At 38.0% G+C, this 52,500-nt stretch overlaps 3 protein-coding genes and 1 non-coding gene across 5 annotated transcripts; 2 read left to right on the top strand and 2 right to left on the bottom strand.

The window, feature by feature from the left end:
* Window positions 1–2,643: 2,643 nt before the first annotated feature.
* LOC137978967 (uncharacterized) lies at window positions 2,644–8,167 on the bottom strand. The gene is made up of 4 exons (XM_068826090.1): window positions 8,014–8,167; window positions 4,806–4,931; window positions 2,952–3,083; window positions 2,644–2,904 (listed from the first exon to the last, which is right to left on the bottom strand). The coding sequence occupies exons 1-4, from the start codon at window positions 8,056–8,058 to the stop codon at window positions 2,902–2,904; spliced, it is 306 nt and encodes a 101-aa protein (XP_068682191.1). The 5' UTR covers window positions 8,059–8,167; the 3' UTR covers window positions 2,644–2,901.
* Window positions 8,149–30,489, top strand: LOC137978966 (KATNB1-like protein 1). The gene is made up of 12 exons (XM_068826089.1): window positions 8,149–8,319; window positions 10,109–10,167; window positions 10,803–10,878; window positions 13,249–13,315; window positions 14,909–14,970; window positions 19,886–19,969; window positions 20,237–20,268; window positions 21,374–21,424; window positions 22,123–22,221; window positions 24,757–24,867; window positions 25,928–26,021; window positions 28,577–30,489. The coding sequence occupies exons 1-12, from the start codon at window positions 8,173–8,175 to the stop codon at window positions 28,604–28,606; spliced, it is 912 nt and encodes a 303-aa protein (XP_068682190.1). The 5' UTR covers window positions 8,149–8,172; the 3' UTR covers window positions 28,607–30,489.
* Window positions 22,653–22,725, top strand: Trnat-ggu (transfer RNA threonine (anticodon GGU)). Its single transcript has one exon. It is a non-coding gene; the product is annotated as a tRNA-Thr (tRNA).
* Window positions 30,490–35,308: 4,819 nt separating the features above from the next.
* On the bottom strand, window positions 35,309–48,358 carry LOC137978965 (protein phosphatase 1A-like). 2 transcript variants are annotated; one of them, XR_011118245.1, is made up of 7 exons: window positions 47,400–48,358; window positions 46,371–46,448; window positions 45,644–45,683; window positions 42,111–42,216; window positions 40,253–40,307; window positions 36,706–39,694; window positions 35,309–36,479 (listed from the first exon to the last, which is right to left on the bottom strand). XR_011118245.1 is itself a non-coding variant. In XM_068826087.1 (6 exons), the coding sequence occupies exons 1-6, from the start codon at window positions 48,243–48,245 to the stop codon at window positions 39,686–39,688; spliced, it is 1,134 nt and encodes a 377-aa protein (XP_068682188.1). In that variant the 5' UTR covers window positions 48,246–48,358; the 3' UTR covers window positions 35,309–39,685. The 2 variants fall into 2 exon arrangements, 1 of the variants encoding a protein (XP_068682188.1); XM_068826087.1 differs by having other exon boundaries at window positions 35,309–39,694.
* Between the last annotated feature and the right edge of the window lie 4,142 nt (window positions 48,359–52,500).

Raw genomic sequence — 52,500 nt, 5'->3', positions numbered from 1 at the left:
CACTGTTCAAATGGTCCTAGAATAAACTAATATATTAAAATAACTGTTCAAAACTATAGGAGAACTCTCACAAAACACAGGGAAGCCAAGAAGGGACATGGATGGACAAAACTGGAGAGGATTGAAATGGATTGAATTTGGGTAAATTTGAAAAACGTCGGCCCACCTTTTTTCAAATTTATATCAGTCTATATCAAAATGTCATTTACAAAGCTGGAAAATCATTCTCAGTTGTTATGTGGCCATGATTTTGCAAATGAAAGACTCTCGCTCTGCCAATTTTACGTTTGGAGCTCATAATCAACAATATTAAACAAAATCACCTAAAATAGCGTGACCTAGCCCCTTTAAGGTAATTCTCTTGAAAATGACGTACTACCGGTATCCAGATTTTTCCCACACTTGGTACAATTGATATTCATGCACAGGGCATTCAAAAAATGCAATAAAAAGGTGGGGTCACCATGCTTGTTTTCGCGCTACATGGTCTTTATTGTGAGTGTTTTTTACCTAAGTACGCGAGAAGTGTTCAAAGCTTAATCAAACGGAACATTTGTTGTTACTGAAATCTTGAACCTACTTGTTTGTCCGGGCTAAAATCTTTCAGTAAAGTGATTTCAAATTGATCAATCTTGCAAAGCAATGAAATCAAATTGGACCGCTACATCATCACCTCACACTCAGTGCAATGCAGTTTCAGGTCATTTATATAGATATATACTACAACTTCTACTATCCAACAAAGGCCGCTTTTGCTGTTCAAGAGCTTTTAGGTCGGCAATCATGATAACTCTGTTGTTTTGGAACTCGCCCCAGTCCTTTCGGCAAAAATGATCATTTTGACTTTTGCCACGCGAAGAAACGAAGAAACGAGCACAGTGACCCCCCATTTTAAATGGTTTTATTTACTCGTAATAGGTACAGGGAAGACATATTTTAAGGAGAGAAAAAGTTGGATAGTAGAAAGTTGTAGTATTTACCTACAAATGACGTAAAACTGCATTTGGAGCGGTCAAATTTGCTCACATCTTGCTCACAAGATTGACCAATTTGAAATCACTTTCTTAAAGATTATAGCCAGGACAAACAAGCAGGTTCAAGTTTGCAGTAATATTCAGTAGCTTTTGCTACATAACAACAAGTTTTTCGGTTGATCTAGTTTCGAACGCTTCTCGCGAAATTTGGTAAAAAACACTTGAATAAAGAGCATTCAGCGGGAAAACAAGCACGGTGACCTCATCTTTTTATTGCATTTTTTAAATGTCCTGTGTATGAATATCAATTGTGCCAAGTTAAAAAAAATCTGGATAGTACGTCATTTTCATAGGAATTACCTTAACGTAACTGAGAAAGTGCTGCCTTTGCAATTTATTTCCAAATGGACTTTCTCGTCCAAGAACTATAAACCGTAGGCCCCGTCTCATAAATATCTTCTACATAGTTCCCTGTGGAACGGTAAAGAACCCAAACACTATTCAAGAAGTCCTGGTGTTGTGACTGTCATCTTCTCTCCAGCATAAGTGGCCGGTTTGGCATTGATGTGACAAAACTGCTTGTGGTGTAAGTGGCCACCGAAGCAGAAACAGACCTAAGTCAAAAAGGGACTTTGCCGAGTGCTCGCATTTGTAGAGGTTGATGAAGACAAAACACAAATAAATTAAATGAAAGCGTTCAATGATTCAGACGGGATTGAGAGTTCCTTGTTAAGAAAATCAAGCCTTTCTGCATTACCTTGGTGAAGTGATAGCCCAAACACTGTCTCATTATGGGGCAAGATTGAAATGGTTTTGAAACGTCTTTGTCATTTCTTTCTACGACCGATAGACAGACAGATAGATAGATAGTGGGGGTTTGTTCAACATATATGAACACCAGTGCATTTCGGGATTTATGGGTATTAGAGGTTTTAAAAGTTCTCATAATTGCACGAGCCGTACACGAGCAAGTTCACATGATTTTTTTTTATTGTTTACTCAACACAATTACTCCATCATTGTCTCCCCATAGCAACTTCCGTATTGCACTCTACAATGCCTACAATGCAGTCATGTCGGGAGACCCAGGGTAATAAAGAAACTTGCGGTTGACAAACTACGGTCTGCCACCCCGGTATGAATTCGTAATTGACCAATCAGAAACGCAATATTCTGTTGAGTATATAATAAGTGATGATATCCTGTAACAATATCATTCACATTCACAAGGTGACTGATAGGGTCCTTTAACCTTCAGGTTTACATGGCTTAAACATCACCACAAAATTAACATCTGTGCTGAGAAGACATTAGGAAAACATTTTAGACTGAAGGACAGGGTAAGCACTAAAGGGCCCAAGTGGGACGAGTGGCAGTGACATCTCTTTGATTTCCCCCAGACCATTCCCTAGGGATAACTTTCCATGGGTTTCTAGTGCCAGGACATGCCATGTGAAAATGCCTAGAAAAGACTATCCATTACTACAATGGGATAAATTCTTCACAACTTGAATGGTTAGCATTTGTCTACGTTTTGATAGCCTGAGTAGGGCTGCCCACTCCCCTCCCCTCAGATGGGGGCAGCTGCACACAGGCTACTTCTTGAAAGTTTGCAGACTGATTCAATTTCAAACACTAAGAACTAAGCCTACAGGAAAAAGTGACACAGGATGTTTACATTTTTATTGTGCATTTAGTAATGTATATCTCTGGTAAGATACAAAAAATTTAATTAGTGGTCAAGAGAGCAGGAATTTTACAATACATGTACTTGCACCACATCATTGCTGAGGGTCACTTGTCAAAGTGTCAGAGGAAACTGAACAAATAATTGGTGCAGTCTACTTTTGCTTCACTTAGAAAATGCTACTCAAATTTAAATTTAAACTAGACTATGATTACACTCCAATAATTATCACATGTTTATTCAAAAGAATGTACATATGTGCTACATTAGATTAAACAGGGATTAAATCATGCCATTCCCTGCAGCTCTGCAACTTTCTGAGCAAAGAGTTGGATTTCTTTTTGTACTTCACTTTTTAACTGCGCTTGACTGGCTCGTGGATTCTTCTTCACATATTCACTGATCCGCAAGATTGTTTCAGCCTACACAGAGAAAAATAGCCTGGGTTCTTCTCCAACAGTATCAAGTACTTACCGTGATGATAATGATAATACCTTTTACTAACTGAGTTTGAGGTCCATAAGTTGTAAGTTACGAAGTTTTTTCCGTGCGGGCCATAAATCAACGGGAAAAAAATGAGGATCCATAACTTACAATACGGACCGAAAAAACGAGGTTAGTAAGATATTTTAGAGGTTAATTCAGTGCAAGGGCAAGGAAACTAGTCGAAGTCAAGCGGAAGGTTCAACTGCCACAAAGATTGCTGTGTCAAAATCCGAAAAACTAAATCTTCTTAGCTGTTGGAAATAGTTGCTTGCAAGATTCAAACAGTTTTCATGTTTATTTTAACAAAAATGACATGAAAAACGTTCTAGATAATGTTTTATCAAAATTAATTTTAAATTTAACGGGCCGTACTGTAGAATAGGGCCTGCTAATTTAGCCAATCACAGAGCGCATACTATCTGAGAGATATAATAAAATAATGTTATTAACAAAGACAACTCACTTTCTCGAGCAGAATTAAATTTATGTACAGTATTAGTGCAATCATGCAATAGTCAACAACCACTCAACTTCACTCCAATAATTAATAAACATTGATATTCTTAATTCACATTACCGGTATTTTACAGTTAGAAGTGTAAATTTGTTGGTTAACTAGATGATTTTCTCTCAAACTTTATAAATTTCTGATTTGATCTGCTCTTTCAAAATACCATATTCAGAGGACAAACTTGTTTGACCATGAATGGGCCAATCGAGTGCCAAATTGCATCTAGCAGTATTAGTATATGTAATTATTGTATGGTGTTGAGTGCGTGACTCAGGCAATTTCTGCAACTTCTGAAAATATGCATAATATTAATCCTTAATTTTAAGAGGAAACATGCAGGTATTTGTTTATAATATAAAGAGAAAATTTTTCTCAAAAATTTCTTAAAGTGCACAGGCCATAAATAAATGGAAAAGTTTTTTCCCATTGATTTATGACCCAAGAGCGTAGTTTACATTATCAATCTACAAAGACTCCATTATAAGCTGCTTCTGGTTACATTTTAACAGCATAAAAGTACTTAATTTTGTAAATTAAAAAACTTGATTGGATGTGCAATGTAAGTTGCAAAATTAAAGAGAACTCACCCTCAGGACATCATGATATTCTTAATTCACATTACCGGTATTTTACAGTTAGAAGTGTAAATTTGTTGGTTAACTAGATGATTTTCTCGCTAACTTTATAAATTTCTGATTTGATCTACTCTTTCAAAATACCATAATTATTCAAAGGACAAACTTGTTTCACCATGAATGGGCCAATCGAGTGCCAAATTGCATCTAGCAGTATTAGTATATGTAATTATTGTATGGTGTTGAGTGCGTGACTCAGGCAATTTCTGCAACTTCTGAAAATATGCATAATATTAATCCTTAAATTTAAGAGGAAACATGCAGGTATTTGTTTATAATATAAAGAGAAAATTTTTCTCAAAAATTTCTTAAAGTGCACAGGCCATAAATAAATGGAAAAGTTTTTTCCCATTGATTTATGACCCAAGTGCGTAGTTTACATTATCAATCTACAAAGACTCCATTATAAGCCGCTTCTGGTTACATTTTAACAGCATAAAAGTACTTAATTTTGTAAATTAAAAAACTTGATTGGATGTGGAATGTAAGTTGCAAAATTAAAGAGAACTCACCCTCAGGACATCAGCTTGGGACACTGTAAGCCTTTTGTATACTTCATAACAAACTTGGCCTGTAACAAATGCCTTGTAAAGAGTTTTCCCATCTTCTCCACCATTAAGAAAGGCCAACATTCCTATCTGTTGAGAATAATACTTATTATGATAAATAATATTGCAGTGTAAACTAACAGTAGATGTTTTCAGTAAGGTACCTCACATTACATGTATGTTACAGGCACAGACTCAATACATTACAAGCCTGTCATCCTTCAAGGCTCCAGAGTTTGAGAAAAGATTCAGCTCTGGCAAAATTGCCACTCACTTCATCTCTTAGCTGGCTCTTTGCTCTACTGCACTGCCGATCAGCAGATACAGTGTAGTACATTTTTCCTTATAATTTGAAAAATTGCTATCAACTAACACAAATTTATTTACCGGTAGATGCTTTATTTCATTAACTTTTTAATAAGCTGAGACCACCAATTCCCACTCCCTATAGCATGCAAAAAGAATAAAAGCCAAAGTTTATCCATTTTTTCCCCCACTAATATTTGTCAAAACAGCATTCCCATACGGCATATTAGGCAAAACAGTAACCTGACCCTTAATTCCATTTACGGTAAATGGGCTTTTAAGTCTTGTTTAACAGTCCAGGGCTTGCAGTAATGTTTCAATGCCCACACTAATTATTGGCATGTGCACTTTTACTCCCAAAGACCTGGTATCTTTCAATTACCACCACGAATGTTCCATTTCAAACCATCCTAAGTTATACAGGAGGTCCATTTCTTTTAGCCATTGGCAACAGCTATTATTTCAATTTTCTAAGCCTGCATAGAACAAAAAACTGAACTGGAAGTCCATTATTTACAGACCCAGCCAGAAGTGGTGATGGTAAGAATAATATATTTGTCACTTAAGGACAGGGATGTGATGTGCCTACCGGAGTAATTTTAAGTGCACAAAGTAAGGACCTGTTTATATGGTCTCGGTTACCTGAGTCAGCCCTCCTTCCTGAGACAAGTTTACTGAGTGTCTATATGAGAATTGCCTGGTCAAGACAAAGTTGACCCTACTTAATTAATATGCATATTATTTTAAGAGGTATCTTCAACAAATATGTATCATCATTTGCCCTTCTTTCTTCCTAGTTCGTTTTTATTATTAAAGTATAGTTGCGCTTTCACATTCATAAAAGGGACTGACAATCTTAACGGAGCAGTAATATGAAGTTTAAATAAAAGGCTGTTTTTGAGTCTTGAGTTTCTGTTGACTGCACTGAGAATTTTGGCAGGAAAAACCTTTTCATTCGAAAGCAAACGCTAGCAACATGTATAAGCCCCCAAATTGTTGCTTCTTTGATTTTCACTTTATGCGTGTGCATTTAAGACTTCGTTGTCTCATCTCAGGTAGTCGAGCCAAACTGTTTACACGCGAAAAAATTGTCTCGCCTGCCAGGGTTACCCTACCTTCTGAGGCGAGACAACTTGCCTCCCCAAGTTGTCCCGCCCTCCTGAGTTGTCTCACCCACCTCATCTAAATGGTTGATGAAATTTTTTAAGGTTACCGTATTCCTTCAGATTGCAGTTTTCTTCACATTTGGATGTTTCGGGCAAATTAATCATAGAAATGGGATATCTAATGTAAATACAGAAATTATTCAAAAAGATTAAATATTGGCGGAGAAATGGCGGTTTTACATCTTGCTCAGAAGTAAAAATTACCCATTTGATTGACAGTCTTAGCGCTGTTTTCACGAATCAATTCAATTTTTTTCACTTGAAGCAGACACTTTAAAGAGCTAAAACTCAAAGGGAATTTGTCCGATTGCCCCAAATTTTTACAGTCGCTAGATTAATATGTAAACAACAAAATTGTTTCAAAATATTTTTCCCTGAGAGAGATTTTTGTACGAACACTTTACATTTTTTAAAATACTATTTCAAAAACGTTCTATAACTTTTCACTGTAACTGGTATGGCAAAACGCAGACACATTTTTTTCGCACTTTGGGTTGGGAAATGGAGGAACAAAATGAAATAGCGAAAAGCAAAATTTTCTTTGACTTGTACCTTTGAAAAGGTGATTCGGACACTCGCACTTAGAGGTCGTGAAAAATTCTGCAATTAGTTTAACCCATTCACCCCTAAACCAGCCTTAAGGGGCCATACTTAGTATTTTACTCTGGACGTCTAACGCCAGACAATTTTACTCGTCAATGGGGAACCCCCAGGAATCAATGGGTTAATTTCAAAACTACTGATATGGTTTGATAGCCAGTTTTAATTCGATATGGGGGTATCTACAGTTTGAACCGGATGCACTACATCGCTCGGACGCGAGACACCCCTGAAGGTATACGGTAACCTTAAATTTAACAAATGAGTGGAAAAATGTCTCGCCCAGGGTAAATTGGGGGTGGGGGGTTGTTGTCTGGGGTACCGGAGACCATATAGACAGGGCAAGGTAATATTACAGCTGAGAAGCCCTTAGTACAACTCTTTAGGCAGACAGTAAATATATAAGTGCTATGATCTATCTATCTATCTACAGTGTACATCCCTGTAAGTGCAAGTTTTTAGAACAGTCCGTCTGAGGCATTCGCTACAAATAGCCTTCTGCGTATTAGCTTTATATTGTAGTGAAGGATGTACCTTTAAAAGGCGAGAGCTACAAGATGATATTTCAAACGTTTAATTCTGACGAATCTATAGAGTTTACAGTGTACTTTCGTTTCTGTGATATGATTTTAGCCCGGTTTTAGCATGCCCCTTAATTTAACCCTTTCACCGCCATAAATGCGATTTTACTCGTCAATGGGGAAGCCCTCGGCGATGAAAGGGTTAACAACATCTTGGTTCGCGATCGATCAGTCAAGTTCAGGTAAAATGAAATTGGTTCAAGTCAATCGCAAAGATAGTTCTGTTTAACTTCGATTAACGAGGATATTTAAGGTGTTATTGGTTAGCGGGTGAAACTGAAAGACCAACAAAATGAAATGAAACTCATTGTGAACCAAGTGAAACATTTTACGCCTCCGTCAAGCACACCATGTCATGTTTATGGTAGGTATGTTTTAGTGACTACGATATATGGAAGTCCACGAAGATCGACACATTCATCGCCAAGTCAAAGCAACTCTTCTGTCAAATAACGCTCTGAGCAAAGAAAAAACCTTACGATTTGGAGAATATAAAAAGACGGGCTGGAGCCAAAATACCTGATTAAGTAGTCCTGCCGTATTCAGCCGAACACTTTCCGCCATGATTCAGAGAGCAAAATACAACAAGTTGGGCATACAAGTTGACTTGGGATTTCATTGGCCAAAGTTGATTACCAAATTTGGGCATTGTTTTCACTGTTCCTCCGATTATCAAAAATGGCCGAAAGAAGCGGTAAAGGTGGCGGCGGGCAAGTTGGGTTCTTTTATTACGATTGGGCCCAGTCGCGATACAAATGGACGGGTGATAATCGTTTGAGCCATTTTGAAGTCAAAAAGGTTACTTCTTGCTCTTCTGAAGTCGAGGTAGGGGGTGCGTGAAACCTGAATATACAATAAGATTGTTAGCTTAAATTATTTGATCGTCAACAGCGCAAATGTATTTTTATGTCAATCAAGGATTTCGATTGACTTGATGTTCAGTGTCTGGTAACTCAAATAAAAAACTGAAGTGTGAGATTCAGTCAAGATCGTTTTCTTTTGATGATCTCCATTTCATGTGGCCCGGTAAGCTTCCCTCCCAGGTCGGTTAGAAGCCAACTTTAGGCTACCCTCACAGATGAGTTAAAAGCAAGGGATTCCCTCCCAGATGGGTTAGAGGGAACCACCTTCTGTAGGAGGCAGTGTGGCCCAGTGGTCAGGGCGCTGGCCTTGAGATCCGGAGATCCCGGGTTCAAGACCCGCTCTGACCACTCGTTGAATTTGATCCTGGTAGTCCCTGGTTCAAATTCCCAGCTGCACTTGTAAATAGCCAACTGGTTTGCCTCCAGCCTGTTGGGATTCTTAACAGTTGTTGTTGTTCTGTTCCTTTGTTTCGTTGTTGTTCATTGGCCCTGAAAAGCCCATATGGGAAGCGGTGAATTACGTAGGTATTGTATTGTATTATTATTGCCATCAGTATGTGCAATCTATCTACATTAAGCCCCCGCAACCACCTGACAGGAGGAGTTGGGAACGGGACGAACAGGAAGTAAACCAGACACCAATCAAACTGGAAGATCTTTCAGTGGAAGAAACTTTTAAAGCGATAGACGAGAAATTTATTTAAGCAATAATACATACAATGATGATAATAAAAGTAAGTAATTATAAGCAACCAGTAGTAAAAATAACAATTACCCCAAATCCCCCAAATAAACAAAGGGAGGAGTGAGTGGGCAATGCAAACAAAAAAACCAAAAACATCCTGCTTAACGTCATAGTTACTGCAAGATACTACATGTATAGATGTTCACTGCACACCGTATTACAAGCATGATTCATGTGACCGAGAGAATCTTATGGACTGACCACTTAGGGACTTGGGTACATGCAGCACGCAACACTATCACAACGCTGCTATAACAAACTAACACCAATGCTAACAATGATTTCTCCTTCTTGTTGCTAACAAAGTTTAAAACTGCATGAACTACATTTAATTACTCTTGTCTTCTATCAAAGGGATGACTTCATGTTGTTCTGTGCTTTTTGTGATCTAATTTTTTGTAAATAAAGATGCCAATCAACCTTTCTTTTTCATAAATATTGAATTGTTCATTAGTAATAACAAACATCAAGAACAGTCATAGTTTGTCAGCTGCATCATTTTCCAGGCTTGATGTTCATGTGATCAGTGTGATGGTTGGGAATTTTTATGCCATTATTTTCCTTCCACAAGTGTTATGCAAACACAAGGAAAAAAGGAAGTGATTTTTTAACATAGTAGCACTTTAAAGACAGCTACTTCCTTTCATACCTAACATTAAAATTCATTTTGGCAATGACAGCAGTTGGTTACTTTAATCAAACCGGTTGTAAATTTCAAATTTTGTTGAAACTCCTGACAGTGATGGAATTTTAGGGGCTCTTTCTTAGAATGTTTTGTGTCAATCTTTACATACTGCATTGGAAAAGCAAATACATAACTCTTTATCCAGACAACAAATACAAATCACCAGATAATGCTGGAGTATGAATACATTGTAATTGGAGGCAGTTCCAAACATCTTTACCCTCCTCCATAAAAAAAGATATTTCTAGATGTGAAAATCCTAATAGAGAGGAACCTTTGACAGTGCAAAATAGAGTAACTCAGATTTTCTTTGTTATTTAGGAGTCAATGAAAGATGATCCTTCAACATCAGGAACTGTAAAAAATGAAGCTATGCTTGGGTATGGTTGTTTTTAAAGCCATTGCTCCCTTTTTGACACAATAATGTAATAACCTTTGGATAGAACAGCCACCTGGCGGTTCTTGTAAGTAGTCTTAATTTAAAAAAAGACACTTGTTTATTTAAACTGGAATTTTCCTATTTAAAGGTCCTCCATTACTACCTTTAAAATCTTGAGAGAGCTGGATCAAGGAGAGCTTGACTTCGAAGACTCGCTAGTTTAAGAATGCAACATGTTTGTACGCGGCTGAATTAATATGCAGCACGGGAGTTTCAGGCTTTCAGATTTTTAAACTGTCTCGTGTTTTGCATATATAATAAACCATGATTACACACTGACATTTTAAGCTAGTGAGTAAATGATGTCAGTCTTTCCTAGATCCAACCCTCTAAGGTTCAGTCAGTCAGTTCTGAACGTGAGTAATGGCAGATGGTTAAAGCCAAAACTTACACTCAAAGTAAACAGCCTTTGGATGAGAAATCTCAGAATTTTGCCAGGCAGGTGTTAAGCAAACACACTGAAGGAAAAAAGGAAGTGATTTTTTTTATCATAATACCACTTTAATTTAATATTATTTTTGTTTTATATGCCTTGGATGACCTCAAGGAGACTGATGTTTTAATAATTTTCTTTAGGAAAGAAGCCATTGTTAGAAATGTGGAACTGTCATTGCAAGACAAAAATGTCAATCAGATATTGCAGTGTAACAAGGTATGTCTGTAAAAGGCCAGTTGCCTTGTTAAGCTGTACTTGTTAAAGGGCGATTCAATTTTTTTTACTGTTACAGTAGTAGTTTTCTCAAGTATTGGTACAAGTGGTCACCACAGTTATGCTCTGTTGGTGACAGTTTCTGTCATGGTTGAATTTTAGAGTTATTGGACAGGGGACATCCTACATGTAGAATGCAATCACTGTTACGAAGTACAGGTGGCCATCTACATTTAGATTATATCAGCTGGGTTCTTTGAAAAGATTTTATGAAGGGGTTTCAGTAAAAGTTGAAGTTGGTGGATGATTTGAGTAGAGTAACTGTTACAAACTGACAAGAATATTGTCATTGTTGAGAAAAGGTTTGAAAGAATCTGTCTTTAATTACTCCAATTTAGGCATAAAAATAGCCAATGTCCCTGAGTTAGGTACCAGTAATTTTTATTGAATGTATTTGATGCTTTTGATCAGCTGTTGGTACAACTGTACTTAGGGTAACCAGTAAAGATGAATCCATCCTTTCAGTAATTGCTCCTATCAAGGACTCCTATACATAAATTCTTCCTACATGTACATGTCTTAGGGATTTACACAGATATGTACATTGTAAAGAGCTCTGTTCTTCCATGGTGCCTTGTCCAGTGCTCCTCAGGCCAGGCATTGAGTCAGCTGAATGTTTAATGAGTCTGCTGCCAGTTAAGTTAAGGTTTTTAAAAAAACAAAAGAAACCAGTGTTCCAAATAAGATTTTAAGGCAGGGTGCCAATAGGGAATTCCAACGGGTCAATTCCCACTGATCCCACCAGATTATTATAAATTTTCCATTAATTTGTCGGGTCATGCAGCTGATCTTGTCGGGTTTTTGACCCGAGACCCGTCACCTATCTGGAACACTGAGAAACTATGTAAATCATGAAGTAAGTAGGGAATGAATACAGCAACTATAAAACCTGCCAAGGCTTTGAAGAGTAACATCGAGAGTGCTTACAAAAATGGGCAGTGCTAATAGCCAGAATCCAGAATCTGGAATGCAGAATCTGGAAACTGGAAAGCAGAAACCAGAATCATCCACAATTCGCGAGAACTACAACAACTCATCCATTGGATAACTCAATAATTATTGGTCTTGCTGGTGATTTATCCGGTGGATAGCGTTATCCACCTTTTGAATAATCAAGGCCTGGTTTCTTGTGCATCTTGATTATCATCAAGTCTTCAAAGTGGAAATCCCCGTCTCAAAGGAGGCATAAAGGAAATTAATGATCATAATCGAAATTTGTTTATGCAAAAGTAATAATGTTTGAAATTTATTAAATAAACAAAGTTGTGTTTTACCGCCTTTCCTATTTTAGGGTGTTTAGGGAAAAATTAATCTTTAGTTAATTGCGAGTTTTAAGTTCGAAAATGGTAATGTAGAATTCATTTTCTGTTAAAATTATCGTACATCACACACATGATGATTCTGAGCAAAAGCGACCTGCCATAAAGTTGAAAAACATCAGGCCGATTTTTTTCAAGATTACCCAAATGTAATCGGTTTCATTCCATTTGTGTCCATCCATGCTCCTTTTTTCCTTTTGCTGTATTTTTTTATGTTCTTCAACAGTTTTAAGTGGTTATTGCAATGTTTTGTTCTACTTTTTGGGCATTTTGGGTGTCGTGAAATTACGTCATTCTAAAGCCCACGGTATGTTTAAACTGTGAAAACACGGCGCAAAAACTAACCCAAGCCAACTATAATATCATCAGTTGTTGACCTTGAAGGCAAGTGCGATATTCATCTGCCTTTGGGCACAACCTCCAAGACTTGTTTCCCCGTTCAATGCTAGTGGGACATCTCGAAAGAACTTACCCTAGATTTTTCTTCCTCAGCCTGTAATCGACAGCGTCAGACGCACTCTGTCACTTAAGCAACTCATCCTCCGGGCGCCTTTTTCTGTTAGAAAAGGCATTTAGTTAATATTTTTTGTACCAAGGCAGGGGAAAAAATAAAGAAAAGAAATTATCAAGTTTGAAGTTTCCTTTATTGTAATGTGCAGTGCCTTAGCTTGTTGATGCCATCACCATGCTCAAGTCTAGTATCCAGGGTAACAAGGTCAGATCCATTTTACAGTTTACATTTCGTCAGACAGAGTTAAATACTTGAGTGTCGGGGATTATAGCAGAGCATACATGTACTAGGAGTGGTAGTTCTTGCATATCGTGGATAATTCTGGTTTCTGGTTAATTTGCGGATTCCAGATTCTGGATTACAGATTCTGGATTCTGGCTTTTAGTGCTGCCCGAGAAAAATTATTGGGAAGCAATATATAATATAATAATTATTATAATATTAAATTATATCAAAATTACCTTAATGTATTTTTATTGCTAGCTTTCCTTCAGAAGACATTCACAGGAGGATTTACACTCCAAAGTAATGCATTTTTTACCTAAAAGAGGTATTAAACAGAAATGATAGTAATATAATAATTGTAATATTAACAAAAATCAAACCATTACTTCATTTTTGCTATGTAAATACATTGTACACTGTACTGTATTTGCTAACACAATCATTGTTTCATTTGACATGTTAACAATTTGACTTGGTGTCATTTTTTCATGTTATTATATTGTTTGTAGCTGAAACTAATAACTTACATGAATGGTGAACAAGTTGCATAATTTGTGTAAAAGTGCATGAAGGGATTCATTATAATATTATATTTTTATAATCACCAATATTTACTGACCTGCATGGAGGTGTATAATATTCTTTCAGAGTTATTCATCTAGTGTGAAGTTAACAATAATTAAATTGCTGCTGTTGAGCACTTTCCCCTGTTTTGAATATTTGTGGCTTTTACAAAAAATTGTCAGATAGGAAAATTCATATGTATAGGTGGCTTTGGAGATCTAAGACTCGATCTATTTTGAACAATGCTAAAAACAACCATGTGTCTTTTATTCAGAAGTTAAAGAATTTTGTAATTCCACCACTTTGAACAAATTAAAGTAAAGTACTTACTAGAACCATAAAGTTTTAAATTAAATTAAAAATCCAACAGATTCCTCGGTGATCAGTGACTTCTCCATTCATGAGGGTTTGAATTTGTTTCAAATAATACCCATTCATTATTGTTTGCATCCATGGTTTTTCTTAAGATTGGAGTTGATAATCAAAAGAACAGTTGGTCATTTACAGTTTAGATTATGAATACTTAATAATTGGATTAACACCTGAAGTATGTCAGGGTTAAAAATAATGCTAATGTACATCATTGTCTTACATCAGAAGCTCATGACCTTGAAGTGTTTAAGGACGGTGCCTACTATTAAATCAAAGGTATTTTTGCCCCGGTTTATGATTATGCAGGAAATGTAGATCTTAACAAATGTTATTGAAATCCAAAAAGAACATTGGGGCTAACCACGCATTTTTCCAAGATAATTCATGAATAGTAATTGTAAAAAGCTTTAAAATACAAAGCAATGTATGGCGTTCTTTCTCAAATTGAAGCTTAATTATCTCTCAAAAATGCATGGTTACCCCCAGTTTTCTTTTTGGATACCAAGAGTAATTACTAAGATCTACTTTATCCGGATAGTTTTAAACCGGGCAAAAATATCCCTGTATTAGTGAGCATCACCTATAGGAAAACTTGAGTATCTCGAGATGCACAGAACGTATGCGCAAGAACAATAGTAGGCACTGTCCTTAACTCTGGTTCAGAGCTGGGGTTCTTTTAGTTTAAAAATGTTCTTATTAATTTTGGATGTAACATAGCTCGTGCATTTTACTGCATGTTCAGCTTCAATCTTATTTTTGTTATTTGGGTATAAAATTGGGGTCCTCAAATCCCCAGCTTTGTTCCAAGGAAAAGAGTTGCAAGTTACAGTACACTCTTCAAGGTCGTGTACTTCGGATTACAGATAAAATGAATAGTGAGTGAATGTACTAACCTTACTTTCCATTGAGGTGTCACCCCATGAATTTCTGTCTGACAATGCAATAGTAATACTGTGCTGAGATATTTGTGACCTTTTTTTAGGAGTTAAAGTTGTCAAAAGTCAAAGCCTTTGCTCCTTACAACCCCAACATGAGGCTCAAGAGGTACATTTTTTTTTCATATATTTTCCCCAAGACTTGGTAAAGGTTGCATGCAGTTACCGGTAATATCAGAACAATAAATAATGATAATTATTATTATTGCAATATTACACTCCAAATAGGGTGTTCCTTTTTTGTTGGTTCTCCTTGGAGTCCAAAAAAGAATTGAAATCTATGCAGTATAATTTTGGGTCAGAAATACTGTTAACATACTTTTCACTAATTAGGATGCATATTATTGTCACAAATAATTAGATCTGATAAATCTGGGTTTTACATCATTTAGGTTGTTATATGAGCTCTTCTATGGGTTTTGTCGGATACATGTAAGTGCAACTGTATGATCACAGCAGTTGTATGGATAGATCTCCTTTGGTTTGCTATTGTCACAACCGCTTCTCCAGTCGCTGGTAGATTTTCATAAATTACTACGGTACTTGTACCACTGTTGCATGATGGCCACCTTCAGCTTGGACATTAGGTGAATGTTGCACTGGGTGAGAAACCCAAACAACAGCTCACTTTGTTGATACAAGCCTTGGTTTCTTTGTCCAATGAGCTGTCTAGGGATTTGGTTTTCTGCTGGAAATTTGTCAAGTTGTGTTTCGTTTATGGTGATGTTTGGTGCAGAAGGGTTTGTGTTCTGTACAGGTTATTGAAGCACCTTTAGTTAGTATCGCTGAACAGCTTTGAAAATTGAAGAAGTGATAAGCATAAGCTGTAAGTTGGACTCCCGTGCCACTCATAAGTTGGAGCTCGGCCATTTCCTTTCTTCAATCGACTGGTCAGCAGTTGATGACGTTCTAAACTGCGAGGCCAAGTTGGCGCTTTTATGGATCACATCAGAATCGGCCTTGATCACATCATGCTGGTAAAACCCATTAGAATTCACACCAATGATGCCCCGTGGATTACTGAACATTTTATGAACCTCATCAAGCTCCACCAGCTAGCCTTCCTCCAAGAGGACAAAAACCGCTACCGACATTACCGTTACGGTAAGCGCAGATCACTCCGTAGGAAGTAAGTTTGTATCCAAAAGAAGTAATCTAAAGAACATTAAGCCTTCACAGTGGTGGGGGGCCCTTAAACGGATCACTGACATGAGACCAGCCTCTGCGTCTGAGTGTCTTCTCTCTAACCTACACATTAAGGGTCACTTTGATCACTCAAGCGGCCTCCAAGCGAGACCTCAAGAGAGTTCAAAAGAATGCTGTCTATCATCTGTCCTCAGTTGTCCTACTCATACTGTCTAGCCAGGTTTGGTCTGGTCACACTGTACACCAGACGTGTGGCACTATGTCAAAAGCTTTTCAATTCAGTATCAACATGTCCAGGGTTTAAGCTCTCTTCGCTATTACCTCCAAAGAAGAATCTTAGGTACATTAATTTAAGACGCCCTTGGACCTACGCCGCTCCTTGTTTTAGCACTAATCATTTTAAGAATTAACTCATTTATCCCAAGCATGTGCATTTGATGTATAATTATAAGGTTTAGACCATTTTTATGGATTTCTCAACTTAACGGAACAATATATTTGTACATAGTTTTTTAAATTTATATGGATTATTTTAAATATTCTTGCTCTTTGGCCATTTCAACTTAATCAAAAACATACATGTATAACAATCAGCGGTTACAAACATAATGATAAAGTGCATTTTGCTTTTGACTTGACGTTTCGTATGCTACAACTTACATCATCAGAAGTGATGGTTGAACAAATTCAAATTTGATATATGTAAAATTAAGAAGACTAGTAGAGAGAATAAGTAAGATAAATAGTAAGATTAATAGATGGCATTGAAAACTGACCGTTTAATAAAGCCAGAGTTTTTCACTGCCAACGTTTTTGTTTAACGTTGGTTTAATGTCGCATATTAATAATGTTTCTTTATTTTACAATGCAAATCAGAGCTACCATTTACCAAAACTTGAAAATGGTCCCATTTTATACTGTGACCTGTTGTTACTGAGTGATTTGCAATAGCCGAAGTTAAACTTTGAAATGTTCTTTTTTACGGTCACGTTAGCAACATTTTGTTTTACCAATGAATGTAAAACTCATTGCAGTCCCAAAAAGATGCCTTATAAACAACCTTTGATTTTTTTGATTTGCACAAACAATCCTTTTTAGGGAAAAAAGGTTTGATTTGACAAGTGCTCTGGAATATTACTTTGAGGTTTACAACGAATAGAACTTATTGATACACGATTTCAGGCAGCATGTGACAACTTCACTTTGAACACCGAAATTATAAAGGCAAAACAAGAATAGTATCTTTCTGGGGGACTTTAGTGATGGGATTAGAAAATTTAGCTTGATGCGAGTTTAAGACATCATTCATATAATAGGAAATAATTCCTACTGGGTAACCATGATTTTGGAGAGAAAAAAGTGTCTCAATTTCCGACAAACCAGATTGAAGTAAAGACGGTGAAGAACAAATGAGTAAACAATGAAAGGAAAGGAAAGGAACTTTATTTATTACAAGTGTCTAGTATTTCAAGCGCTGAACACTAATTGGGGATACTGTAGACTGAAAATTAACAATTAACGAAAATCAAGTCAAATGTTGGTTTTCGAGGAGAGGGGAAAACCAGAGTATCTCTCAGTGCAGAGAAGAGAACCAGCAAACTCACCCACATATGACGCCGAGTCTGGGAATCGAACCCAGGCCACAATGGTGGGAGGCGAGTGCTCTCACCACTGCGCCATCCCTGCACTCCACAGGTCAGTGTGCGAATCAAAGTTTATAATTATATATTTTCGGGGTGTAAAGGAATCCCATTTGGTATAGAAGCCTGTGAAGGTTTTCTTTCTGAAGATGGAGGTGGAGAATGTATGTTCTTGATTGCGCTTGATGAGGATATCTTAAAATGGAATTTGCTTGTTCACCTCAAGTTCCAACATTAAATTCACAATAGAACTTGAGGTGAACAAGCAAATTCCGTTTTTAGATATCCTCGTCTGGCCTTTCTTCTGCCCCTTTGATGCTCTGCAGTGCATCATGAAAGGCCTCTATACAGCCAAGGTACAATCTACTTTGTACAAACTGTCATGTATAATTATCTCAGAAGGTACATGTATATGCCATACTTTTTGCAAATTGCTGAAGGCTCAGTCCCGGGGTTTCTCAGTCCTGTCTGGTCTTAAAAACAGTGTTTTTCCATCTGAAGACAGCAGAAAAGAATAGTCTGATCTTCATGGATCACTTACCACTATTTTCTGGAACTTTTTGTTGTTGATTGGGAGGAAACGTAGCCTTAGACTTCTTTAGTTTTGTCGTTTTAAAAATTGTCGTTGAACACGCTTCATTTTATGTGCTATCTTTGGAGGGAGTCAGGCCACCCAGGAACTTTGTATCAAGAGCATTCCGAAATCTAATGATGTGAGATATCCTACATGTATCTGCATTCGATCGAAGGAGAATGCATCCTAATTTTGTTCAGATTGGGTGATTGTGTGGTCTTGCCAAAAGGAATCGAGATTTTTCTCTTGTAAGGGACCTCAAAGTAGCCGCCCGGAAGATTCTTTTGTTGTTTGCAGTGGCACCCTCGCAAGGATTCTTGCACTTGTATTGATCTCAATCTGATGACAGTCTTTTTTGTCACATGCTTAGTTTCCTAACTTGGAACCCTATGGAAACACGGGCTAAGTGACTGTCAAATGCACTTTGAACAATAATCCAAGATTACTAACTAGTAAAGTAGGGGACTATTCTACATGTAAAGTCCATGCATAGCACCACTTCTAGAGTCAAGTCCTTTTAAAGCTACAGTTCTACTTATCAATAGGGCTGATTACCCTGTACCCATAAGTGGTCATAAGCATGGAGACAAAAAAATACCCTTTTAACTCGGAAAATGGCAAAGCCATTTCTGAGTTATGGGAGGGGCGCTGGCTGTCACTCCTTCTATGGGTTCATCGGTCAGATCCTGTTAAACTTTTTTATGTTAATTAATGCACTGATTAGTGCAAAGGGCTTGCGCATACATGTACATTGGGGTTTTGTGAGGCAGCAATGGTGGGCAGTCAGGTAACTTAAAGTGCCCCTTTGGTAAAAAAAAAAAATCAATCCCTTTTTTTCTTCAAATTTTGAAAGTGTGTTTGCTTAACATGATTTCACGGGTCTGCCATTACTCATGTTCAACGAGACTACAGTTCCTGGCCCTGCCAGTGGCAGATGCCACCGGGTCATGCCTGGTCAGGCATAATAGCAGCAAGCATGTGGTATAATTATGCTCAAGGAGTGTCCATGCAGCAGATATCAGAGATCTTTGCTGGATGCAGTTTAACAAGATATTACTGGTAATGTGATCAACGCAGGCTTAGGCACCACACGATATCTGCCAGATCCAGTTGGTTGCTGCTTCTTCTTGAAGAGTCTTGATTGTCTTGATTGATTGAAGCCCAAAACTCCTGTGCTGCATATTAATTTGGTGGCTTTCACGCAAATTCCATTCTTAAACTAGTGAACCTTTAACATTACTCTTCATTTTCTCCTCGATCCAAGTCTCTCAAGAACTTAAACTTTTAGTAATGGTGGACCATCAAATACGAAAATTCTAATGAAAATAAACAGGCTTAAACCTTTGGTTGGAATTGATTTTTTGGTCACAGTAGCACTTTAACACTTATCTTTGTAACAGCCACACTTTTATTGTTGAATAATATTGTCAAAATAATGCAAACAACCTCGTTTCTAAGGTCTCTACTCCCGCTCCAGGGAAAGGAAAGGAGAGAGACCCTGGCAACAAGGCTCAACATTTTTATTTTTGAAGTTCAGTGGCTTATAGCCACTTTGATTTTGTACCTGTTGAAGCTCAAAGTAAACAGCAAGATGTGGAATTTTCTTTGTTCATGATTAGAAAGTGTTTTTTTCCTTATTTTCTCTACTGCAAAAAAAAAAATAGATCAGTAAGGGCCATGCAACAATGATCACTGTCCTACAGACAAGACTGCTTAGGCTAAGGGCTGCACAGACACTCTGGCATAAGGTAGGGAAGTGCACTCAAGAATATCACAATTCATATAATTATGTAGAATAATAATTTTGAATGTCTTAATTATCTTACTGTTGTTGCTTGAACCTAGATTTTATTCTACTGGACTAAAAGTTGGTTTTCAGAAGTTTGACATACATGTATAATTGCAGCTAATTCAGACGTTTTTCTTGCTTTTTGTTGTGAACGTAGTCTTGTTTCAATATTAACCAATACAGACTTTCCCTACTGATGCTTTTGACTGCTTATCTCTTAACACAGGACACCAATGCTTTGATTGAGTATCTTCTTCGGTAAGACATTCCAGGGGATTGGGATTTTGTCTTTTAATTTATAGATCACTTTTGAAATAATTTATCAAGTAAGAAAAATACATGTATTTATGCAGTGTTTTATTTCATAATTTTCTTCCAACGAAACCTCGCTTGATTTTAGAACCCATGGAATTGGTGCGAACTGTTATTACTAGCCGGCAATCATGCATATTATTGCTTTAGTGCAAAGAAAAACGCTTGATACATTTACTTCATGAGAGATGTGCCACCTGTCTGTCAATAGCGATGTTATCTTGAGTCATGCTTTTCATAAGAGCCAATCAGATTTTATCAAAAATTAAGGCATCTGGATGTTGTTGGTCAAAATGACGAATCACCCCATCAAGACATCCATAAAATGAAAGGAAAATGAAAACATACATGCGGAAGTACTTCAGAATCCTTCTTCTTGTCAAAAGTGACCAAAAGTATTGGAAGAAACAGTGATTCTTTGATAGAAAATCTTTCATCGGTTTTGTGTAGATTTCAGAGACTACCGGTAACTGCAAATTTAAAATGTTTTTGATTCAGGAACTGGAACAATGCTATTTGGAATAAATGCATAAAATTGCCAAATACGGTACCAAAATATGCCCTTTTAACCAAATGGGCTTTGAGGTGTATTCTTCTTCAGTTTTTTAAGGTTTTGGGAATGAAATCTAGAAGAGATAACGTTATAGCAGCAGAGACTTCCCATTCACTTCTCTCTCAGGACTTTAACCTGCGATCAGGTGTTTACTTTTTTCAGTGCTCTTTTTTTCACTAGTATTCGGATGCATTCTCTCTGCTTTTCCTGCAGAGGGATTTCCCCGAAGTAAGCTTTGCAATTCTGTAACCAATCAGAGGGAGGCTCCTCAATATCTCTTGTTTCTCTGCGAGTCATTGTTAAGTCTACATGCTGGACTCCAGACGACTTGTTAAGAAATTGTATCAGGCGTTCCTTTTGGCCTGATCACAGGTGGCAGGTTAATATTACTTATTGCGAGACAGACCTTGTATCTAACAGAAGCTTGAGTGTTTTTATGTCCTCACTAATGCCCCCTAATGTTGCACAATAATATTATTGTTTATCTACACACTTCAGCATGAAAGATGATTCTATTTTGGTGGATGTAATGCCATTTCTAACCAGCAGGTGTGTGCTACAGTATGTGGTAACACTGAAGTCAGTGTCAGTGTGTGTGTTTGTTGTAGTCTGAGAAGGCAGTTTACAGGCTGAGTCAGTGCACTGCTTTCTCTGAAAATCCTAGTGCTTTCTGTTGCTTAAGCCTTTCACTCCTGTGGGGTTCCCCATTGACGAGCAAAAATGGTCTGACGTTAGACAGAGGCAAATCTAGAAGTCTCAGTGGCCCTTACCGGAGTGAAAGGGTTAATCAACGTTTCCCTTTTCATGGGAGGTCTTAAAGTTGTCTCATTATCGCAGCTTGATGACTACATGTATCACATACATGTAGTGAACAAGTGCCAAAAAAATCATCAAAATAACTATAAATTATGGTATATGATTAAAGCTTATTGAGGTGTCACAAGCATTGTTCTGCTTAAAACTCTTTCCCTCCCGAGGGTTAAACTTACAGGTTTTACTCTGTGTAACACCAGACGATTTTAATCGTTGATTGGTGGTGCTCTAGGAGTGAATGGTTTAACAACATCCCCTTTGAATAACTGTGTGGTCCTAACAAACCTGTGAATTTGCAATGGATAACAGAATCAAGTTTAAATCTAGAACACCATTAAATAAACTTGGCATTTGGTGAAATAAAAATAATAATCTGGAGACTGTAATGTAGCGTTCACGACTGAGCTTTTCCAACTTGCTCTTTTTTCTCTTAGAGTACGTGAAGTGTCCCCAGATGGGCAAGCTCTGTCCATGGGAGCCTGTTTGGAAATGTTGCCAGCTCTTGAAAGACTTCTTACATCCAAATTTGAGGAGTGAGTACTATCAAAACTATACTTGAAAATGGTTTAAAGACTTGAGGTATTTGAAAAACAGTGTCAATTTGTACAACTATTCAATCATTAAAAATGAAATGATATATGAACTGCGGATATGAAATCAAGTGAAGCTACGATCCTCGCAGTTAAGATCGCAATTTTTGCAACTGCGTAAAGAAGCCAGAAAAATTCAGGACTTCAACGGGGTTTGAACCCGTGACCTCGCGATACCTGTGCGATGCTCTAACCAACTGAGCTATGAAACCACTGACATTGGGAGCTGGTCATTTGTGGGTACCAATGTTCCCTGCGAGGAACATAGCTTTACTTGATTTCATATCCACAGTTCTTATATCATTTCATCGTTGATTCATTCCTCACGGGACATTGGTACATGTACCCACAAATGCCCAGCTCCCAACGTCAGTGGCTTCATAGCTCAGTTGGTTAGAGCGTCGCACCGGTATTGCGAGGTCGCGGGTTAAAACCCCGTTGAAGTCCTGAATTTTTCAGGCTTCTTTACGCAATTGCAAAAATTGCGTTCATAAGTGCGAGGATCATAGCTTCACTTGTCTTCAATCATTGTCGGAAAAATAGGTCACTCCTCTTAGGTCCAGAAATGCAGGTAATCAGAAAAATAACGAAAACAGCAAGTCATACCAAGGACATAGGAAATATTTTTATGACAAAAGCAAAGAAAACAAGAAATATGTGCAAAAATAAGACAAATAACAAAAAAAGGGAAAGTGAGACAAAATCCAGTATCTGCAAAAGAACTTAATAAGAAATCCTCACTGGAGAAGTAAGAGGCCACCACATATGACGGCAATCATCCCATAGCACGCCACTCAGTGCAGTATTTCCACTAGTCAAGTTAAGATGCTGATCATTGCAGTTATTAATTCACGTTACAGTAACGAAAGGAAAGCCTGAATTTTTCAGGCTTTCCTTTAGTCACTGCTCAAGTAATGTGAATTAATAACTGCGATTCATGATAACTTCACTATAAAACATTGTGATAAAATATTAAACATGGTTTAAAAAAACCGTTAAAAAAGGTTTAAAATGCGACGTTTTGACTTAACTTAAGTCATTATCAATAAAAATGAACTCAAATATATAATAAAATTAAAGCATGAAGTTATGCTGTTTACCCTAGAGACGCAATCAAGTAAAAAGCCTAGCTCGAATGGAGTCCTCTTGAGTATTGAGTGAAGGCTTAAGTTCCTTAATGAAAAACATTTCATGCAGAAGACAATCAAACTTAGTTTGTCATTTCTTAAAGTGCCCCTGTGATAAAAAAAAAACCACTTCCTTTTTTCCTTCAGATTTTTGAAAGTGTGTTTGCTTAACACCTGACTGGCAAAATTTTGAGCTTTGATTTTTATCCAAAGGCCGTTTACTTTGAGTGTAAGTTTTGGATTTCACGGTCCGCCATTACTCACGTTCAAAACTGAGCGATTGGACCTCAGACGGTTGGACCCAGGAAAAGTGACGTCAGAGGCTCACTAGCTTAAAATTTCAGCGTGTGAACGCAGCTTATTATATATGCAAAGCGTGAGTTTAAAAGTCTGAAAGCCCAAAACCCCCCTGCTGCATATTAATTCTGCGGCGTACACACGTATTGCATTCTTAAACTAGTGAGCCTTTGACGTCATTTTCTCCTCGATCCAGCTCCCTCAAGAACATAATGTTAGTAATGGCGGACCATTAAATAGGAAAATTACAGTTAAAATAAAGAGGTGTCTTTTTGAAATCAAGGCTTAAAACGTGGGTCACTTAGTGTTTTGTTAACATAGTTTTGAAATCCATAGGAAAATATGAATTGATTTTTTGGTCACAGGGGCACTTTAATAATAGAGAAATGACTGCTTAAACTAGAGGAGTCAATACCCCCATGGATATTAATAAGATACTTGCCTATGGCAGAATTTCTTTGTTCCTGAATGCGTTGATGCAAGTGCCTTGTAGTAAAACCTACATAATCAGCATCACACTGATCACATTTAAAATGATAGACAACGCATTGATTGTTAACTAAATCAGGCTTCTTCTCCTTTGGCCTAAGAATCTGTTGAATACTAAGGTTTACTGCGAAAGACAGGTTGAATGTCGATACTGATGTTAGAACGCAAGGATGTCAACTGCTCCTTCACCATATTCGCCGAATTTTGGTTCTTAAAGGGCAAAGAAAACCTAAGGCCCGGTTTAAACGTCGCAATTTACATGCTCCGAATCAAATGCAAACGAGAAAAATCTATTGTTTTCGCTCATTTGCATTAGATTCGGCAAATGTAAAATGCGACGTTTAAAACGGACCTAACAGTTCTAACATCGTTAAATCTTTCTTTAACCGTTTTTTTAACCATGTTTAATATTTTATCGCAATGTTTTATAGTGAAGTTATATGCAAAATCTCTTCTTATTACGATTCATGATAAGCATCTAAACTTGATTCTCTCCGCAGTTTACATACATGGCTTTCACATATTAACTTTCATTTCCACTAGTGCCTATACTGTTCTTTTACAGTTATGTTATTGCTGGATTGAACATGATAAGGGAAATGATTAAACGCTGGTGGATGCAGTTGAAAATTGCCACAAAGAAAGGAGTTGAGCCTGAGTGGCAAAGATGTAGCAGGTCTGTTTTGACACGTTTACTGTTAATCTAATAAAGTGCCACAATGCTTCCAAAGAGTCCGCCCTTTTCTTTTCTGGTTTGTTTATGTAATATTTGCATGATGAGGCCATTTGACTACAAGTAGCAGAATCCTTCAGGTTTTGCTTGTCGCATGCTAATTAGAGCTATTGTTAATTTTACCCCACTGGGAATACAAAATTTAAAGGAAAAAAGAAAAACAAAAGTGAATTCTGGTGGTTGTTGTCAATTGACGCGATCGTGAAAGCTTCCTATTCTCCTGTTTTCAGTGGGTCTGGCTCTCTTTGACTATAATACACAGCCTTTGCTAGACCTCGTGAGAAAAAGGGAGAGGCAAAGAGGTAAATTCCTTATTGAGCTCAGGGTAGTTTAAGGACGTGTGTAGAGAGCCACACCCATGAATTCGGAACTATATAAAGCAGTTGTATTTTCAGTTTTTTGCTTGTGTAATGTTTCAGTGTGTATAATAAATATATTTATGTATTTGTGTTTAAGTTTCGTTTCAGCATACACTACAGAAAACATGGTCAACTAATAAACGCATTACAATACATTTACAATACATTTACAATAGCTTTCTGCAATTAAAACTTCATTCACCATTGCTATACCATTATAATTATTCATAATGTCACACCAGAATGGGGAACAGTAAATAACCGAAACCAGCTGTTGTTAACTGGGAAACATAAGTATGTGTCAAATACATTGTCTGCAATATTATTATTTTTAGATACACTCTTTCTCATTCATTTGACTGAATTTGTTGTTTTTGTTAATCTGAAGTTTGCTTTGTAGCAAATAATCCAAGTCCAAAAACTGTGACCACAGCTTAGCGTCAACATTTAACGAGCCATTCAGCAATATTCTAAAAGCTGTGGAACTGGAAGAAATTTCCGACTATGAAACTGGCAATATTTTGTATTGTTATTCGTATTCAGGTGAAGTTCATGTAGGTAGACTGATAGACTGCTGGATGAGGCTCCGCATTGCAAATCCATAACATTATTGACATGTTTGATGTTTGATGTTTGATTTTTAGGAGTGTAAGTGGGTTATACATGGCTATAGTTTCTCTCTCTGCTATCATTGTCAAATTATCAAAGAGGAGAGGGAGAGTTGGCGAGAAGGCTATTGTAAGTACACAGGTTAGCTGTTTTTATTACAGAAAAATGTTACTGTTTCTGACTTAGAGGTGCAGGTGCAGTGCCTTGACTGTAGCTTGTTCTATCGCATTATCTCATGCTACGTTATAAAACCAGTCGAGTTCAACTCCGGGTCTTAAAATAACTGAGGAGAAAGTGCTGCCTTTGAAACTACATCTGCAAACGGTTAGACTTTCAATTCTTCTGGGATAAGGACGATAAACCTGGGGTCCCGTCTCACAGCCCTTGTTCATTAATTCTGTGGGACGTAAAAGATCCCACACACTATTCGAAAAGAGTAGCACGGAATTCCCGGTGTTGTGGTCTAACCTTTCTAGCATGTGGTCGGCTTGGCAGGATTAGCTTGAAGGGCTTTTATGTGAATGAGATTACAACTGTGTATAACAACTCCGGCCGGACCAACGGACCAGAAGTCAGGCTACTTAGCCAAGTGCTGGAGCCTCATTCAAACACTCAAACATGTGCATACCCCGCGGAAATTAAATGAAACCCCAGAAACGGGGATCCGGGGGAATACTTTCAACTCCGTACGTTAGTTTTATACTTTTCCTGCGTCAGTCGAACCCGAACCCTCAGCTGTAAAAAGCGCATTGGTCGGCTCCGGCTACGAAGTCCGATACAGGAAAAACAAGCTAAATCTTCTGTTTGTTCGTAGTCTGAAATGGCAATTAGCCACATGCTAGTGCTCACTGAAGCCCTTAAACCCTGTCGGGCAGGGTTAGTATGTGGATGGGAGACCGACATGTACTGTCTACAGTGCACAACACCGGATTGCCTATCGTAAATGCCACATGCATCGCAATGCCATTTTTCAATCGGAATACTCTTGTTTAACGGAATCCTGACCATTCTTCACTTAAGGAGACATAACTCTAGGAGTAATCATTACTATTTAAAAATCTTTAAAGGTTTGAATCACTTGACGAGCCGAAATGTTATGAGGACGATGCAATTTATGTGAAGAACGTCTATCGAAAGTATGAGGCATGGGGAATGTGGCAAAAATGGAAAGTTTGGAGTGAAGAGATCACTAAACCACGGTTTCTGACTCCATACTAGTTGGGGGGCAAACGCGCACAGTGAGTCTATGAGGTTTTTAAGGGGCAGATTTCAAACATTTTACAATATTTTTAATCATTTTATTGATATCATTCAGCCAACGGAAAATTAGATCATCGCCCAAGGTGCAACTTCTTAAATTAGATGTTAGAAATTTCATTATGACACTTCAAATTCGCGGGAATTTCCATAATTTTGATTGCAAGGGTTTCTATGAAGTTTACAAATTTTGTTTACGGTCGTTAAAGCTTGATTCTGATCGCCATATTTCACAAAAGTACTCTGAATAGAAGTGCTTTTTCAGAGGTATTCTCGCTATCCACAACCGTCAGACCACAAAGGATTTGTGACGTTCAAAGTCGGCAAAATTCACGGTCTTCCCACAGGTTTGCCGTGCTGTTCCCAACACAGGTTACCACGTTTGTTGTGTGGAGCTGCCACTTAAAGGGGTGCCTTAGTACCTCTTCCCAAAATCATCCCCAACTAACCAACGAAAAAAGAATCGATTGCTGGAAAGCATATATAGGGAGTCGCCCCACACGGTCACGAGGTCACAAATAGTGTTGCTAATGCTGCACTGAGTTGCAAGGAAGGATTGCGTTTTTGCAAACGTTGGCCGTGTAGCACTTATATTTGAACAGACCAAACTGATTAGAGTGTAATGTGAAGTGCTAGTTTTCTACCCCACATGAACCATGTGAGTGTTAGCCCTACTAATGGAAATGGGTCCACACAAGGACAGAGAAAACTCTGACCAGGGTAGGAATTGAACCCACGACTTTCAGGTTATATCACCGCTGCTCTACCGACAGAGCTACAAGGTCAGACGGTAGAGCCATCCTGGTCATCCTGGAGTTTTTCTCTGTCCTTGTGTGGGCCCATTTCCATTAGTAGGGCTAACGCTCACATGGTTCATATGGGGTAGAAAAGTAACACTTCACGTTACTCTCTAATCAGTTAAGTCTGTTCAAATATAAGTGCTACACGGCCAACGTTTGCAAAAACGTAATCCTTCCTTGTACTTGTACATGTTCATTGCCATGACTTTAACATCTTCAGTTCCCACGGCCTGCGCCCGTTTGACCTTGTGGCTCAGTCGGTAGAGCAGCGGTGATCCAACCCGAAGGTCGTGGGTTCAATTCCCACCGTGGTCAGAGTTTTCCTCTGTCCTTGTGTGTGGCCATTTCCCTTAGTAGGGCTAACGCTCACATGGCTCATATGGGGTAGAAAACTAGCTCTTCATGTTACACTCTAATCAGTTAAGTCTGCACTGAGTCAGCCGCTTTTGGCGCGTCACGCGGAAAGATTGCGTGACGAGCCAAAAACAGGTCTGCTCAGGAGGCTAGTTCCGAGTCAACATTAAACTTATTATTTTCCACTTGTAATCAGATTGACGATCGCATCCCACGTTAACGTCTCGAGGCGTCTTGTGTGTTGTATAATTTTGTTCTGGCTGTTTGTTTCAGGTTGTCACCAGGCTGCTGGATCTTTTATGAGGGCAAGCAAATTAAGAACTGTAATATTTGGGCATAGATATTGATCCATAATTAGTAATAATCAGAGTAATAATAGTAATAGTAATAGTAATAATTATAACAATAATTAACAATTATTCGCCGAAGGCGAAGTGATTATCGGTGAACAAGTGAACATACGAGTGAACAAGTGATAATTTTATTATGATTAGTTGTAAACAATTTTGTGTATGTCTCCAACAATTTATTTATTTATTTATTTATTTATTTATCTATGTAAAGTATCTATCTGTTTTCATTTGCCGTTTTGTAAAGTTTTTTTTTTCTGTGCAGTTAATAAACACGTCTTTTTAACCAAGCAAAGATTTCGGAGTTCCCCCTGTGTCATTGGATATTATCACTAAAGGTTTCTAGTCCATACCTATCTATGTACAACAAAGACTTATGTTGAAGTATGTGGGTTTCAATTCTGAGTGAAACTACGCAATCAAAATTCAGGGTTTGAAGTCGCGATGCCGGTGCGACGCTCCACCCAATTGCTAAAATTACATTCTTAACTTACAGGGTCATAGCTTCAGTTGATTTCACATCCACAGTTCAATATATGAAATGACAAATTTCGTTCGTTGATTCATTCATCACGTGAACATTTGAAACCACAAATGACCATCTCCCAACATCAGTGGCTCCATAGCTCAGTTGGTTACAGCGTCGCACCGGCATCGCGAGGTGACGGAGTCAATGGGTTAACCAGTCCGCAAAAGCTATGTCCCCTCCATTGATCCCCTTTGGTCCACTTGGTCCATTGTATAGGACATTTGCATGATGACGCCAATTTACTACAAGTACCAGAATCCTTCATGTTTTTCTTGTCTCATGCTAATTAGAGCATTTTTAAGAGCATTTTTAGGAGCGATTTTTAAGCGGAAACTCAGGACACATCTATTTAAATTAGCATATTATTAATTTTTTATGTTATTTATATTCTTATATTTAGGTGTTAATTAGATATGTGTAACAGGTTTTAGACTTTTTGAACGGATGTATGTATAATAGGTTTTAGATTTTTTTTAACTGATGTATGTAAAGCGCATTTGGGCAATTTTGGAAAGTGCGCTATATAAATAATAAAGTATTATTATTATTATTATTATTATTATTATTATTAAACTGAATTCTGGTAGTTGTAGTCGAATGACGCTATCGTGAACATTGCCTATTGAAGTCAATTTTTTCCGCGCTTTAATCTCCAGGAATTTTCCTTTCTTCATTTTATCGAGGGTTTTGTGGAAGAAAATGTGGGTGAGGGAATTTTTTCCCTCGTAAACACAGTATTTATGTTTATTGTATGTGCACACGTCAAATTCGCGATACTTCAGTTGTATTACCTCCGTCATTTTAAGTGTGATATACATCTTTATCAGCATTATTTTTTGTATTATCTGAAGTTGATGCGAAGACCTTCACAGAAAGGAGTCAGTTACCAGAAAGATTAATTACTATTTTAGGGGAGTTCTTGAAAATTGTTGTAATTTTCTTTCTCAGAAACTTCAAAATCCCATGGCTTGCAACGTAACCTAATAAACATAATGCATGGCAAGATAAACACATAAACTTCACCATGTCTTGTCTTAGAGGAAGAAAAATCTATTTCACATTGTAAAAATATAAATTGTATTTTGACGGCAAAATGGCTACGTAATGCAACACCGTTAGGATCTTATACATGGTCCTTTTTAAAATGTGCACTTACGTCCAGAAATGTGTTTTGAGGGACCACTGTAATTTGCTAGGATGTAGTAGTCTCCCTGCCTAATAATTCAAAGTTTGTAAGTATTGTATTCTATTTAGACGAAGGCAATAAATTAAAAAATTAAAAAGAATTAAAGTTACAAAAGTAAAAATGTAAGTAGTCAGAAAAGATAGGGGCCTTCCTTTTGGAAACTTGAATTCAGTGGACGAAAAAGTTGATGAAAAAGTTGTGTACCTTAGCAGTCTCAAGTGATGCAACGCACAGGCGCTCGTCTTGTAAATAGTATACAAAAATTCCCGAGCGGACTTTTCCCTTTCCATCCCAGGTGGCAGAAAACAGACTTTGCTTAAACGCTTTGGAAAATTTTTTCAACCTGGTTGAAATTTCTAGTCGCGCTGTTGTTTGCGTGTATGGCTTCTGGCTGATTTAAATTGTAGCAGGTGTCTTACTGACAGCCGTGACACCACTCGTTCAGCCCTCCGCTGTTGAACCAATAATTTTGCGACCAAGTGTAAATAAACTAGAACTGGCTTCAGTCAGTATAAGTATCGTGGGGTTAGAGACTTGAGACCGCTTCGTCCGTTTGTTTGATCTTGTACTAGTTTAAACGGATACACGCGCTCTAATCCCAACGTAAGTCCCTTATTTCGTTTCACTGAATTCACGCTTCGAGTTGAATTCCCTGGTTGAGTGGTTTCTCTTATTTGGATAAGCGATTTTTGTGGTCAGCCTTGCTCTGAAGCCTACATTTATAAACGAAGACAAACTAAGTGCCGTGAGTAATTTTTTCAGTTGCTTTTGTGTCAATTTTAACTCGCAATTGTTTTTTATTTTCAACGAATTCGTAAGAAATTTTCATCGGCAAATTTTTGTGGGTGCCAGGTGTTCAAGTGAAAAGCTTGTATGCTCTAAAAGCACCGAGTATAATCATGATATATTCATATTCCTTTTTTAAATTCACTTTTTTGAAAGGGATGCCAGACCTCTTAGAGAGAGTACCATTCGTCACCACAGAAAATGGATTTCTTCGAAGCATTGATATATATATATAATCCAGCCAGTGTTTTCTCCTGTTATGTTTATTTATCTCAAAACTCTACGCAAATAAGTCAACAAGAAATATTCGAATCCGACTTTTAATTCATATGGACGCCCAGCGGCTATTTCTGTTTTGTCTTCTCTCTCTGCTTCTTTTTAAGGAGCTGCGTCGAGGGAAGAAAGAGTTTTCCTATCTATATGTTCTCACACATAACAAAACCTTCTAGCTTTCGGCTTTTGTGGCCTGTAAGCAGTTTTTTGTTGTAGCTGAATGGCTCCAAGGAAGTACTTTATATAAAGGGGCGGTAATTTCACCTGCTGTTTCAAATGTGGTGACTGATACAAACTACTGTAAGTCGAGATCAAATATGACATTTTTAGCAGTAAGGTGCACAAACTGATGAAGGAGAAGGGAGTGCTTCTTATAATGTTAATTTAACCGTACACTTTTATGAGTCCAATAATATACATGAAAAAATTACTCGATTCTGATTGGCCCGAGAGCAGTTCAAGTGTAACAGTGCAAAAAGTGTAATACCAGTGCAAATTACACATCGAAATTCTGGATTATGATTAACTAATAGACAATGGGGTTTGGTGAGAACCAATCAAATCAAGGGCGCGCCCGGGATGGCGCAATTTTACGTTGATTGCGTGATACGTGTGCATTTCCTCTGCTTAACCATCTCGAATTTTTTCTTGTATATTATTAATATTAAAGTATCAAATGACTGCAAATTTTGGTCGTCTTTGAAAAAATTTACTCGTGCTTATTTAATCCAAATTGCACCGAAAATCATGTGATTACCTATACGTAGTTACGAAAACGAGGAATGACCTACAAAGAGCTACAGTGACCTACAATTACCTACAATGATGTACAATGACCTACAATGAGGTACATTATGAGCTAAAATTAGCTAATGATTTTAAAGATAATTTGCAGCTCTGAAGGCACTGCAGCAACATTCCACTCTGCGCTTTGAACCAATCAAAATCTCGTTGCTGTGCAAGTCGAAAATTTTCATTGTGCACTCTCGGGCTGAACCAAAGAAAATATTGTGCGAAGAAGAACTTATTTTTAATCTTCTCTTCGTTTTTTCCTGCTCAAATTAAGATTTTATCGTTGCCAAGCAAATCTTTGATATTTGATATTTGTATGTTTTCAATTTAGCTTTAAAACAAAGGAAAACCATCCCAGGGTCTTTTCGCAGTTTATTTCATCCTTCAAGGCCACGTGCGTAATTGCTGTCGTCAGGAGCCCATTAGTTGGAGCCTCCATATGCAGTAGATCTTTGAGTCAACCTTTGCGCGTATTTTTCTATTTTTACAACGAAGCCTTGAGCAGGAGACTCGCCTTTTTATAAATTTACATCAATTTGCACGATTTAAATGCAGTTTTACTGCTTTATTTGTCTTCGTTAGACAATGACTTTACTCTGATTGGCCTTTTAAAACAGTGCGTGCAGAGCCGAGGAACTCGTGGCGTTCTAAAAATAGAAAGATAGCGCAAAGGTTGACTCATTGGGCTTGTATAGGAGAGGCAAGCTCCTACTCATGCGCTCCCGCTGTCGTCGTTTGGGCTGTCATGCAATGGACTAAAAGCGTTGCGTGACATCGCACAATGGATGTTTTCCGCTCACCAACACCCTGATCCTCTTTCGTCTTTCTCTTTGATTGTAAATCATTTAAGTAGGCCATTTTAGCTCATTGTAGGTCATTGTTGTGGGCCATTGTATCTCATTGTGGGTCATTGTAGGCCATTGTGGGCCATTGTAGGGCATTGTAAGACCATTGTAGGTCATTGTAGGCCATTCCTTGTTTTACGAGTGTCACTTTCGTCTAAGCGATGTAGCGCGTCCAGCTTAGCCCCTTCTGAAATAAAATGATTTGTCGAATTCTTCAAGATGTCAATAGTGTAAATTCGAGAGTCCGAATCATCCGGCGTCCAAAAATTGATCTCGGGGAAAAATACTAGACAGGCTTTTGTTGGTAGCTAAGTCCCAGCTGTCCAAATTAATTTGAGGCCAATTTGCTCTGAGTTTTAGGTTTTAAGTGTCCTCTTCTGGTGAAAAAAAAGGTGATTCGAGGGCACAGCGCCAGCTTAGAAAATTTCCGCCCACGTACACCTTCAACTGACTTCTTTAACTGAGCAAAGTAGCGCTTACTAAAAGGTTTTCTCCTGTTCACCCCCAGGTGAAATTTACTCGCGATTCTCCAAACAATCCTCGTATTGCGCATTGATCTCAGATTGGTGAGTGATAAGTTTCCCTCTGCTTGTTTTTACTTGAGCCTGCCAAGCAAAATGGGGAAAACGAAAAAAGGATATGAAAGCTAGAAAGCAAACTAAAGTGATTGGGCGAAAAACTCAAATTAAAATTTGAAGAAATTTGCCGTTCAGAAGGCACCCTGCCAGCAGAGCCTTTCTTAACCCTATCAACCCTAACCTTCGCCCTCTGGTGAGTTTTAGAAAGGCCCCGCTCGCAGGGTAATACGAAGGTAAAACGGCAACCTTAACTCAAGAAACTTTTCGTCTCTCTGTTAACCTGCCGCAGTTGTCTAATGCATTAATTGCAGTCGCGAAAAAAAGGAGGCGTAAAAGGGCCGTTCTTTCTTTAAATGCTAAAAAGAGCAAGGCTGATATAACGGTGAAGGAATATAATAAAAAAAAAAAGACAATATTTCGAAAGGCACTGCCTTTCTTCATCAGGGTTTTACAGGGTTATCAAGAAAGGCAGTGCCTTTCGAAATAACATTTGGCTTTATTCAATATATTCCCTTTATCAGCCTTGTTCTTCTTAGCTTTCAGTTATAACATATAAATCGCTGATTAGGTCCTTCACCAGGATCCGGTGCTTCTGTTTTGTTATGCTGGTCTTTGCTTAGAAAGTTATATCTCTTTAACATGTATTTTCAGTTACTTTTATATATCACTCGTCTTTCAGCGAAACTGATCGGATGCAGGTGGAAGCTTGGGGCTGGGGATACCTACCGTGTCTATTAGCTGTCTTAGTCCTGTGTAGTGTCACATTGACCTGGGATGCTCCTCTTTTCACGCCATATCGTGAACAATATGTTTCACAAGCTCATTTTCAGGGAGTAGAGGTGTTTACCGAAGCGCTGCATTCCCCTGTTGGCCCTGAACAGTTCATGGAACATTTCTACATCTGCTACGGTCAAGACGGAAGGAAAACCTACTTTAAAAAACAGGACCAAAATTACTTCTCTAACACGAGATTTTGGGTCATCAGCTCAACTGGAAAGTTCGTGGCCTCCATGAGATCTTGCTAACATCTTTTGGAATTCAAAAATGTCACGGTCTGGTCTTCCTCGTAACTCAGTCGCCACGATTTTGTGAGAAATCGACAAAAAATGTACACAGGGAAGAGAAATGTTACAGAGAAGAGACTCCAGGCACGGCTCAATGGTCTTCGCAATGTAGTCGCGCTCCAATCAATTTCTCTTTTCTTGCTGAGGGCCATATTAGGGAGAAGCCTGGACACGAGGCATCTGTCTGATAAGAATTTGTTAACAGGAATAGAGGAGGATACGATGTTTGCGATTAAAATTGTTTAAAACTTTGATTGCAAACATCATATTTGTCTAATAACCTTAACTTATGAAAGTTATTCAACAAGGCGGCGACCGGGAAATTTGAAAACAATTTAAAGTGGACTGCAATTGGTTTTTTTTTTTCTGAAAACTCTTTAACCTAACAGTTTTTCAAAGTTTATCTCCGTTGTTTGTAACTTAAGTTATGTGTGCTCAACAACCACTTTTGTCACGAAACTGTCTGGTTAACGTTAAGTTGCATAGCGAGAAGGAACGAGGAATTGGTAAAATTACACCAAATCAACTGCACTGCCGTGGCACAGCCAACTTTAATCTTCTTCAGTCTTGCCTATTTTTAATCAAACCTTCCTTGAGAGTGGTTGTTTTAACGTTTCGGTTTATTTGGTTGCTCGTAAAATCCTTTAAAGATAATTAAATTTGATTTTTAATATCATTGGCCGCTTTTACACTATAGACGGATCATCCGTCCTGACGAATCATGCGTCTCTCATGTTATTCGGCCACACCAACATAACGCAAAGAGGCATAACTCACATAGCCATAACGCAAACTCTAAAAAAAGTCAATTGATCGTTCAAGTGAAAGAACATACCATCGCTGTCGGACTTTTTCTTCCTGTTTAAGTTATGCCTCTGCGTTATGGCTCTGCGTTATGTCTCACTGTGTAATCCTTTTTGCGTGATGCCTACTTGCGTTATGCCTATTCGTGTTATGGCTATTTGCGTTATGCCTATTTGTGTTATGGCTATTTCGGATCCGTTATGCCGTTTTGCGTTACGCCTCTTTCCGTAATGGCCATTTGCAGAATCGGCTTGTTGCCGTTCAGCTTTGGATTGATGCATTCATGATTTGGGCGATTTTATTTCAAATACTGATCATTGATTTTTGTCATAGATATACCTCCATATTTTTTTCCTACACAAAAACTTTTCATCCCTCCAACGATCGCTCCTGTCTTGGGTTCCAGTCCTTCCTTGACAGGTAACGCAAAAGCGTGACAAACGAAATTTTCCAAGAGCCTTGCAACATCACACCGATTTTACTCGTTTGTATCATCGGTGACTCCTATTTTTACGACATGAATCACTTACTCTACTTACTATCTACAAATATGGTGAAATGACAAAAAATCTCAAATTTTAAAAACTTTTTCTTTCCTTCTGTCCTAAATTCCTAAAGTAGTTACAACGTGTAGCGCTTGCAAAAACGCTCGTTGAGGATTAACTCTACTGTTTACGACATCCATAGCGACATGCAATCATCTAAAAAACCCACTCCTATATTTCTATGCACAGAAACCTTCACTCTAACATATTATTTTTACGATTTTCGACGGATGAGTAGATGAGGCTGCATCTCGTTATGATGTCCCATCTATCGAAATTAGGGCATTTTCCCTTGCCTTTGTCTCCGAAATAAAGTCGGTGTTCATTTTTGGAATAAGCAATTTATGACCTATCTTCAGGCGAGAAATGAAAGAAATTTCAATGTGGGAAGATTTTCGCGCAAACGTCCTTAATAAGCTCGAACCTGCGATTTTCGGGTGTCTTGAAAACAAAGACCCTTAAGACCCCTAAGATTCAAAAACGAAGAAAGTAACCCAAAACCCTCAATTTGGCCTAAAAACCAACTTTTAGGCCTAGTTAGGCCTAGGGTTAGCCAAATTGAGGGTTTTGGGTTACTTTCTTTGTTTTCGATCTTTTTGGGATATTAATTAAGGTCTTAGTGGTCTTAAGGGTCTTTGTTTTCAAGACACCCGCGATTTTCGGCAAAATCTCCAACAGCGATTGAGTTAAGTATAACAATCGTTGTCTAGCTTTCGATATATAGGCTTTTTGTGTGAAATGGATGTCCAGTCGTGAGCTGCTTTGTTTGACTGTAAAATTGCAGTCGAATTTAAGCGAATTACTACGCTTTAGCTTGACTTTTTAATTAGTAATTTGTTGCTGTTTTTCTAAACTGAAGAGAGAGGGTGTAAATATTACTAGTCAAACGGAAAATGTCAGTTGTGAAAGAGATGACTGTACATGTGATTTCAGTTCTAGTTGTTGATTACAATTGTTGGGTATACGTTTTGCAAAGCTTGTTTCTTCACTGCTGTCAGCTCATAGGTGTTTGATCACCGTAAACTGTATACACTAATGACGATTAATTTTGTACTTCAGGCAGAAGGATAATCACTTCCATGTACACTATATTGCTTTCTGGGGTTAGAAACGGGAGCTCCGCTTTTAGGCTTGGCTAAATCTATATATTAATAAACAATAGACAGCTTTAGATTCTTAGACGAGAACGACTACGTGTACGAGATTTTCTCATAGAACAACAGTGAGAGCGCGCAGACCTCGTCATTTTAGTACGAGGTTTGCAAAAATGTCGTGTGAAAACAAGTCAAACGGTTGCAGTTTTGGCATTTTTCGATCAACAAAAAGGCTCAGTTACCAGCAATAACAGAGCAACCTACACTGCTAACAAAGACTAAGATTAATCGTACGGGTTATAAATTTTCAAAGTATTTTCGCTAAAATGGGCAGTCAAAACTCGTACTCGTTCTGGTCCTCGTCCTAGAATCTAAAGTTCCCTGATGTCTCGAGCAAGGGACTGTGTTTTTGTTGATTATAGGTTCTTTTAATTTAGTGGAAATGTTTACAAGGATTGCTTAGGATTCCACGTGACGTCACTTCAAGATGTCCCACCCTACAGCAAGGCACATCAGGCTTCCACTCATTCAAACAAACAGCTGTAACACTCTGGATACGATAGGCTGTACGATAATAAAGTTGATAATATACAGTTCATTATTCACTTAATTAAACCATAGTAAGTCGATGATTAAACCGTACTACCTAAATACACCTTTTTAAGAAATTTACTAAATGACACACTACCGATGATTTTTTTTTTCTATTTCTAATAGCTCTTTACCACATCACGATGAAGTCAGTCACAACGGACGGAAAGCCAACCACAATGGATTTCGCTTCCGAGTAGTGAAAGGAAGTGAAGCGCTCCCTTTGAGCCAATCCCTCAGCACCCAATGCAAAACAAATGAAATCATGAAATTCTAAGTTCCAAACACCAAATTAAGTTTCGAATCTGTCTCGGCTGCTTCTTCATCTCTTACCAGTTATTTATTGCATGGTCGGCATTGACGAAAAGTTCAATAGCTTTGTGCGCTTGTTACTGCAAATATACGATGACGTGTCTGACTAAAAGTGCCAATGAAGATATTTTTCGATGAGAATGGCTGGGCGACCAAATATGAAAGAAAGGACATGTTACGTGTCTGTTTGTCACAGATGTTTTAAAGTGGTAATGAATGCTTGCAGTTCACTTTTCACGACATTCCCCTTGTTTCAATAATTTATTTCTGAGTCTTACAGCGTAAAGCATTTTCACTACCTACGTCAATACTACGTAAAGGTATAGTTTATGTGTGTTTATCAATGCGTGGGCGGTATTTCATGAAATCTTTTTTTTTCGACTGTTTGAAAGCCCAGGAATGACGTCATTGAGGGTAGTTTTGCCGTACCTACCCAGTCCCACTCAACCTCCAACCCTGCTCCACTTGGTAGTTTTCCGTCTCCCATTCCCACTCCGTACACCAATGAGGATTACTACCAGCTGTTATTCGAATTTTTAAAGGTTTGGGAATGTGCAAGTTTAGGGAGCTTATGCACGCGACGTTTTTGAGTTACGGACGGAAAACGGAAGTGAACATTTCGCATGTCAGGACAGTGGTCTCTCCCAGATTTTTAAACTAGTCGTCTCTAATAGCTAAAAGATACTTACCAAGATAAACGTCGTAGTGTCAAGACAAGTTAAATAGAAAAACTGCTCACTTTCGGTTGCCGTCCACGGCTTAAAAAGGTTTCGTGCTTGGGATCCCTTTTATCTCTGCAAGCCATTGTTGAGTCATACATAAAGTTAAACTGATCTGAACGAATGCTTCGGATCTTTATGCCAGTCACAAAGTGACTGTCTCTCTATATTCACAGCAAAGTATAAACAAAGCAATGTACTGGTCGCCCGTAATGCACATTAGTATATACTAAAACGGTGGATAGCGGTGAACGCATGCGCTGATTGGTTACTAATACTCAGAATATCCTTTGCTATTCACCTCCGAGTAACTTGCGCGGGATTTGCGCCCGAAAATATTGTAATCGTTGCACAATTGTTCTCACAGTTTTAGTATATGCTAAAACAACTATTCACCTCAGTGTCGGTAGCAAATCCATCACTAGGAACCTCCACTTTGGTGCCTAGTTGACAACTATTAAACGGAAGAATAGGGAGCATCAATGACACAGCTCTGCTGTAGGCTTTTCAGCTGGTTTGCCTTTGCGCATTACAAGCCGAATCGTATGCTCTGCATGCGACATGCAAAGTGTTCTGCAATGAGCCCTTTCTGCGCTCTGCACGAACGAGCCTATATCAGCTTCATGTCTTCAACCTTAAGATTTGCTGGGAACACGTACTATTTAAACAATTTTTCATCGTCGCATTGAACTAAAAAACATTTTACACTGTGCTAATTTAATTTCACCACTTGCTGAATGCATCAACCATTTACAAGTATACAAATGTAAACTCTGCGAAAAAGCCGCTTATTCACGAACATTAACGTTAAAAGTGATACTGAAGGTACTGTTTCGTAGACTAAACATCATACTGCAGAAACGAAGTATCAGCCACGTTATCACCACAGTCATCTGTTAGCATCGATTACCTTTTCAATCAGACTAAAAAAGCAAAAGATCGATATTAAAATACGACGACGGAACCTTCTCAACATTTGATTCATTCACGTTTTCACTCCTGTTACTCCTATGAATCAGGGGCACCCAACGAGTATTTTCGGTAAATATCTGTTCGCAAGGAAAGTGGACTAGAATTTTGCAGAAAATTCGTAACTACAATGAAGAAAGCTTGAATTTTATCCAGCTAAGTAAGAGTCAACTGTGATATTAAAAACAGCATAAAATTTGAAGATCTACAACTTCTATCATTTTCGCCACAGTTTGTTTGATGAACGGACGACTACGTAATGTAAAGTTTTTTACCAGACCCGTTACGGACGACGCAAAAAGGAACAGCTACAAACTCACTAAAGATTGTTGAAACCATTTGAGGTAATTCTGACAATTTAAGTTGAGACATCCGGTCGTTGGGTGCCCTGGTGAACTGTCCAGCAAGGAAACTTAAAGCAGAATGGACAATTTTTGTTCGCGTGGGCCTGTTCATCTTTCCTTATTTGCACAAATAGAAGGGTTTAGAACTAGAAACATTTCCTCACTTACCTCTTCTGTCTGTTCTTCTATCAATTTTTCCAACGCTTTTTGAATAAAGACCTGTCTGTTTAAGATAAGAAAAGGATCTTGTTGTAACATTTAAGAAAATATAATTTATTATCGTAAAAGGTTTGAACCCAGGAGTCATATCATAATAGGACATTTGCATGATGACGCCATTTGACTACAAGTACCAGAATCCTACAGGTTTCGCTTTTCTCATGTTAATTAGAGCCATTGTTGTTTTACCCCACTGGGGATACAAAATTTAAATATGAAAAGAAAAACAAACTGAATTGTGGTAGTTGTAGTCAAATGACGCCATCGTGAAAATTACCTATTAAGTAAAGTACGATCGTCCGGGTGAGTGTAGTCCTGAGAAGGACTGTTTGAGATGACATTGACTGACGTTTCGACAACTGAGCTGAAGTCATCTTCAGACCCAGACGATCGTACTTTACTCAATTATGATAATTTATTATCTTCTGTATTTTCTCCTTTCTCAAATCCCATAATACACCTTGTTTACCTCCCAAAAGTTTGCAAAGGCATTGTTTTCTATTTCTCTTGGGACATCTTCATTTCCCGAGAGAAATTGCAAACAATGATTATGCAAAATTTTAGGGGGTAAAAGAGGTGTATTATGGGATTTGAGAAAACAGTGAATGCCGATAAAATGTTGAATCCACATAACTAAGAAAACCAAAACCTCAAGACTTTCCTTTAAGTGTCTATCACCTCAAAAGGAAAACCCTTTCAGCTGAACAATGCTCTGCACTTGTCTAACACTAATTCTTTGGTGCGCTCAACTCTCTCTCAACTCCAGTTTGCAAATGAAAGTAACTTAACAAAGTTACAGTTCAAAGACCCAACGTTTCAACACTTAGCAAGTGTCTTCATCAGGGGGAGTGAAGAGAAACCGTTGGAAAAGTCCTTTTACAAAGACGCCAGTTAGCGACCTTTCACACTAATGAGATGTAGGTATGTGTCAGGTAAAACGCTACCATCATCATGGTTCATCACGCTTTCCGGTGGAAAGAGGTTTTTCTTTGCAAAAAGCAGATTCTGCTTTGTCAGAACATGCTTGCTTGACCAACTATACAATAAATGAATGAACGGGGTAGTTTCTAAAGAAACTGTGGTGCTGCGTCGGTGGGGAAGTAGTATACAAAAATTTGGTTTTATCAACGGAGTTGATAATGTAAATTGACCACCGTACAGAGATTCTAAAAGCTGACGTTTCGAGCGTTAGCCCTTCGTCAGAGATAATACTGGGATAATACTAAAATTTTCACCACCAACAGATGGTACCATCAACATCTTTGGGTCTCTTTGGGTCTCTGAACTGTAACTTTGCAAACCGGAGTAGCTCTAGAAAGACCTACAAATTACAGTGTACGACTGATTGTACACCTGGTTGTCGTGTGAACTGTAACTTGTGTCTCCTTCAAAGTCAATGTTTTAGAGGCTCCTAAAACGTGGAAATACTAGTGGTAAATTGATCCAAGGCCACGCAAGGAAGAGGAATGGGTTTAATACCGGGTTGGCATCACAGACTTCTTTGCATTGGGATTCTTTGAAAACAGCGATGCAAAGTAATACTGTAACGTCAAGCACTTCCCTTCATTACTCGGTCATAGATCAAACTATCACCACTTTTCCCATCTATCAAAGTCATTTTTCAATAAAAAGGCTTTTAAAAAACACAGCATATTTGCGATGATTTCGGTAAGAAAATAAAGCGGAAAAGTTCGTTGAGGTGATAGGCACTTTAATTTGAACACAGTTCCCTTGCACATGGACTAGAAGTACCTCTGTAATAATTTTTAAACTGATTTTATTAGAACCTGTATTTGTTGTTACTCACTTTGATGCAAGCCCTCCCCCTGGTGGCAAGCCATCAATATCCTCATTTGACAAGCAGTGCATAGCGTAATAAAGGTCAACACCCCCTGGATTTCTCTGAAGTACAGCTAGGATTAAGAGCAAGAATTATCAGTAAAATTGACAATGACATGTTCTCACAATCTTGCAAAGCCCAACAGCACTACCCCTGGGGCATGTAAAACATAAACTACCACTAAACGTCATTTAGAGATGTCCAAGGTGATGAACTGCCAAAAATTTGTGTTTTTTCTTGTCAGGTTAAAAAACCCATGTACGGTACAAATTACACATTAAAAATAAAAACTATTTTTTGACTTCCTATGTGAAGACCTGGATAGTGCCTACTATTGTTATTGCGCATACGTTCTGCGCATCTCCAGATACTCGGATTTTCTATTGGTAGTGCTTACTAATGCAGGGATATTTTTGCGCGGTTTATATTCATGCGGAGAAAGCAGAACTTAGGAAGTGCTCCAGGCATCCAAAAAGAAAACTGGGGATAACCATTCATTTTTTCAGAGATAATTAAGCTTTAATTTGGAAAGGAACACCATACATTGCTTTCTGCTAATATTGTTGATTAATTATCTTTGAAAAAATTATGTGTGGTTACCCCCAATTTTCTTTTGATTGATTTTTAATAACACTTGTTGAGATCTGCTTTTCACGCATATTCATGAAACCGCGCAAAAATACCTTTGAATTAGTAGGCACTGTCCTTAAAAGTATCACTTTTGCCCTTCAGTTGTTACAAAATGGACATATCCACAAAAAGAACTCTGAAATTATTTGAAGCAATCAACTTTTGAGATATATTTTCTGCTAAACAGTGTTGGCATTTTTATATATTGTGTTTTGCATTTGTTATGCTCTGACTGTATGAAGCACTGCAGGGCCACTAACTTAGGACACTGTACTGAAACCAAATCAAATTTAATCAACTTGCATCAAATACTGGTAGCAGGTTGGTTTTTGAGGAGAGGGAAAAACCACAGTACCAGAAGAAAAACCTCTGGGAGCAAAATAGAGAACCAACAAACTCAACCCACATATGACATCAAGTCTAGAAATTGAACCTGGGCTGCATCGGTAAAGTATCTATAAATTTCTCATGTGATCACATTTGTGTAACTTGTCTTACAACTGTGGGCTCTGCAATTTCCTACACCAATGTCAAAATTCGAAAAGATACAAAGAGGAGCTAAAGAATCCAGCTGCAAAACCTCAGAACTCCTTATGCTTTCTATAAATCACTAATTAATAAAAGTTATTAGATTATTATTCTTCTTTACATCATTGGGCAAGCATAATTATCATGGATGATGTTCCCTTCCTGTGCTTCTGTCTTTTTTTCTTTTTTCTTGTGAGCATGTTCTTTCTGTATCTTTCACCAGATGTGGACATTCTCACTTTAAATTTAAGATCCAAAGTAAACCTAGAAGCCTTTAAGAATTAAACCAATGCAATTGCTCCAGTACTTATAATCGACATGACCTTTGTATCTTCAAGTCCATTTTTCTAAAGTGCTGCTGTCCCAGTACTTTTTCCATTTTTTCGTGTTAAGTGTGACCATGGACATATTTCATCATTCTTATATATTAGGGTGCGTTCGATTGACCCTATTCTGGAATAAGAATACAAATTTTTAAAACCAAACTTCTTGTTACCTTGTGAAAGCATTGCTAATCAATATCTCCCTTTAAGAAATACGTTTCGGTTGTTCATTGTCGTGAAGTACAAAATAATTTCAACTGTTTGTCTCTTGGTGGATTACAGTCTTTCAACTGTGTACAATCTTCTTTCGGTGAAGAGGTCGACTGGTTATGCATCACCTCATAAAGCAACATGCTCTGCTGTGATTGTTAGTTTTCAACAGATGTGACTGGTGCATTTTTTCTCTTCGCTGCTTGGGTGAATTGTTCCCTTGGTGGTCTGCTGTCGAATGGCTCACCCGTTGTTTTTCTTGATCTTACAGCCTACAAAATGCTGTTGACCTACACGTAGCTAAACAAGATAGCATGGTTTACCAAAGCAAGACAGAATTAAGTAGAATGGCCAAGACATCCAACTCACCTGTATCCAGGCCCCAAATGTTTCAAAGCATGCCTACAACACCAGACACTAACTCCCCTGGAATGAAGTATAGTTTTTATTGATTCTGATCGAGGAGGTATTTTTCCCAAACAACATCAACATGGACACTGGAATAACAATTCCAAAAACTTGTATGGACGTCCACAGTCAAGAAACACAACAACAGCTGAGCTGTACAATAGTGCACCTCCCAGGGAACAATTCACCCAAGGATAGAAGGAGGATAGAAATGCACTAATCACAGCTGCCCACAACCAACAATTACAGCAGAGCAAGTCCTTTAAAAGGTGACACATGACCAGTTGACCTTATCACCTGAAAAAACTAATACATGTGGAACACAGTAAGATGAAACCTGGTGAACTATACCACAAGTGAGAACACTGTGAGACAAACAATAATAATTGCCAGAATATATTATAGTAACTCACTTGTTAATTGATAAAAAAGCTGTAGACTAGTATGTCATTTGCATTAAAAAGCAAACAAAACTCTGTTTTACAGTTCTTGTGATCTAAGTAATTTAAACCAATTACAGTGCATTTCAGAAAACTTTTGACAAGTGATTCGCATAGTTAGTTGTAAATTTTGTAAGTTTGCTTCAAACTTGGGAATTTCAATACGTAACTGTCAATCAAATGGCAAACTTTGAAACGAACTTGGGGATTTCACACCAAACTTCGTGGGAATGTGGCAAAGTAATTTCATCATTGCTCTCAGTTATTGTTTTGAAATGAGTGCCCTCACCATGAAAGGAATAGCAATTCCAAGTTTCGTTAGGCAGAAATTTATTGAAAGCTGGTTAGAATGGAAAGGACCTTCCCAAATAGGACAGGAACTGAGACTTCCCAAACAAACCATTGCCAAAATTGTTGATCGTTTCGGTAGCAGAGGGAATATCAAAGACAACAAATGTAGAAATATCACTCGGTCAGTGCGTGCTGAATGATGTGAATAATTATATGGAGTGTTGTAAAACTACCAAGCCTAGCATTTACAGCAGTGAAATCCAAAACAAACTGGTAGAGAATAACGTTCCAGTGTTTGCCTGAAAATGTCCCTTCGCATGCATCGATCAGCCGCAGCGTAACGCAAGATCCTCGTTTATATTCTGTCAAGAAATCCAACGTTATTCCACAGGAATCACTGACTCCTGAAAATGAAAATATACTTTTCCAGTATTTAGCACCTTGCGCAGACAACACATTTTTGAGATGAGTGTCCAGTGTTCATTCCCACGAACTTCAGCGTAAAATTCCCAACTTCGTTTCAAAGTTTGCCACTTGATTGACAGTTACGTAATGAAATTCCCAAGTTCAAAGCAAAGTTATGAAATTTACGACGAACTTTGCAAATCGCCTGTCAAAAGTTTTGTGAAATGCACTGTAAAGAATATGTTAAACAAGGAACTTCACACACCAGCTGTTCTTAACTCCAAATCAGCTTCAAGTTCTGCCTCCTGAAGGGCAAGTATAGAATAAAATTAATGTGGTCAACAACATAAGCCTGAAATCTACTGTAATGCAGAGGCACATTTCCTCATGCTTACCAATCAGTTCATAGTAAACCTTATGCCCTTTTGTTTAATTTAAATTACATGTGAGATCTTCATGGCCAATAACACAAGAAAACATACATTATCAGGGCTTTCTGTAAGAAAGCACTTGCATGATTTTGTTTCTATTTCAATGAAAGGAAAGGAAAAGGAAAGGTGACTTTAATAATCAATTCCCAACTTAACCTCATTCCCAATAACATATTTGTTCAGCTGACTGAAGCTTTATTTTGACATACAGTACCAATACAATGGTTGAGAAAAATGTGTATTTTGAAGTGAGGGTTATAGACAATTGACGATTGCATGGCATCACAGGCCATGCACCTGTGGCTCAATTGGTTGAGCACCATACTGTCACACAGGTTCGACACCGGCTGGACCAACACTCAGGGTCTTTAAATAACTAGGGAGAAAGTGCTGCCTTCATAACAAAAATGCAAAGTGAGGTTAGTGAGGATGATTAGCACAAAGACAAAAGAATAATTTCTTGGCTGCCATTTATGAATTATAATGGTCTATTGTCCTGATAAGTGCAAGGATCACTTCAATCTTTTGTCTAATACAATGTTTAAAATGTTTAAAGTGTACCTTTGAAATGGCTTCCTTAGAGACTTTAGGTGCTCCTGCAAAGGTGATCAATATCACACTCATGTTGTCCCGGCTCCCCTAGCAAAAAATTAATAAATAAATACATAAAAAATTAGGAACTTAATTACAAAAACATCACTTGCCTCACTTTGTCTCGTCAGAAAACAAAGGTATTTAGTTCACAGCTGAGACTGACACTGGAGGTGAGAGTTGTACTATATACATCTAACAGTAACAGCTATATTCCTTATTTATTTCTGTTCGCGTGAAGAAAATTAACAAAAGACATATGCTAGAAAGTGTCTTACATAAAAAAGATAAACAAAGGGAAAAATAAGTTCATTTTACAAGAAAATAGGCTCTTTTCAAAAGGATGCTATTTACATTGTCTCAATGATAACTGTCAATGTTCAAATTTTATCAGGGTAATAAAAACACCGCCAAGTCCAAGACAGGATTGTGCAGTGAGCCCACCAAAAGATAAACCAAGCTATTAAAGTTGTTGGGGTAAAATGTTATATGTCGGTGTTACAAAAAAGTAAGGTGATAAACAATAAGATGCCATGTGACAACAGCATGTCCAAGTTCTTCAATGATTTTGTACTTAATAACTGTTCTGTTTTTTAAAGACATAGCTTGGATTATATTAAGATTAAGATGGTTTTCCAAAAGGATTTTGAGAATAAAGAGGAAGTTTTCACCTCAGATTGTGGTGGACACAAATTCCAAAACCATGAAATGAAATGTCATCGGTCACAGGCATGTAATGACGATCCTGGATTCATCATTTTGAACAACATTTCATGACATGGTTTTGTAAAACTAAATTTATCCTTGTCTCCAGTTTAACAGTCGACTATGTTTTAAATACTTTGAAAGATCAATGGTTTAACTCTTCAGCATCTCTCCACAACCCGACTTTCGCTTTTAAGCTTACAATGGGTCTAAATTTAATATTCACTAAATTAGTCGGCTTAGTGTACCACACTGACACCTCCAGCATAACAATAATATTAACACACAACCCACCTTGGCAAGACAGGTATCGAGAAGGTCACTGCAAATCAGTTCTAAATCCTCAGAAAGTAGCATTCTCGAGCGAATGTAGTCTCCTACTTCTTCGTTGCTCATCACATCCCAGATACCATCGCAGCCGATAACAATAAACTCGTCCACCTCTTCATCTCTTGAAATCACAGAAATCTCCGGTTCAGGTGAAACCAGCTGCTCAGCCGCATCTATAGAAAAATCCATCTTGTACTCGAAATCTCCCAGAGCTCTTGACACTGCCAAAGAACCGTTTACTCTTTGAATCATAACACTACCTCCGGCCTTTTCGATGCGAGTTTTCTCATCGGGATTAGAAGGCTTGTGATCAACTGTGTGAAAAGTCACTTTCTTATCCCTACATAAAATGGCCCTAGAGTCACCACAGTTTGCAAAGATAAATTGCTTAGGAGTAATCATGGTTGTCACAGCTGTTGTGCCACTTTTATCATCTCCGTTTGACCAGGCTGGGAGTTCTCGCATTGTTTTGTCCAGCTCAAAAAAACCCATCTTGATTCCATTTTTAAGCTGCTCCAAATCGGGAGAAGATGGCCCATTTTTCAAAGCTGCTTTAAAATCATCACTCGATAAAACGCATCCCAAGAGATTTTCTGCACAATATAAGCTTGCATTAGACCCTGCATGGCCATCGAAAATGCCAAAAAATGACCATTCTTGGAGCTCTTGATTCAACGCAGTGATATCAGTGTGTGCATCTTCCATTTCAATTCGCCAGCCCTGCATAGAGGCAACTCCATATCGAAGTCCATTTCCAGACGCAGACTTCGTAAGTTTTTCAGTCTTTGGCTTTTCTAGAAATGCACCCATTCAAAATGATGGACATTAACCTACATTTATCATATGAAATCTCTTTAGAAAGTTAAACATCTAAGTTTCTAGGAAATGCTCTCTCTAACAGACTTTTTCAATTAACTCGACCCAGTCCCTCTTCAGATACGCAGAAACATTCCCAGCTCGCCCCACGGATGGGGGAGTCTACGCATGGCCTGATCTTCAATGGCGAATTAGACGCTCCATAAAGCGTACACTGGGCTACCTATAATACGTGTTACACAAAAAAGGAAGGCACTGAATTGGTGGTATTGAACTGCAGCGTTCCAGTTAATTTTTTTAAGTGGGGGGTCATTAAGACCATTTGAGGGGTCACCCACATGTCGCGCCAGCAGAGGCCCTTTAGCTCACACGTTCACACGTTTAATTATTTTGTAATGTCCTGTCCCATTTTGAGGTCTTTTAGTTTTTTTAAGTTTTGGTAATAAATTCAGTTTAAAGATAACAAAACACGCTCTTGAGTAAAATTCACTCGTTTCTTCTTTAAATAAATAGTCTGCAAAAAAATAACGGCAAATTCCTCTAACGGACGTTTTCCAGCATGTCTTGCAGTTGCACTAAGCAAACGTATATTGCAAACACTAAGAAAGGACTGAAAGTGTTTTTTCCGCTTCATAATTCCTCTTCTTGTTAGTCTAATCTGATGCCATCAGAAAAAGCCAAGCCAAAAGACACATAAGAAAAAAAATAACATACTTTTTATACATAACTCTGAATCGAATTCTCATCGAAATATTTATGACAATCGATCTTAAAAACACGAAAAATTCTGCAGTCTCTGACTTTTATGAATAAACGGAAAGGTCATGATGTTTTGTCAAAAGGAAGAAATTGATCACGTGCTAGGCAACCATAAAGGTGTCAACTGTCAACTGAATGAACTACGGGAAACACAGGCAGTCCAACCTCGGTATACGATTTATAGACTTTGCATGGGAAATATACTTAAGCTTATAAATGCTAAAGTAAGCTGTAAATGTACAAATAAACTTCACTTACCTCTACGTACAGTTGTCCTCGTCTTTTCTGTGCAATCGGAGGACAAATTGTGTCCGTTTTAGACGGGTTTGTGGCTTACGAGTTTTTGCGATGTCGTTAGTTGTCATTTCCCCTCTAACAACTAACGACATCGATGACATTTTTATGATCTGGACTGAAAGTCCGGAGAACCTTAAAATTTTCGTCGATTATCTCAACAACATTCACCCTACCATAAAATTCACTAGCTCACACTCTCCCACCAATATTCCTTTCCTTGACGTTAACGTCTCACTAACTAGTGACGGAAACATAAATACAGACCTATACACGAAACCCACGGACAAACACCAACATTTACTTTATTCCTTTTGTGATCCTCTACACACTAAAAAAGCCATTCCTTTCAGCCTATCACTCCGCCTACGACGAATTTGTTCTGCCGACGAAAGATTCGCACCACTGAACTAACGACATACCTTCTAAAACGAGGTTACAAACGCGACTTTGTTACTAAACAAATACAACGCGCTGCAGACATTCCCCGCATACATACCCTACAACCTAAACAGATAAACAAACCCGAAAGCATACCTTTCATAACGACCTATAATCCATCACTTCCTTCCATCTTCAACATAATAAAAAAACACTACAATCTACTTCTTTCTTCTGACCGCTGCAAAAATGCTTAACTACATCTACCTGTTGTGGCTTTCAGGCGCTCCCCTAAACTTCGAGACCTGCTGGTAACAGCTAAACTGTCCCCTAATGTAAATCATTCTAATTCCGCACTTCCTTCCGGTTCTTTTCGCTGTGGTAAAAGATGCGCTACCCGTCCTTACATTTTTCATGGACTAACCAACTACACATTCTTTTCTACTGGCGAAACGCGCTCCATTAATTTCCACATAACTTGCGAAACTAAAAACCTTATCTACATGATTCAATGCAACAGATGCCATCTACAGTACATAGGAGAAACTAAACGAAGTTTAAAAGACCGTTTTAATGAATACCGCCGCACTTTAGATAACGCTAACACCAAATCCAAACCTACTACAGTCGCAGAACATTTCCTCTCCTCTCCCCACAAAATCTCTAAGGACATGCAATTAATTCCTATCGAAAAAATATTTTCTAACAGAGATTCGATCCGTAAGGCCAGGGAAGCTTTTTTAATTTTAAAAGGCAGGACAATTGATCCCAACGGTCTTAATATCCGCCGAAGAAACGTATTAGATTTCAGTTTATTATTTTGAGTGATTTCCGTTATTTTTCCGTGACTCTTAGTATTTGAATTCAAATTCATTGTAACTGCCATGTTTTATCACATTTTTTCCAGTATTACGTCAGCATCGATTTACTATATATATATGTACATAGAAGCAATTCAGTGTTAACTCTCATTGTACCTGAAGAAGGCTGGTTTGGCCAGCCGAAATATAGTACACCACTAAAATCAAATCTACGTTGTATCGGCTCTTGCTTAAAATATTTAGTTTCCCAAATAAACTTCATTTTACACTACAATGACAAAATTATTTGTCAGAGAGAAAGAATTCCTGTCTCCCCGCGTATCACATTTGAATGCACGTATGCAAATTTGTTAACTCATTTTCACCGTGTCCCGATTCCCGCGAAATTTTTCTTCTTTCAAATATTAACAAAAATATTATTTCTCGTCAAGCGTTGCATCTTTTGTGTTCAAAGAACCGCTACAAGTAAAGATTTTTTAACGATCTATCCGTAACTATTTTTTCATAATTTAATATTCTCTGTCAAAATTTGCACAACAATTAAAACAAAAATAGCAACGCACGCAACAAATTTAGTCGCATTTATCTCTTCGTCGAATTCTCATGCTTAACACAGGAATTTTTAGTTATTGTGAAAAATCTTTCTCAATTCGTTAGCAATCATCCTTTCAAATTTCAGAGAAATCGACCGGTCCGCTATTATTTTACGAGTTTTTTTCAATGGCATGTCAAAAGACCAAGTGGACGTTATGCATAATCGGGCGATCAAGTTGCGCGCCGCACAACACGGGTCACATGGTGTGACCCGTTATAAATATTTTTCCACAAAATGTTCCCGAATCGTTAAGTATCACCACAGAAGACTAGAACATCATTCTAAAAGCTTATTCTACGCAAAAAGTAGGTTCTGGAGGTAATTTTGAGAGTGGAAATCAAGGTTACGACAGACGGCAAATACAAAGGAAGACGCTAAGCTCATTTTGGCAAGAAAATGCTTTACTACTGCCATAAAAACTACCCAGTTAAGCTCGCATATTATAAAACATGATGAATTCATAAAGGCCACCTTTTCCAGGGAAAAAGTTTTTGAAAAAAACAACATATTTGCTATTAGAGGAAAAAATTCTCTTCCTATTTCATTACGTGCGTGAAGACTAGAAACTCTATCGTGTCAAATTGTAACAAAATATCAACAAAATAAATTTCAGGCTCAAACCGTTTCCATGAAAAACCTTTTCATCGAACAATGAAGCCCAAAATAGACGAAAAGCTTTCTTTCAAATAATTCTTGGCTGTCACATTTCCAATTATTTTTTTACCTGAAGACTGTGCAGAGTTGAGTACAAAATAAATAAATAAATAAAAAAGCCAGACAACAGAGATCACAGATCCACTTACAGTGCGACGCGCCTTACCGTGGCCACCTAACAAAGCTTTTTGAAAATTATACGCCAATCAGGGTGTGCGAATTTGATTGACAGTCACCCTCCTTGCAAAGGTTCGCACGGTTGAAAGTTAAACACTGTTGCATGGGTTGCTGAGTTGACGTATTTACACGTAGTTGTCAAATGTGAAAGTTTGTTGGGTGGCCACGGTAAGGCGCTTTGGACTGTAAGGTGTTCGATTCGTTCTCTGTCTTTGTTGAACCCATAAGTTGCCAGAGGATTTTCCATTTGGTTTCAGTGTTCTACATAACAGCACACTTGGTAAAATATTAGAAATACAGATCACTTTGATTTCAGCTCGACGGGCGATAGATTGTTGTCGAAGTCCATTACTCATCGCTTTTAAGATTCCAGATATGAATTTTTCTCCGTCTGTCTTGTTTATCCAATTGACGTTCCATTCTTGACCTCCAAAAGGGTTAAGGGTTCGCGTTACAGTGACTTTAGGCGCCATTGCAGGTTAATAATTAAATGTTCTCCTGTGTGCACCAGAGAAACCTACGCATTACCCCAGCCCCCTCAAACCTAACAAATACGCACAGAAGACTC

This window comes from Montipora foliosa, chromosome 12, assembly GCF_036669935.1.
Source record: "Montipora foliosa isolate CH-2021 chromosome 12, ASM3666993v2, whole genome shotgun sequence".
Lineage (NCBI taxonomy): Eukaryota > Metazoa > Cnidaria > Anthozoa > Scleractinia > Acroporidae > Montipora > Montipora foliosa.
Note: the sequence above shows the minus strand (reverse complement) of the source record. Positions and strands in the feature narration are given on the sequence as shown.

What these genes read in the sequence shown, in the direction of transcription:
- LOC137978967 (XM_068826090.1), bottom strand. Translation starts at nt 8,058, where the DNA reads ATGGCGGAAAGTGTTCGGCTGAATACGGCAGGACTACTTAATCAG. An exon ending in CGGCAGGACTACTTAATCAG is followed by an intron (nt 4,932 to 8,013) that starts GTATTTTGGCTC and finishes TATTCTCAACAG; the next exon opens with ATAGGAATGTTGGCCTTTCT. An exon ending in CCCAAGCTGATGTCCTGAGG is followed by an intron (nt 3,084 to 4,805) that starts GTGAGTTCTCTT and finishes TTCTCTGTGTAG; the next exon opens with GCTGAAACAATCTTGCGGAT.
- LOC137978966 (XM_068826089.1), top strand. Translation starts at nt 8,173, where the DNA reads ATGGCCGAAAGAAGCGGTAAAGGTGGCGGCGGGCAAGTTGGGTTCTTT. An exon ending in TTGATTGAGTATCTTCTTCG is followed by an intron (nt 20,269 to 21,373) that starts GTAAGACATTCC and finishes TACACACTTCAG; the next exon opens with CATGAAAGATGATTCTATTT. An exon ending in CTTACATCCAAATTTGAGGA is followed by an intron (nt 22,222 to 24,756) that starts GTGAGTACTATC and finishes GTTCTTTTACAG; the next exon opens with TTATGTTATTGCTGGATTGA.
- LOC137978965 (XM_068826087.1), bottom strand. Translation starts at nt 48,245, where the DNA reads ATGGGTGCATTTCTAGAAAAGCCAAAGACTGAAAAACTTACGAAGTCT. An exon ending in CTAAGGAAGCCATTTCAAAG is followed by an intron (nt 45,684 to 46,370) that starts GTACACTTTAAA and finishes CTTGCCCTTCAG; the next exon opens with GAGGCAGAACTTGAAGCTGA. An exon ending in TTTGGAGTTAAGAACAGCTG is followed by an intron (nt 42,217 to 45,643) that starts GTGTGTGAAGTT and finishes TCTTAATCCTAG; the next exon opens with CTGTACTTCAGAGAAATCCA.